The 72,089-nt window shown below is 44.3% G+C and overlaps 1 protein-coding gene across 4 annotated transcripts; it reads left to right on the forward strand.

Annotated features, from left to right (window-relative positions):
• Positions 1–5,157: 5,157 nt before the first annotated feature.
• ZFP64 (ZFP64 zinc finger protein) lies at positions 5,158–44,238 on the forward strand. Of its 4 annotated transcripts, XM_033914333.1 has the most exons (7): positions 5,487–5,772; positions 6,166–6,314; positions 11,755–11,994; positions 13,458–13,619; positions 19,226–19,288; positions 30,218–30,469; positions 42,918–44,238. In XM_033914333.1, exons 4-7 carry the CDS (start codon positions 13,547–13,549, stop codon positions 44,207–44,209), a joined length of 1,680 nt encoding a protein of 559 aa, XP_033770224.1. In that variant the 5' UTR covers positions 5,487–5,772; positions 6,166–6,314; positions 11,755–11,994; positions 13,458–13,546; the 3' UTR covers positions 44,210–44,238. The 4 variants fall into 4 exon arrangements, with proteins under 4 accessions (XP_033770222.1, XP_033770224.1, XP_033770225.1 ...); XM_033914331.1 differs by lacking the exons at positions 5,487–5,772; positions 6,166–6,314 and adding an exon at positions 5,158–5,467; XM_033914334.1 differs by lacking the exon at positions 6,166–6,314.
• Positions 44,239–72,089: the final 27,851 nt, after the last annotated feature.

Below are 72,089 nucleotides of genomic sequence, written 5' to 3' on the forward strand. Positions count from 1 at the left end.
GAGATGGGTCCCTCCTCTGTAATAGTTACACAGGTGTAGAAAGATGGCTTTCTGTCTCATCAACAACCTGAGAGGGAATGGAACGAAGGTCCAGAGCACCAGGACCTCTGCCTTGGAATTTGGGGAAGGGGAAGACAGCCCGGTTTCCTTCCAGTAGGTGGGCCTGAATCGAGACATGTGGCTTGGCTCTACTCTCTCTTGTGTGAGGAGTATAACGGCGCCTCTTCAGTGAGCCATTTCTTACAATGCTCATTCCAGGTGTCCCACAACCTCAACATGCTTGGCCCCCCATCCCCAAGACCAAAAATGAGAACCACAGTCCTACACAAGATGCAACTTAGGAAGAAATTCTATGTGGCATAACAAATGCGTATAGGACGATAACGCACCAAGTATACGCAGGACAATGGTGCCCTGTCAATTGCGCTCCATACAGCGGATACTATTTTGGCTTTTTGAGGGTTACAAAGTAACCCTCTTTTTTTTGGGGGGGAACACCCCCCCCCACACACACACACACACTTAAAATATTCACTTGGTAACTAGTGTTAGGGTAAGGTTTAGATGGGCCAACCAGAGTCTTAGACCTCCTTCTCAGTGCATTCTGGGATGAACTGGGAGTGGCGTAAGACTCCATGTGTTTGGGGGGTGCTGGCAGGAGGGAGTGGGCATCCTTCCTTGCCACGATCATAGAAACATGACGGCAGATAAAGGCGAAATGGCCCATCCAGTCTGCCCATCTACAGTAACCATTATCTCTCTTTCTCTGAGAGATCCTACGTGCCGATCGCAGGCCCTCTTGAATTCAGACACAGTCTCTCTTTCCACAACCTCTTCCTGGAGACTGTTCCACACATCTACCACCCTTTCCGTAAAAAAGTATTTCCTCAGGTTACTCCAGAGTCTATCACCTCTTAACTTCATCCTATGCCCTCTCATTGCAGAGTTTCCTTTCAAATAAGAATCGACTCATGCACATTTATATTATGTGGGTATTTAAACAACTCTATCATATCTCCCCTCTCCCACCTTTCCTTCAAAGTATACAGAATGAGATCTTTAAAATCTGTCCCCATATGCCTTATCACAAAGACCACACACCATTTTAGTAGCCTTTAGTAGATCAATTTAGCAGCCGCGCCTATTTCAAATGTAGGCCAGCATTTCAATAGCCTACATTTCAGGTGCCTATCGTGGCCCTAGGGCAGGGGTGGGCAACTCCGGTCCTCAAGGGCCGAAATCCAGTCGGGTTTTCAGGATTTCCCCAATGAATATGCATTGAAAGCAGTGCATGCAAATAGATCTCATGCATATTCACTGGGGAAATCCTGAAAACCCGAGTGGATTCCAGCCCTCGAGGACCGGAGTTGCCCACCCCTGCCCTAGGGAGACACCTAGGGCCACTTAAGCTCGCCTAAAGCCACTTCCAAGCAAAATCACGCCCAGCTTTGGGCAAGCTTAAGCATCCTTATGCACCTCGCTGCACCCACAATAGATGCCTATAGTGTAGGCAGCCTGCCTCAGGGCTTGTTTGTTTTTTTTTTAATGTGAGGCCCGATTGGCTAGTTAGACAGTGGAAGGACACCTACTGCTGCTTACAATCGGGATGCTGTTTATAGAATTTGCCCCTTAGATTCTTCATTCGGTTTCATATAGGCAAGTTACAAACTACTGTCTCTTTATTTAGCTTGCAGGATCGGTCTTTTCTAGCATATCACTGAATTAAATTACTTGTTCACAGGTACGTTTTGCAGTTTTCTTTATAATTAAAAAAAAAAAAAAAAATTCTGTTGGTCTTGATAAACAGAAGTTCTGGATTTTCAGGCTAAATTCAAATACAGTTGTACCTTGGTTTGCAAGCATAATTCGTTCCAGAAGCATGCTCGTAATCCAAGGTACTCGTATATCAAAGCACATTTCCCCATAGCAAACAATGGAAGCTCGGACGATTCGTTCCACATCCCCAAAACTTGTCCCGGTAGTAAGTAGACGCAGTAGAGGGAGGGTTAAGTGACTTTGCCCAGAGTCATAAGGAGATGCAGAGGACATTAAACCCAATTCCTTAGCCAAGCCAAAAGGAGCCGGAACAAACGAGAAGACCGACTATTCTATCTCCCTCATCGCCTGGCTCACCTCCTTCACTTCCAGCTCCTCCAGCATCGGGAGCACCACTGTCACCTGCGAAGTCCTACATCAAGCGTCACCCACTAGCCGGCTGCCATCGTTTCCGCCTCTAACAGCCACAGGGCTTCCAGCGGGGGTCCTTTCTAGTCAGCAGTCACCTTTTTAGCAACTCAACGCCCACCTGAGTTCGGGAAAGTGAGTTGAGCAGAGGATCGCCCATATGGTGAAACAGCAGCGGCCCCGAGCTCGGTTTCGGTTGCTGGTGCCCCGCAGTTGGGCAGGAAGCGGCAAATAGACGCAAGCGCGGGAGGACGGGCATCCGTGCAACTGCCCTGGCATTCTCAGGCTCCGGCGATGTTTGAGTTGGCGGCGGTTATGGTGCCGGTGTCTCCGTGTATTCAGCCTTTGCCTTCTGTGCCCTGGTGGCGTGGCCTCGGGCTGGAGTTGCTGCAGACAGAAAGGAAGAGTAGACACCAACCGTCAGAGGCTCATGGGCTCATGCTCATTTATCGAGGCAACACTCGGTTGCTGGAGTCACAGTTTGCTGGAGTGTGTTGCTCGTCTTGCAAAACACTCGCAAACCGAGGTTTGACTGTAGTTACAGAACACAGGGCTGTGTCAACCCTAAAGAAACCTAAGGCAAAGTGTTGTGGGTTCTTAATGGTTCTCTGAATGCAGGGGTTTTTCAAGCTCACTTGAATCATGTCCTTGTGTAATGTAAAAACAAAACCACTTTTTCTTTCTACGAATCTGGCAAATTATTGACGACCTGACTAATTTATCAACATTGTGAAAGTTAATTGAACAATGTGTCCTTCATCTTTTGGAGTATCATAGAGGACAGTGTGTTGCTTCATCCGATTCAGTGTAGCTGTCAGCAAGGCCGTGGTTATGGAGTCATTACTTGGCCAATCTTGGATAAGCTGAAGTGCCACCCAGATGAGAATTAGTCAGTGCTATTAGTCAGGTTTGATGTCTCAGCTGCTGAAAGTCATTTCATTTCAGTGGTTGCATGCATTAAGCTTGGGGAACATTGCTCAATTCCATCCAGTTATAGTCAGAAAGCAGGAATCCTCGTTGAAACCACGTTCTGGGGGGTTTTACATGCTATGGCCCTGCCTGCACTGATGTTCCGTACTTCAACCACTGGCAGTTCTGTTACAATCAAAGAAACTCCAGTTTCAAATGTTATAAAGATAACATATCATTGTTGATCTCCTTCAATGCTAGAAATGAGCATTAATTTGAAATGGCGTTTCATGTCATTTTTGATCCAAAATGAAAGGAAAAAAAAAATTTGTCATTTCCTGTGACATCAAGTAGTGCACACACTACTGCTCAAATAGTGCACACTGTTACTTGAGTATTACACTAGCACCTTATTTATCAATTGGCATAGAACTGCACAATAGCACATCCTATTGATATTGTCCCAAAAGAAAACAGGATGATCCGGATGCGGAGTCCTTTGAGGCTGCTATATCCACCCTGTAAAACTCACATATAAAGAATTGGACTGAAAACAGTCTATTGTTTTTAAACATGTGAGCAAAGAACATCGCAGACAAGCTGAAGTAGCGGTGTTCTTTGCTCACGTTTAAAGACAGACTGTTTTCAGTCCAATTCTTTATATGTGTTTGCAAACCATTGGACCCCTGAGGAAGGCGTGTTCGCCGAAACACGGACTGTGTACGGTCTGGTTGGATTTTTATCACAGTATTTTTTATCATTGTACTTTTTTAATTGAATTTTCATGGTTTTATATGTCAGTGTTTAAAAAATTATCTCCAGAACATCTGTATCCAGTTTTTGTTTTTGTCTTCATCGGTGGATTGTTTTCACTATGGATCATTGGGTCTCCCCATTTTTCTTTTTTGTAAGCGTTCCCAACCCTTCATCAAGCATCTGACCACCAAGAGCTAGGTGGGGTTATCAAGGCCCATCGCCCTGTGAAAAATGTAATACTGGACAAGGAAGCCGCTACCCTGTTCTTCTTCACTCCATTCCGCCAGCAATCTGTAACAAGGCATGCGTGTCCTCCCTTTTGGGATAACGCCTCAACCTTGGTTTTAATGCCTCAAACTTGATGGGGGAGAAATCAGCTGCATTAGGTGTGCAGGCGGTGGCTTGCTACTGGGGGCGTGTCTCTACTTGCTTGCATTGTGTGGTACCCCGCAGGTGTGACAAGATGTGCCTGAATCTACAGTTGTTCCATGTAAAAATCCCATTATTGAATTGCCTACATGTGGAAAATTACCCTGGGGAAACGCACCTTGCCTGAAACCCCCCTCCCTGTCAGGCAGGAGAGTGAGTGCTAGGAGTACTTGAGTTTGAGATTGGAAATGATGTTGTGCTTCCCCCTCCCCAGGACAGGGTGAGTGCTGGGTGCATTGAGATGGAGTTGGAGTCCCCCCCCTCCGCACCCAGGAAAGATCATGTTGTGGGAGTGCTGGAGGGTGGGGCTGGGTATCAGGTCATCCCCACCCCCCCAGGAGAGTGAGTGCTAGAAGTACTTGAGTTTGGGATTGGAAATGATGTTGCCCTCCTCCTCTCCCAAATTCAGGAAAGGGCGAGTGTTGGGTGCATTAGATGGAGTTGGAGTTACCTCCCCTTTCCAGGACTCAGGAAAGAACATGCGGTGGGAGGGCTGGGGATCAGTTCAAACCCTCCCTCCCCAGACTCAGGCGAGTGCTGCGAGTACTTGAGTTTGGGATTGGAAATAATGTGCCTTTGTGAGAACTGAAGGCAAAAATCCCCCCCCCCCCAAGGAGTCAGGATAAGGTTGAGGTTACACCCTCCTCAGGACTCAGGCTACTGCTGGGAGTTAGGGTGACCTTTATTAGAGCATCAGCAGACAAATAAATATAGATTAGGACCAACAAACATGCAAGTTTGTATTCTATATTGTAACCTGTATATTATATACAACGTAAATTACTTGTTTTGCTTAATATTATCCATTCCATGAATATTTGCTGGAGTGAGGTGACTAAATCTCCCTTAAATTCATGGCTGACAGTTGATCACCCTACTGAGAATACAGGGGATGGGGGGGGGAGGATACCCCCAAGCCCCTACAACCCCACCCCCAGAAATCAGTCCTGGGGATTTCCTCTGGGAGAGAAGGGCACGAGCAGGGGCTCCACATGGCACGAGGAAAACCGACACGACGGGCCGCGCGAGAGTGGCGCGCGCGACAGCGGCGGGGGACCCGGCGCCCTCGAGGCAGCGGAAGTGGCGCGCGCGGAGACGGCGTGCCTCATCGGCCCACGGCTTAAGGACGCGCCCTCCGCGGCCATGAACGGCGACGGCCGGACCGAGCCCTTCCCCCCTCCCGCTCACTGTAAGTCTGGCAAGCGTCTGCCCGAACAGGCCGCGAGCCGCCGCGTGCGCACTCCCGGGCCCCGGAACCTGGCTGAAGGCAGAGCGCGAGGCCCGGGAACCTGAGTGGCTCGCGCTCGGCGACAGCGAGAACTGGCGAGCGCGAGCGGGGCAGGGCTGTAACACGCGTAGAGGAGGACAGGAACGAACAGGGCGCTCGCTTTAGCGGATGTCCTCGCTCATTCGTGGTTTTAGGGGGGAAGAGGGCTGCCAGGATTCCTCCCCCCCCCAAAAAAAAATAGCAGGCTCATGGGCATGTAATAACAGGTCTCTCCGTTTTTGTTTATTTATTTATTAGCATTTACTCATTGGCTATTCACTATATCCCTCAGGGGACATGCTTTTGGAAAACCACTGCAAACCTGGGCTTTGCAGTCAGATGTTTACTATCTGGCTTCTTGGTTACAGTCAGGGGCTGAGGCAGTCCGGGCTTTCCACCCGTGCATGCATGCACGCACTTGACGTCCTTTTGCTTAACAACTTGTAATTCCAAGTCTCTGCATTGTAACTGAGTAAAACCCGCCCTGGCTCAGCCTTTCTCCTAACACCAAAGTAACCTTACTAGCCACAGAAATGCAAAAGGTTGCAATTGCATCAAGTTTTATTTTAAGTGACCCAGTTCAACGAGATAGGCTTACGGTTTTCAATCTTATGTTCCAGTGTTCTGTGGAATTTTTAGTTCCTATGTCAGCATAGAGTTGTCAGAAATCCAGGTCTGACATGAAAATCTCCCTCCTGGCAGTTCTGTTCATCATCTGGGGATTCTGTCTGGGAGAATTTGTGGAATCCCAGACATGAGCCATTGGCAAGTATGAATTAGAAGATACTTATATAACATATGGTCATGCTTCCAAAACTGCCCACTCTGGCATAAAATAGACAGGGTTGCCATATACGTTTTAAAATCCTGCCCGTTGATCTTGAAAAAGCAGCCCCAAAACCAGTAAATAAGATAAAAATGACTGTACTAGACTGAGTATTCCTGCCAGTTTCATAAAGATAAACTCTCAAATATGCTGACACTTCAGAAACTTTGGCATACGGTACATCTTTCTGAAATCAGATTGTCATGACCTTGTAGCCTTACCAAACAGCCAGGAAAACTAACTCAAAGATAAATAATGGTGGGAAGACCTTTGTCCATGCCCGGTTTTAGATTTTCCATCCTCCCCACTCTCCATTATTTTTCCAGTTAAACTAAACAAAATGTACACATAAAAGTAGCCCCACGAATAGGGAAAGAAAAACTCTTTGAGACTGCCAACTCCAAAAGAGCTACACTAGATCATGTAACTGAAGTGGCATATTAAATATTCAGAAAGTGTAAAATAACTCTTCAATAATACCAAAACCGTGCTCAAGAAATTGTGAAATTATCAGACCAAACATCAGGACAAGCCCGGTTGTTAGAATGCTGTGGCTTCACACTTCAATCATTGCACAAGGTTTTATAGTGGCAAAAAAGCTCAATGGATACAAAAAAACTTATCTGGTGCTTGTGGAAACTTGGAATAAAGACTCTGGGTCCTACGCATTTCGCGACAGTTGCTTCAGAAGACCTTTTATAACACTATTCAAAAAAAGACGTGGTCTATGAAACAAAAAATAAACAGGTTACAATCTGACAAACAACAAAACAAAAATTCACTACAAAAAAACCCAACCAGATAAAAATAACACTCCTGGTGACTTTAGAAAAGTACCCGTCTCTCCCATTCACTTGAAACTTCAAACTGCAAACAAAGTTTTTCAGACGTGCTGCTCTTTCCGAAACCGGAAATGACATCGCCTGCTTGACGCGGGACACTTGAAACATAAGAACATAAGAAATGCCATTCACCGGATCAGACCCTAGGTCCATCCTGTCCAGCGACCTGCACACGCAGAGGCCAATCCCGGTGTTCCCTGCTAAAGATCCTGTTTACCCATACCCCTCAATATGTTTTGCAAGGAGGTGTGCATCCAACTTGCCCTTGAATCCTGGAATGGTGGTCTCCGACACAATCTCCTCCGGGAGAGCATTCTAAGCGTCCACCACTCGCTGAGAGAAACAAAACTTTCTGATATTTGTCCTGAGCCTGGTGCCCCTCAGTTTCAGTCCATGACCCCTTGTCCAAGTCACATTTGACAATGTGAATAATGATGTTTTTTGCTCTATTTTGTCGAATCCTTTTAGTATTTTGAAAGTCTCTATCATATCCCCTTGCAGCCTTCTCTTCTTGAGGGTGAATAATCCCAGTTTTCTGAGGCGTTCATTGTAGCTCAAATTCTCGAAGCCTTTTACTAACATCCAATCACTGCCAAAAGTCCAATTAAAGGAGCTTACTGATGATGTAAGAAAGCACACCACTCTACTTCTTTATTAAGACCCAATAAAAGTACATAAAAGCGGCAACAAAAAAATGGTCACTTGCGACCAGAGTGTGTTTGCCTGTCCTAAATTACAGATGCTGGACAACACTATCAAAGACTACTGATACTGAGAGAATGCAGATGCACCTTCTTGGCACCGCCCAACATCTGCTAGCAGGGATCCTGCCGCTGGCTGTGCTACTAACACACAGCCTCCACGGTGCCAGCAGACTAAGGAATGGGAAAGATTAGTCCATGCGTAGAGCCGAGGAACGACCAGAGGCCTCCCTTGTTGCCTCCAGCCCCCGAAATGACCAATCATGGGGAAAACCAAAAAGACAGTGCCCGCCGACGCTCAGCCTCGGTTACTGATGCTGCCGTTTACCGTTGCTGGCGAACGGCAGTTTATTTATTTAATTATTTTTCTTTGCCGTTGTCCCCAGAGCTCAGAACAAGCTATGGCACCTCTTTTATTTCCTTGCAGTGGGGGCTTGTCAAAAGAGAACAGGGTGAAAAATGTGTGGTGACATCACAGGCAAGTCTTGCGAGCAGGGTTGTGGTTCCTTAAAAAATTTTCTTTACGAGGATGCATTGGAATCCTAGAACCATTAATTTCTATATATGTTATTTAGGATTCGTAGCTCTTATCAGTCCCTTTGCCTTACGTTGTACCCCTTTTTCTTAAACCATTGTAGTTCACCCCCTTTCCTTTTGTTTCTGTATGTCCTGATTTTAAGTCTGTCTTTGTACTTTTAACTTCCTTTTGTCCCCCATAATTTTTAATATGTACCATGGTCGCCCTCACCTGGAGTACTGCGTCCAGCACTGGTCGCCGTACATGATGAAGGACACGTTACTACTCGAAAAGGTCCAGAGAAGAACGATTAGAATGGTTAAGGGGCTGGAGGAGTTGCTGTACAGTGGGAGATTGGAGAAACTGGGCCTCTTCTCCCTTGAAAAGAGGAGACTGAGAGGGGACATGATCGAAACATTCGAGATAATGAAGTGAATAGACTTAGTAGATAAAGACAGGTTGTTCACCCTCTCTAAGGTAGGGAGAACGAGAGGGCACTCTCTGAATTTAAAAGGGGATAGATTCCATGCAAACGTGAGGAAGTTCTTCACCCAGAGAGTAGTAAAAAACTGGAATGCTCTTCCGGAGGCTGTTATTGGGGAAAACACCCTCCAGGGATTCAAGACAAAGTTAGACAAGTTCCTGCTGAACCAGAACGTACGGAGGTAAGGCTAGTCTCAGGGCACTGGTCTTTGACCTAAGGGTCGCCGCGTGAGCGAACTGCTGGGCACGATGGACCACTGTTCTGACACAGTAGCGGCAATTCTTATGTTTATGTTCGTATAAGTTTGGAACTGCAAAGTAAGAACGCTTTATTTCAAGTAGACTCCCATCTAGCGCTATGAACAAAGGGTATTACCATTCTATTATCTTTTATTTTATTTTTTTTTTATATTTATCAAATTTTACATTTTATAAATCAAGTATCCACTTGTACAGAAAGTTGAAGAAAAGCAGGAAAATATTACTCATAGGTAAAATACATAATAATCAACTAAATAAAAATAAATGTTTAGCTTAAATTCAGCTCAAGTCCTCTAAATTAGATCCAAGAAGGATGAGGCGGACATATTAACAGATACTAACAAATATCAATTCAAATATTAGGAAAACAAAGTCCCTTAGCTGAGGAAGGATATCATTTATTCAATTACACCTCTCTTGATTTCCCTTCATCCAGTCGAGTTCCTGCCAGAAAAGCTGTCAACTGGAATGGCTCAAAGAATACATATTTCTTCATATGGTACTGTATTACACATTTGCAAGGGTGTCGTAGGAAAAAAGTCCCTCCAAGAGATATAACACCTGGCTTCATCAAAAGAAATTCTCGCCTTCTTCTCTGGGTTTCCCGTGCCAAATCTGGGAACACTAATATTTTATGTTCAAGAAATTCTTTCATTTTATTTCTAAAGTACAATCTAAGCAACCAGTTTTTATCTGGCGCAAGAGCCACCGTAAGAAGCACCATTCTATTATCTTGAATAGATCTCAAAGTTCTTAGACAATAGAAAACTCTATGCACAAGGAATAGAGCTTTAAATTCAATTCTATAATGAACAGGTAGCCAATGATATTACAAATAAAGAGGTGTTACCCTATCAAATTTTTTTCTTAAAGCCTAGAACTTTTATTGCAGTATTCAGATTCCTATTTGAGGTACTCCCTATTTGTCCCGGTGGGCTCATAATCTAACGTACCTAGGGCAATGGAGGGATCAGGCGATCTGCCCAGGGTGACAAGGAGCAGTGTGGGTTTGAACCTACAACTTGCAGTTCTAACCACTGAAAACAAAACAAAAAAAGTTTGGCACTACAGGTCAGGGATCTGCACAGGGAAGATATTTTTGGTTTGCTTGGCCTTGCCCTCTGATTATTGGATCTTCTTTTGTTCATTTCATGCAATCATTTTATATTATAACATTTTATTGAAGGAATCAAATAGATATACAATAAAATGATACAAAGAGATTTTCATTACAATTAAATTCATTAAAAAAAACCAAACATTTGCAAACATGTTTTATCATTCCTCCAAAATATATTTTAAATATCTAATCTATTTTCCCCTATATCCCCCTTTAATTTACAGCAGAATGTGTACCACATTCCTGTACATCCCTATACTAATGGGAGGTAAGGGGAATTTTCAAACTGTCAGCATCGAGGTGAAGTACGTTAGATTATGAGTCCACTAGGGACAGAGAAAGAACCTGTATATAGCTTTGATTGTAACACGGAAAGGCAATTACACTTCTCCCTCCGTATTCGCTGTGATAGGGGATTAACAGAACCACAAATACAGAAAAACCGCAAATAACTTTTTCATGTTATTCGCTGTTTTCTGTTAAAAACCATCGTGAATATGGTGAAACCGCGAATAACATGGTGGGAGACCTGGCCTGTTCCTGAAGGAGAGGCAAAACACGAAAGTGCTGGAAATCAGCGATTTTCTCTGTAAACGCTTGGAATCGGCGATTTCTCAATGCAAGCTGATGTAATTTGGGGGGAGGAGCCAGCAAGCTAAAAACCGTGAATAATCAAAACCAAAAAAACGGAGGGAGAAGTGTATATCATTGCATGACCCGTATATACAAGTGAACTTCCAATACTTTTCAAAGAGAATGTAGATAAACTCGAAACTTCAGATGAAGTGGGTATATATCCAGTGGAGTAGAAAGGGGAGGGGGGGGGGTCCGCCCTGGGCGCCATCTTCCTCGGGTTGCCAGCAACCCTCCTCTCGACCTCCCCCCTTCCCACTCTTTCCCCTGCCAGGCGCACGCCCTTCCCTTATACCTTTTTAACTTCTGCGCCAGCAGTCACCAACTTACTGTCCGCGTCAGCTTCGGCGCTCTCTCTGACGTCACTTCTGGGACCTGCACCTAGGAAGTGTCGTCAGAGAGAGCGCTGAAGCCGACGTGGGTAATAAGTTGGTGGCAGCTGGAGCAAAGTTAAAAAGTGATGGGGAAGAGGGCAGGGGAGGGGCACCGCTTACCCTCGCTACTCCACTGGGATTACAAAAAATCTTGAATCGACAGCAGTGCAAGAGGGTTCTAGTTTTCATTCTATGGGCTTAGATATGTGCCACATGAATCTGATTGTTCTCCTTTGCTTATTGGACACAAATTTGTATTGTAATAATACCTCAGCAAATAATGATGACCAGGGGAATGGCACTGATAGGGGAACACCAAGGATCTTGTTGACTTTGATAGCCTCGATCTATATGTAAATGCCAGGTGTCTTTCTGTGCTCTGGCCTATTTTTAAGACTATTTGTAAGACTTTTTGGTTGTTGCTACTTCTCTGTGCTTCCTTCATTCTGCAGTTCCTGGAGACGCTACGGTTCTAGTGGAGCTGAGTCCAGATATTCACATCTGTGGACTTTGCAAACAGCAATTTAATCATCTGGATGTCTTTGTCACTCACAAACAAGGTGGCTGCCAGCTGCCCAGTGCCACTTCTGGTGTTCCCAGTACTGTCCAGTATGTGTCGGAGGAAGAAGTGCAGGTTACACAGTCCCAAAACACAAGCGGAGCAGTTACTTCAGAGACTCAAACCATCACAGGTAAGTCATAAAAACATGCATCCAGCAGAATTTTTTTTTTTTTTTTTAATGCTACTCTAATCACTGGACTTCATGTTCTGTTAAAAAACAACAAATCTACATAATAGAAAATTTTGAAGTATTTGGAGCCAGAAGCATGAGAATAATTTGCAAGGTACTAGATTACACTTCTCCCTCCGGATTCGCGGGAGATAGGGGCAGAGCCGGACTGCGAATGGCGAAAAACCGCAAATATCTGGCTCTGATCCACCCCCGCCTCCCTTCCGCCTTCCCGGCCTTACCTGGTGGTGTAGTAAGCTTTCGGAGCAGGAGTGATCTTACGCTCCTGCCCCGTGCAGATCGCCATTAGGAAATGGCTGCTGTGAGTTCCCGTAGTCTCTCGAGACTAAGATGGGAACTCCCTACAGCTATTTCCTAATGGCGATCTGCACGGAACAGGAGCGTAGGAAGATCGTTCCTTTCCCGAAAGCCCACTAGACCACCAGGTAAGGCCGGGATGCCGGGGGGAAGACTTAAGGATGTTTTTTTTTTCTTTTTTCCCCCTCCCAAAAAATCACGAATATGTGAAATTGCGTTTAATGAAACCGCGAATAGGGAGGGGGAAGTGTAATGAGAAAGGTAATCTGTATGTCTTTCTCTCATTCTGCATTTAGAATTAAATTTAAATTGGTACGTTTGTCATTTAACTTTAGAAAGAAAGGCAACTATGCAGCCGGGTCTGATAGGTTGAGATGACAAAATAAATTATTATGACTTGCTTCCTTTTTAAGTTCTTGGGGGATTTCTTGGCTAGAGGAAGGGAGATTGGGAGAGGGGTAAGGGGTTCTTTGTTGCATAAGTGTTAACATACAAATTAAAAAAACAAAATACAGATGAGTCTATCTGCCTTATGCAGGTGACCTAGCAGGGTAGACAATCTGATATTAAAAGGTTTTGGATGATACTAAGCTTTGCGATTAGATATTGAAAGGGAGGGATGGTGGGTATGAATCAAACAGGGAGTCCTGTATGCAAAGAAGGAAAACGAAAAACTGGATTGGCTAGTTGGAATTTTTCTATCTTCACTTAATGTTGCTAAAATAAAATGTCAGGCTACTGAGCAATTTTTTCTCTCAAAATAAAATGAGTTGTTCTCTGTACTGTGTATCTCAAGCTGGTGTTGGGGGTGCTCTCTAGGCAATCTGGATCACAGGCTATCCACAGTGGATTTGCATGGGATAAATTTGCATGCAATTGTCTGTCAGTGCATATTAATTGTGGATATCCTGAAAACAAACTGGCTAGGGACGACTCCAGGAATGGCTTGAGAAACACTGCTCTATATTTTTTCCTGTATTTAAAAATGGAATGCAGCAGTTTCCTAGTATCAAAGAATGCTCTCCACTTGTACGTGGCCTGGGTAGGTAAAAGCTGTATTCAAAATATTCTGGAACATTCTCAAGTTTAACTTGCACGTTTCTCAGTCTCTGCTCCAGATTTTGTGTTCGAGCACGGTTATCAAACTTATCTACCCAGTGAAAATAGTGAGCCTCAGACGGCGACTGTTGTGTCCATGCCAGCCAAATCTCGCTCCAGAAAATCTACATCCCTACAAGTGCAAAAGAAACTTGACTGCTGCTTCCCAGGTAAGGTATGAGCTGTAACAATGGGGGCCTGATCCATATTTGGGGCCACGCTAAATGCCTTCTGTGCTTTTGATGCAGCATCCACAACAAAAGATTATTTTGTGTCTTGTTCACACCCCATGATTGTTATTTTCAGAAGAACCAGAATAAGATGTTATGTAAATATCATCCTGTTTTATACTGTTTTACCAATTCTTTAATATATAAAGGAGTCATGTTAAAGACCCATAGTTTGTGTCTGAAGCTCAAGTTGATGAACACATTGATAAATCATGTTAACTCTCGATTTTGTGACCACCATTCCATAAGTCATCTGCTTGCATGTTTCTGGAGTACAGTAATTTAATCATATAGAAATGAAAGTCTTAATGAGGTTCATTATTTTGGATTGCCGCATTGTATTTTCTCCAATAAAGATTTTGTACCTTGTACATCACATCTGCAGTTTTGACCAGTATTGTATCCTAAATATGTCTACAAGAAGATTTATAGGCTTCTGGCAAAACCAAGATCCAACCATAAATTTGCAGTAGATAAATGGGATTATAGGATACCTGGATCTTCAATCACATGGAAGGTTTAAAAGCCATATTTATTTATTTATTCAATTTTCTATACCGTTCACCCAGCTCAGAACTGTGTACATGAATTTATTCAGGTACTCAAACATTTTTCCCTGTTTGTCCCGGTGGGCTCACAATCTATCTAATGTGCTTGGGGCAATGGGGGGATTGAGTGACTTGACCAGGGTCACAAGGAACAGCTGGAGTTTGGACCCACATTCTCAGGGTGCTGAGGCTGTAGCTTTAAGCACTGCGCCACTCTAGAAATCAAAATGTAGTAAAAGTGAGCCAAGTACAGGACAATCACGCCATTGTGACATCACTGATGAGGCTGTTTCTTAGGCATTGGTGGAACGAGGCATTATGATGTCACAATACCAGCTCTGGTTATCAGAGGGTGAAGCTTTTCACAGTATTTATTTATTCAATTTTCTATACTGTTCTCCCAGGGGAACTCAGAATGTTTTACATGAATTATTTATTCAGGTACTCAAACATTTTTTCCCTGTCTGTCCCGGCGGGCTCATAATCTTTCCAATATACCTGGGACAATGGGGAGGATTAAGTGACTTGCCCAGAGTCACAAGGAGCAGGGTGCTGAGGCTGTAGCTTTAACCACTGTGCTAATATGCATTGAGATCTTGTTTGGTTGAAGGTGTTATCAAAATTCAGCCTTTCCATATTAGGAAAGTATCATACACTGTTTAAATTTATAACTTTAAATTGGTACGCCCAGGTTTTAAAAAAGACCGAAGGGAGGAGCACTGTAAAATTATTTTGGCAGTTTAAAACTTTCTGTGCCCTATTTTCAGTATTTTTTTGAAGGTGAGGTATATTGTGAGAGTCTGCCACCACCCCTACCAAAAATTTTTCCCGCAGGAACAAGAGAAGGAGACGCATGATCCATTGGAACAATCTGGTTTTCTGTGGCATGACTATATGTAGTCTATGCATCTTCTGCAGTTTGTAATTTCACGTTACCTTGAACTGAGATTCATAGTTCATATCCTAAGTCTATCCTCAGAAGTTTGCTTTAGGTTTTATGTTAAAAGCTAATAGCTACTTATTGTGCCCTAGATACAACATTAATCATTCTAAATCAGTGGTCTCCAACTCAAACTCTTTGCGGGGTCACATTTTGAACTTGTAGGGACTTGGAGGGCCTCAAAAAAAAAAATAGTTAATGTCTTATTAAAGAAATGATAATTTTACATGAGGTAAAAACTCTTTATAGTTTATAAATCTTTCCTTTTGGTTAAGTCTTTATAATAATATTGTCATTTATAGCTAAAGAGACATATGATCAAGAAACTGTTTTATTTTACTTTTGTGATTATGATAAACATACCGAGGGCCTCAAAATAGTACCTGGCGGGGCGCATGTGGTCCCCGGGCCGCGAGTTTGAGACCACTGTTCTAAAGCCAACATAGAATCTTCCTTTTTATATGATATAGAACTTGGATACAACTAAAGCATCTGGAAGTTTTTCATAGTACCAAAATTTCTTCATTGCAGAGAAAAGTTATTAGGGCTGGATTTTTGAAAAGCTGCCAAAATTTAGTTACCGACAGGTGTCTAATTTGCGGATTTTAATTGGTTTATTGCGCTATTAAAAAAAGCCAATTAAAACCTCATCAAAAAATTAGGCGACGCTAGGCAGCTTCTGGGACCATCGCCTAGTGACATGAAAGCCTGGAAGTGGATGTGTTTAAGGGCGGCACCAGACTTCGGCATCACTAGGCAACGCTAGCCGTGATTTCTGCAGAGACCCTAGGTGCAAGAAATATAGGCCTTTAAAACCTTGACTTACAGCCTCTTGTACAAAGCCGCGCTAACGGCCCTGAAGCCCATAGAGATTTAAAGGGCTTCGGGGCTGTTGCCACTAGCACGGCTTTGTAAAAGAGGCCGTTAATTTCCGGCGCCTAGGGTCCTTGCTAGGCACCAGTATCCCTGATTCTGAAAGCAGCACCTGGCTGTGATTGAGACATGGCAGGTGCTGCTTACAGAATCAGCCCCTTATTGCATAAATTATAGCAATGCAACTTCTTTCAGTACTAAATGGGACCTGTGTATTAACAAAAGCCAGCTAAGCATTCTGTTACGTCCCTTCCGGATTCAGTAAGCTAGATGTTCATTGCCCTCCCGCAATCCGGGAGTTGCAGAAATCCAAACACTTTTCTGAGCACATGCTCCTCCCAACTTTAGAGAGAGAGAGTTGGAGCCCCCTGCAGTTTCAGTTTCTGCAAGCAATCCGTGCAAAAGACTTTTGGATATGCTCTGTATCTTTTTCTTATTTTTTCGTTTAAAGTTTGTGTGTTTTTTCGGTGGCTTCAGGGAATGCTGTCAGTTCCTGTTCAGCTTGTGAAGTGAGAGGTCCTGGTCTGGATTTTTCCCACTGGTGTGTGGCGCACAAATATATTGTATAATGAATAACAAGAACTAAGATTCATTACTGAAGCCGAGATCAGCCTGTAGCCTCTGACGACGCCAACAGGCGAAACAGATTGGTGTTGGGCAATTGTACTCAGTTTATGGTGAACAGCGATACAAGGAATATGAAGATAATATCTGTTGGAATACCATTCATGAAGTGATAAGTTTGCACAATATCAAGAACTTTTTGGCCAGTATATGGACAGTACTGCAATAGAGTAGTTTTGATATGAACTTTTATTGGGATGGTTGGGTAGGTAGTTAACGGTTTTAGTAAGTTATTTATGTGTATATTTATATGATATGAAGTATTAACACATGTGTGGGGTAAAAAAATTTTTTTTAAACAAACTGTATAAAATAAAAAGAAGTGATTAATGAATGTGTGGGAATTTTAGTTTATAAATTTGAAGCAAATATAGCCCTTTATGTTTATAAAATATATTCTAGTATAGTAGAGCTATTGAATTGATATGATAAGTCCCGAAATTGTTTAGATTGTGGTAAACCAATGAATATGCATGAGATCTATTAGCATACAATGAAAGCAGTGCATGCAAATAGATCTCATGCATATTCATTGGGGAAATCCTGAAAACCCGACTGGATTGCGGCCCTCAAGGAGGGACTTTGACACCCCTGCTCTATGGCCTCTGGTTGGTCGGGTTATCCGCCGGATAGCGACACATCCTAGCCTTGTGATTCTGGTTGCTCCAGTCTGGCCTCATCGCCTCTGGTATATGAATTTCATTCATCTTTAGTGGGACAGGAAGTTTAAATTTTCTCTTCATTACAACCTTCTCAGTCAGGTGACCATGGAGAACATACCACACTTTGGTCTTACAGCATGGCTCTAGAGCACTCAGCCTTGCTGAGGCACAGTTATTCAGAAGTGATCATCTTGACGCTTTTGAAGTCCAAGAAACTCTCAACTATGGCTTCTTATGCCTAAGCTTGGAAGGCTTTCCAATAGTGGTGTGCTAAGGACTGGGTGGAGTCTGAGTGAGCTCCCATTTTGGTGGCCCTGGCCTTTCTTCAGGCAGGTTTAGATAAGGGTTTAGTGATGGCCTCCCTTAAAGTTCAGGTAGTAGGCCTTTCATTCTTCAGGGCATACAGGTGTTCTAGGTTGCTTTCTGCTCATCCGGATATGACCTGGTTTCTGTGAGGGGTGCTTTTTTTGTGGCCTCTCTTGCATCATCCTTTCCCTTCGTGGAATCTTAACATCGTTATACAGGGCCTTGTGGAAGCCCCATGTGAGCCACTAAGACTCAAGACTTTTTATTTTTGACAAGACTTAAGACATTTGAGCCTCTAAGACTTAAGCCGCTCAAGACTTTCTGGTCGCCTTTGTCTCTGCATGGCGTATTTTGGAGCTTCAAGCTCTTTTGTGCAGGGAACCCTTTCTCCATATCAAAGATGCCAGAGTTCTTTTCTGTACTGTACCTTTTTTTCTACCAATGGTAGGTTCTGCTTTCCAAGAGGTTTGTTTGCCTGCATTTTATTCTATAGGCTCAAAGCGAAAGGAAGTTGGACGTAAAGTGAGTCTTGCTCCACTATTTGGAAAGGACTAATGATTTTTGGCTGTCTGATCTCCTCTTTGTCCTGACTTCTCCTCCTTGGCGTAGTTGGCCAACGTCTATGACCTCAATCGCCCTATGGATTTGTATGACCATTTCTGCAGCTTATATAACTGTGGCAAGCTGTTACCGGTTTTCCTTAAGGCCCACTCAACTAGAAGTGTTGCTGCTTTGAGAGCAGAGTCTCATGCGATTCTTCCAGTTGACATTTGCAGGGTGGCTTCTTGGTCCTCTCTTCATACCATTACCCGGGTTTTCTGGGTGGATGCGGCGGCTCGCTCTGATGCCGCTTTTGGGACCTCAGTGTTGCAGGCAGGCTCTTCTGACCCTCCCTAAAGCTGCCAATGCTTTGGTTCATCACCTAACATACTGAATCCGAAAGGGATGTAACAGAATGGAAGATTAGATTTTCACCTTCAATAATCTTCTTTCTGTTAGTTCCTGGAGGATTCAGTATGGCCTGCCATCTCAGTTGTTCTGAATTGCCTGCTTTCTGCCTCGCTTATTCTCTTCCAGCCAATTGACCAATCCTGTGGGGTGTTTTCAAATTTCTGTAAGTATGCAAAGTTAGTTCTACATTGTTTCTTAATGGTTTTCTGTGTTGCCATTGTCTGTTTGTTGCTTGTTTTCATGTTTTGCAGAGCAGACCAGTTCACATATTGTTTATGTTGCTGGGGAGCTTCTCTAGTACCCCCTTCCTTGTCATGGATTTGTTCAGGTATGTTGCTTGGCTTTGGGACTGAACTTCAGGGGGATCTAACTCTCTTAAGGTGGGAGGAGCATGTGCTCCGAAAAGTGTTTGGATTTCTGCAACTCCCAGATTGCAGGAGGGGATTGCACACCTCGCGTACTGAATCCTCCAGGGACTAACAGAAAGAAGATTATCGAAGGTGAAAACCTAATCTTCCAATCTCATTGGTAATGAGTCTCTTCTATTGTATGAATTAGAAGAGTAGTTACCTGGCCTGAAGTCACTAGATGCTTGCTAATGGGCTTTCACTTTCCTAATTTCTACTTTGATTTTATGTACAGGTTGCCAGTTCAAAACTGCATATGGTATGAAGGACATGGAGCGTCATCTGAAAACTCACACAGGTGAGGAGTTCTCTTGGCAAATGTACTGGGTTCTCTGCTCACTCATTGGAATACACCCAGGCAGTCTGGGTTTCTGGCTGTCCACAATGAGAAAGATTTGCATATAATGAAGGCAATAGGGGGAATTTTTGGAAAAAAAAAAAAAAAAAATCCCAAAACGTTCTAAGTTCAACTTAGACGTTTCCAGCTGAATGTCCATTTTAGAATGGCAAACTGCTGGACATCCAAATATCCCCGAAGATTTAAAATACAATGCCAGGAGGAGGTAGAGGGTGGAGTCAGGAGCTGGTGACGGGCCTTGCTGCAGGATTCTGCTGGGACTAGGGTGGAGCTCCTGGGACCCCCCTCCCAAACCAAACAACGTTCCACTGTTCATGTGAAGTCATATGTGCATATCTGTGATTATTCTAATGAGTTAACACATGTATTCAGTGCATATAACTCATAAAAGGCAATTCTATAAAATATACCTAAAGTACGATGCCAGTTGTACACCAAAGTGGCACTTAAGCGTTGGATTGGCACCATTAATTGGCTCAAGCCTGTAAGTGCTTGGCACTATTCTGTAAAACTGGCATACAATTTGTGTAACGTGTGACCCAAAGTGGACTATGTCTGTGGTCAGAGCATGGACATGTCACTCTATGATGCATGCAACTTATAGAATGCTGTGTTGTGCACTGCATGGCACTCCTCGGTGCAGCAACTTATACCAGCCATTGAGTGTTTGCACCTATGTTTTGGCATACCAAAGCAGTTTTGTGCCTGTATTTTGTAATAGGTTAGAAGGCCTCATCACCATCACAGAGTTGGATTTAAGCATGCCCCCTTGTGGAACTTTATAGAATTGCACCCTTAGTCCCTGATTATATAAATGATTCCTAAAGTAGGCCCTAGATCTGCGTGCCTAGCCAATGTAGGCACCTAACTTTTCTTTTTCTGTTCTTTTCTGTATTATTTTCACTTATTGATAACCGAGTGGAGCTCCAATTGGTGATGACCTAAACTAAAATGACAAATCTAAGTTTTAGTTTAGATTAGATTAGCCTAACTTTGATATAATTGCGCCCTTAGGGGCAGATTCTGTATATGACGCCGGTCTCAGCAGCCGCCTAAGCAGCTGCTAAGAATCGCACACCGGCATCCTATACAGAATTGCGTCTGCCCTAACAGACAGATGCCTATACCAACCTAACTGGCCCGATTCTCTACCTGGCATCCATGTCGTAAGCACCGGTTAGAGAATTACATTGCCATCAACTGATCACAGAAAGGAAATCCCCCACAAAGTACACCAGGCAGGAGGGATGCCCACTCCGTCCTGCTGTCCCCCCCCTCTGAAACCGCCGCCACCTCTCCTGACTCCCCCCCTAACATCCCCCTAAAGCTAAAAAAAACCCTTGACACACCTAAGTCTACCCCGATAACCTCTTCCTCCCCCATACCTGAACGAAGAAAGTCCGACTGGAGGGATGCATTCTGGGATACACCAGGGAGGGACCTAAGGCTCTGATTGGCTCAGACGCCTAAGGCCTCTCCCATAGGCTGGGCCTTAGGCAGCTGGGTCAACGGGAGTCTTAGGCCTCCTTCCCAGTGCATCCCAGAAAACACCGGGAAAGGGAAGGCCCACCATTTTTGAGTGGAGAGCCTGCCAGCCAGAGGTTGTGAGCATCCCTCTTGCCAGACTTTCTTCGTACAGGTGTGGGGGTGGGGGGTCGTCTCTTTTAGGAATTTATCCAAACCTTTTTTAAATCGCGCTAAGCTAACTGATTTCACCACATTCTCCAGCAACAAATTCCAGAGTTTAATTACACATTGTGTGAAGAAACCACACACACCTTGGGCAAGTTTAAGTATCCCTGGGCATCTCCCTGCGCCCATGACAGATACCTACAATGTAGGCGGCCTGCCTCGATGTTTTTTGTTTTTTTTAGAAAACGTGCGTCCCAATTCGCTGGTTAGACAGCAGTAGGATGCCTACTGCTGCCTACAGTCGGAACACAGCTTATAGAATTGGCCTCTTAATGTATACTCTTGTTCTACACATTTAAAAGTGCTGCAACTTATACATAGAAGGTGCTAGGTAATAGAACAGCAGATTAAATTGGTTAGTAATAAAGCTTTTTGCCTTTTAAGGAAATTGTGGGTAGTACATAAATATTTTGACACAGCAGTGTTTGCAATTATAGTTCAATCATTTATATTTTCTCTGGATTATTGCAATATAGTATACTTGGGATGTGCAAAGGGGTTGTTGAAAAGACTACAGACAGTACAGAATCCTGCAATTAGGGTGATCTTTTCGGTCTCTAAATATGATAGAATTACATCATTTATCCCAGGACAAGCAGGCAGCATATTCTTAACGTATGGGTGACGTCACCGACGGAGCCCCAGTACGGACACTTTTAACTAGAAAGTTCTAGTTGACCGCACCGCACATGCGCGGGTGCCTTCCCACTCGACGGAGGAGAGCGTGGTCCCCAGTTTCTTCGTTTCCGCGGAGCGAAGAAGACGCATGTGCTTTCAATGGCTGTTGAAATTTTCTACTTTGCCTTCCCGCTCGCGTAATTTTCTTCCTTTTTTGCTTTTTTCCCTTCAGGTTTCTTTTTCGTCTAAAAAAAAAAAAAAAAAAAATTCTTTAATTTGTCTTTTCCTTTATTTTTCTGGCAGGCCCCGGCGGGGCCTGTTGCCAACATACAGGCCTCCGGGTTTGATTTTGCGGAGGCCGTGTTTCCATTCATGCCCCTCAGCCGGGTTTTAAGAAGTGCCAGCGGTGTGCACGCCCGATCTCTCTCACTGACCCGCACAATTGGTGCTTACAGTGCCTGGGTCCAGAGCATCGGGCTGACACCTGCACCCGCTGTGCTACTCTTAAAAACGTACGTTAAAGAATAGGCAGATCCGGCAGAACATCCTTTTTGACACCGGATCTGCCATGGAGTCTGCCACACCATCGACGGCGCCGCTAAAGTCGGCACCGACTACCTCCACACCGCCTGATCCTTCCTCGGGGTCGATGGCGTCAGGTAAGCCGGCTAAGAAGCCTTCCACTTCCCTTGAGCGCCCTCCTGCCACGGCGGCGACACCGGTCCTCCCGGCATCCAGCCGACCCCGTAAACGCTCTGCCCCGATTTCGGTGAGTGCCTCGTCATCGGCCTCCTCATCGCCGGGGCATAGAGCAGCACCTATGGTACCGAAAAAGAAAAAAGCGGTACCGGTGCCTCCTCTGGACAACCGCATTGCGGCCATACTCCAAACTCAATTACAGGAGCAGCTACAGCAACAACTACAGCACCTGTTGCCAACAATATTGGCCCCGCTCCTTCCGGTACCGGACCGGCCCGAGCCTCGAACCATACCACCGGAGTCGACTCCATCGGTACCATTAAACACGTCCATGCCGGTGCTCGCGGCGGAACCCATCAACCCTCTCGTGCAACTACACTCTGATGCCGATCCTCTCCGACATCGGGACCGTCGCCAAGCCGACCGAGACCGGCACCGCTCCTCTTCCCCCGGTACCGTCTCCATGCGTTCTGGCAAATCTCTCTCTAAGACTCGCCACGCAGAACCATCCACACCACCGTCCACACCACCGCTTGTATCTAACTAGAGTTACCCAGAATCATATGAAAAACAGGCGCTTTTTGTAGAAAAATTCCACAAAATACTGCACCATCATGTCCTGACGTCCATTACATTACTGTCCCATAGACATCACCCCCTACTGGCCACGAGCCACTACTGCTCAAGCGGGAGTCATAAGAACATAAAAATAGCCTTAGTGGGTCAGACCATTGGTCCATCAAGCCCAGTAGCCCGTTCTCATGGTGGCCAATCCAGGTCACTAGTACCTGGCTAAAACCCAAGGAGTAGTAAGATTTCATACTACCTATACACACCGACGTCAGGGACCCGGACCTCTGGGAAGAATCCCAACCCGGTACCGACGATGAGGCTTCTTCAACCGACGAGGAGCCCTCCACAATCGATACCGGTTCCAAGCCTGAACAATCCTCATTCACCAAATTTCTTCGGGAAATGTCAGCGGCTCTCTCTATCCCATTAGAATCTGACTCTTAAGAAGTCACAGGCTTTCTTAGATGCCCTAGACTTCGAGCAACCCCCCAAAGAATTCCTAAAGTTACCCGTCCACGACATCTTACGGGAAACTTTCTACAAGAATTGGGAGAACCCTCTCTCGGTACCGGGGGCCCCTAGAAAACTGGATAGTCTCTACAGGGTCATCCCTATCCCGGGGTTTGACAAACCCCAACTACCCCATGAATCTCTTCTTGTCGAATCCACCTTGAAGAAAACCCAGGGATCCAGTATTTATGCTTCTACCCCTCCTGGCAGAGAGGGCAAAACGATGGATAAATTTGGCAAGCGCCTTTATCAAAATTCAGTGCTTGCAAACAGAGCCAATAATTACACCTTTCACTTCTCCTTCTACATGAAGTATCTGGTTCAACAACTCTCTTCATTACAAAAGTATCTTCCTGAACGTAAGGTCCCTCTTTTCCAACAACACATTTCCAGTCTGCTCCAACTCCGCAAATTCATGGTGCGCTCTATTTATGATTCTTTCGAGCTCACCTCTCGAGCTTCGGCCATGGCGGTTGCCATGAGACGTCTGGCCTGGCTGAGAGTTTCCGACCTCGACGTTAACCACCAAGACCGCCTGGCTAACGCACCTTGTCTTGGTGATGAACTTTTTGGAGAGTCCCTAGACTCCACCACCCAGAAACTCTCTGCTCACGAGACCAGGTGGGATACTCTCATCAAACCGAAGAAGAAGACTCCGCCTGTTCGCCCCTATAGACAGCAGTCTTTATACCAACGCAGATTCTCAGCCAGACCTCTTCATCCACCTCCGCAACAACCTCGCCGACCTCGTCAGCAACAGCAAACTCAGGCTCGCTCCCAATCTCATCAACCTGCCAAGCCTCTCCCTCAGTCAAAACCTTCTCAGCCCTTTTGACTCCTTTCTCCAGGGCATAGCCAGTCTCTCACCAGCGTTACCTCTTCCTCAACCTATCGGAGGACGCCTGCAACTTTTTCTCAGCCGTTGGGAGGTCATCACGTCAGACCAGTGGGTCCTTACCATCATTCGCCACGTCTACTCTCTTAACTTCCAGACTCTTCCACCAGACAATCCTCCCGTAGAGTCTGCTTCTCACTCCTCTCAAACCCTCCTCCTTCTCAAGGAGGTTCAATTCCTCCTTCTTCTCAATGCCATCGAAGAAGTCCCCCAAGACCAAAGGGGTCAGGGATTCTACTCCCGCTACTTCCTGGTACCCAAGAAGACAGGAGACCTACGTCCCATCCTCGATCTCAGGGACCTCAACAAGTGTCTGGTCAAGGAAAAGTTCAGAATGCTCTCCCTTGCCACGCTTTACCCTCTTCTCTCTCAACACGACTGGCTATGTTCCCTAGACCTCAAGGAGGCCTACACTCACATTCCAATCAATCAGACTTCACGTCGCTACCTCCGGTTTCAGATACAGCACCATCACTACCAGTATAAAGTGCTACCCTTTGGCCTAGCATCATCGCCCAGGGTGTTCACCAAGTGCCTTATTGTGGTGGCGGCCTTCCTCAGGTCTCACAACCTCCAGGTGTTCCCCTACTTGGACGATTGGTTGGTGAAAGTACCTACGTCTCCGCTTGTGCTACAAGCCACTCAACACACCATCTCTTTCCTCCATCTTCTGGGGTTCGAGATCAACTACCCCAAGTCGCATCTGCTTCCCACACAGTGACTTCAGTTCATTGGAGCAGTTCTCGACACCACTCTGATGAGGGCGTTTCTCCCCTCCGACCGTCAACAGACCCTGCTCCATCTTTGCCGCCAGGTGCTCCTTTATCACTCCATCCCTGCTCGGCAGATGATGGTCCTCCTGGGCCACATGGCTTCCACGGTCCATGTGCTCCCTCTGGCACGACTCCACCTCAGAACACCTCAGTGGGCTCTAGCCAACCAATGGTCTCAGACCACGGACCTTCTTTCTCATCCCATCTGTGTGACATCATCTCTTCAGCGATCTCTTCAATGGTGGTTGAACTCCTCCAATCTTTCCAGGGGTCTGCTTTTTCATCTACCCCCTCACTCCATGGTCATCACCACGGATGCCTCCCCCTACGCATGGGGAGCCCACCTGGGAGAACTTCGCACACAGGGTCTCTGGATCCCTCAGGAATGTCAACATCATATCAACTTCCTGGAACTCAGGGCCATGTTCTATGCACTCAAAGCTTTCCAACACCTTCTCTACCCTCAGGTTCTTCTCCTGTGCACAGACAACCAAGTCGCCATGTATTACATAAACAAGCAAGGCGGCGCCGGTTCTCCCCTCCTCTGTCAGGAGGCCATCCGCATCTGGACCTGGGCCACGGCCCGCAATCTCTTCCTCAAGGCTGTCTACATCCAGGGCGAACAGAACTCCCTGGCCGACAATCTCAGCCGCATCCTTCAACCTCACGAGTGGACTCTGGATCCGACCACACTCCACTCCATCTTTGATCGGTGGGGCACTCCTCAGGTGGACCTCTTTGCAGCTCCTCACAACCATCAACTGCCCCTTTTCTGTTCCAGACTCTACTCTCCTCATCGTCTGGCCCCGGATGCGTTCCTGCTCAACTGGAAGGGTCGGTTTCTCTATGCCTTCCCTCCACTTCCTCTGATGTTGCGGACGTTGTTCAAACTCCGCAGAGACAATGCCACCATGATTCTCATCGCTCTTCGGTGGCCTCGCCAACACTGGTTCTCTCTCCTGCTCCAGCTCAGCTCCAGGGAGCCCATTCCTCTTCCTGTGTTTCCTACTCTACTTACGCAGCAGCATCAGTCTCTACTACATCCCAATCTGTCCTCGCTCCACCTGACAGCTTGGTTTCTCTCGGGCTGACCTCTCCACAGAATCTGTCTCAGCCTGTCCGTCGCATTTTGGATGCCTCCAGGAAACCGGCCACCCTCCAATGTTACCATCAGAAGTGGACCAGGTTCTCCTCTTGGTGTCTACTGCATCACCACGATCCCACCTCATTGGCGGTGGAAACTGTACTGGACTATTTGCTCTCTCTGTCCGACGCTGGCCTCAAGTCTACCTCCATCAGAGTCCACCTCAGTGCCATCACTGCGTTCCATGAGCCTATCCTCGGAAAACCTCTTACGGCTCATCCCCTGGTTTCCCGGTTCATGAGAGGCCTCTTCAATGTCAAACCACCTCTGAAGCCTCCTCCAGTCGTCTGGGACCTGAATGTGGTTTTGTCAGCCCTCATGAAACCTCCGTTTGAGCCTCTTGCCACTACTTCACTCAAATTTCTGACATGGAAGGTGCTTTTCCTCATTGCCATCACCTCTGCCAGGAGGGTTAGTGAGCTGCATGCACTGGTTGCCGACCCACCTTTCACTGTTTTTCACCATGACAAGGTGGTTCTGCGTACCCATCCTAAATTCCTTCCCAAGGTGGTCTCGGACTTTCACCTCAACCAGTCCATTGTTTTGCCTGTCTTTTTTCCCAAACCCCACTCTCATCCTGGGGAACAGGCGCTGCATACGCTGGACTGTAAGCGTGCCCTTGCTTACTATCTTGATCGCACCAGGGCTCACCGCTCATCCCCTCAGCTCTTTCTATCTTTCGACCCTAACCGTTTAGGTCGCCCTGTCTCTAAACGGACGCTTTCTAACTGGCTTGCTGCCTGCATTGCCTTCTGTTATGCTCGGGCCGGTCTCTCACTGGAAGGTGCTGTCACGGCCCACAGAGTCAGAGCTATGGCTGCTTCCGTGGCTTTCCTCCGTTCCACGCCCATTGAGGAAATCTGCAAGGCTGCCACTTGGTCCTCAGTTCACACGTTCACTACTCACTATTGTCTGGATGCCTTCTCCAGACAGGATGGACTCTTCGGCCAATCTGTGTTACAAAATTTATTTTCCTAATGGCCAACCATCCCTCCTCCCCCTCTGTTAGCTTGGAGGTCACCCATACATTAAGAATATGCTGCCTGCTTGTCCTGGGATAAAGCACAGTTACTTACTGTAACAGGTGTTATCCAGGGACAGCAGGCAGATATTCTTAGGACCCGCCCTCCTCCCCGGGTTGGCTTCTTAGCTGGCTTATCTTAACTGGGGACCACGCTCTCCTCCGTCGAGTGGGAAGGCACCCGCGCATGCGCGGTGCGGTCAACTAGAACTTTCTAGTTAAAAGTTTCCGTACCGGGGCTCCGTCGGTGACGTCACCCATACGTTAAGAATATCTGCCTGCTGTCCCTGGATAACACCTGTTACGGTAAGTAACTGTGCTATATCATCAAATGACATTGGTTGCCAATATACGCAAGGATAAATTTTAAGTTTTGTGTGACGTTTTTTGATATTCTATATGGCCAAGGACCACCATATCTGCTGGAATTAGTCTCTTTATTAGCAGATAGATAAGGACACATTTTGAGGAAGCAGTTTTACCTTCAATTTCCCTCCCCAAAACAAATTAGGTCATTTAATAGAATGCATCTTTTTATTATCAGGTACCTCTAATCTGGAATGGTTTACCGTATTTAATTAGATCAGAAGTTCAAGATACGGTTTTTAGGAAGCTTTTAAAAACATTTTTATCTTAAAATTAGATTATGATCTGTTTTTATTGTATTTAAAGGAATTTACTGGAATTGCACTATGTTTAACTGGGTCCATTTACAGTAGTTAATTTACTGTGATTCGCCATGAGCTCGTAAGGGCTTTGGCAGAATACAAATGATAATGTAATGTTATGGTGCTCTTATTTTCTTAAACTGATGCTTTTCTGCCTTCAGCGGATCCTTTTGTAAAGTACTGAGGGAACTGTACATACCAATTCTATAATAGTTAGGGCTCTTCAGCTTGGAAAAGAGATGGCTGGGGAGATATGATTGAAGTCTACAAAATCCTGAGTGGAGTAGAACAGGTAGAAGTGGATCGATTTTTCACTCTGTGAAAAATTACAAAGACTAGGGGGACACGCGATGAAGTTACAGGGAAATACTTTTAAAACCAATAGGAGGAAATTTTTTTTTCACTCAAGAGAATAGTTAAGCTCTGGAACACGTTGCCAGAGGATGTGGTAAGAGCGGATAGCGTAGCTGGTTTTAAGAAAGGTTTGGACAAGTTCCTGGAGGAAAAGTCCATAGTCTGTTATTGAGAAAGACATGGGGGAAGCCACTGCTTGCCCTGGATCAGTAGTATGGAATGTTGTTACTCCTTGGGTTTTGGCCAGGTACTAGTGACCTGGATTGGCCCCTGTGAGAATGGACTTTATGGACCATTGGTTTGACCCAGTAAGGCTATTCTTATGTTCTTACCTAAAGTACGGTGTCGGTTGCACACCAAAGTTTATAGAATAGTGGCAGGACAGATATTGTTGGATGAAGAAGACTATGTTGGACAGTTAAGTACTTTGTTTTTTGTAGAAATATTTCTATATTTTTCTTTTTTTGTGCTTTTTGGTTTTCTTCTCCAATTTTTTGATGTTTTTGTATGATCAGCTATGAATACCATCTTGCTAAAGTGTTTAGAGATTCTTCAGTTATCAACCAATTCTGCTTCAATTGTTTTTTGAATGATTATTTGCCACACCAAAATATTTGAGAGTTCTTTTTTGACCTTATTTGCTGATATTTGAGAGTTCTTTTTTGACCTTATTTGCTGATGTAGGGGGTTCAAATGACTCTCTTACGATAAGGTTGTTTTAAGAAAAAGTGGAGTTTTTTGGCCTATGATTAAGGTGTGCTTGTTTGACTACTTCAGTCTTGTGCTTGAATTGAACATTGCGCTTTGTGTGCTGAGGTCTTTTTCTCCACTTTATACCTGTAATTGACAAGCATTTGAACCCCTTCAGAAGAGAGTATAGGTGTAGGTTAAGGATCAATATTCTTCTTATTCTGGTCCTTTGGGAATTTTTTTCTGGGAACTGTACAACCCCCATCTTCCAGGCATAAGCATTAAATGTTGACCAAATTTGATTTCAGTTTTGAATTCAGCACCAAAACAGTCTGAAATTTGAATTCAGGTTTCAGCCAAAAATGCCGACGCAATTTTGGCCGAAACTGAAACTCTTCCTCCCCAACTCCAGTCACTCTCAGCCCTTCCCCAGGGAGAAGACCAGCCCACCAGTGGCATCGCCTCCTTGTAGGGCTCCCTCCTGAGCCCTAACCCCCCCCCCCCCACCTCCCTGGTGACAGCCCTATCTTTTTGTTGGTAAGTAGTGGGTCTAGCAGCATCCACACTTGCTCCTTCTCAGGCTCAACTCAGAAAATGGCTTCCAGGACTTTCAGTGGCAGTCTCACGAGACTGCCGTGGGAGCTCTCAACAGCCATCTTGAAAATGGAACCAGCATAGGAAGTGGGGAGCTACCTTCAGGTCTAGATCCAGGGGGGCAGTTTCATTTTCAGCTGCATTTTCTACTGAAAACATGCAGCCAATCTTGGTTGCAGATTTGGTTTTCGCAGAAACTGAAGATCCTGGTTTCATTCAGACCAGTGTATGGCAAACTGTGTGCCTCCTGAGATTTCAGGTGTGCCGCGACACACGGGAGGCGGAGAGGTGCCGGCGCTGGCTGACTGCCAACAGGACGTGCCTCGCGCGGCGAGAGGTGCGTCCTGTAGGCAATCAGCCGGCACTGGCGCCTCTCCTTCTCTCCAGCCGTATTCCCTGCCGGCACAAACCCCCCCCCCCACTGGTGTCTCATGGCCCGTCTGCACACGTGCGGATGTCGTGCATGTGCGTGATGTCATCACCGTGATGCCCTCGCACTTCCGGGTGCCTCGAGCTGCGGCCACGATCTTTTAGCGTGCCACAGCTCGAGGAAGTTTGTGGGACCCTGAATTAGACTATCGCCAGCATCATGACTACAAAACATTGATGGTTTTTTAAAAAATATTTTTCCCCTGCAGGAGATAAACCGTACAAGTGTGATCTCTGTGGTAAGTGCTTCAGCCGGAAAGACAAGTTGAAGATGCACATGCGCTCCCACACAGGAGAGAAGCCGTACAAGTGCAAGGACTGCGAGTATGCGGCAGTGGACAGCAGCAGTCTGAACAAGCACCAGCGCATCCACTCCAACGAGAGGCCTTTCAAGTGCCAGATCTGTCCCTATGCCAGCCGCAATTCCAGCCAGTTGACGGTGCACCTGCGCTCCCACACCGGTAGGTCTGTGCCAAAAAAACTTCAGACCTGAAATACGCCAATATATGTTTCGCTGTACTCTATCAAGAAAACAAATCCAGACGTTATAGAGAGCAGTGTATCGCAAACTAGCGTGCCGCGGCAGATTCCAGGTGTGCTGCGAGACGCCGGCGGGGAGGAGAGCTGCCAGCTTACAGGACATGCCTCTCGCGACGAGAGGCACGTCCTGCAGGCTGTCAGCCGGCGCCGGCGTCTCTCCTCCTTCCCCCGCACCTGTCCTCCGTCAGTAACCCCTACCGGCGTAGAAATAGGCGCAGGGCCGCAGCTGGAGTGCCTCCATGCACTTCCGGGTGCCCTCCAGCCGCGGCACCGAGTTTAATGTGCCGCGGTGTCAGAAACGTTTGTGGAACACTGTTATAGAGAATGGCATATTTTTTTAACTAGGGCTTCAAAGCTGACTCTGATTTTTCCCAGGTTGGGCTGATCTAGTCCTGGTGTTACCCCTGTTGGATGCAAAGCAATACAGCTGTACGACTCTATATGCAGGGTGGCAAATCCAGGACCGAACCAGCCTGTCTGGAAATGCTGGAGCATGAATCTGGGCACGTCTACATCTTGTACACACTGCCAAAACTCATTTCTGTGGCTGCAGAAAGTGTACTGTGTTAAAAAAGAAATGTACTTAGAAGTGGCACGCCCTGAGTGGGTATAATTTGGGCAGTGCTAGCTTACTACTATGCCTCTACTAGGCAGACTTTTTGTATATGATCTAATTGTCCTGTCTTTTCCTTCTTTTCACTGCATATTGGTGGGCTAGTACTTGAGGTTTCAGCCATCTCTACCAAGTGTCAAATATGCAGAATGACATCACCTGACAGAGAGTAAATAGTATCCTCACAGTGCAGCTCTATACAGAGGAAATTACTGAGTTTAGAAAATTGAAATTGGAATACAGTGTTTCCCCAGTCGTTCGCGGTTTGCGGTCCTGGTCATTCATGGTATTTTCTGACCGCGAACCGCCGACAAGGATAGAGCAGCCGGAGTGCCGGCGAGTGCAGGAAATCACTTGCGGTATGCTCCGACCGCCTCTTCCTGCACTAAGTCAGGCCTTATCCAATCAGGAGCTGCTTTGACACGCTGCTCCTGATTGGATAAGGCCCGACTTAGTGCAGGAAGAGGCGGTCGGAGCATACCGCAAGTGATTTCCTGCACTCGCCGGCGCTCCGGCTGCTCTCTCCTGCCCTTTTCAGTCTCCCCCATGAAAAACCGTATTTGCGGTTTTTCAGGATTCAGGAACCCCCGCGAATATTGGGGGAGTACTGTATATCATTTTTATAAAAGTGATTTCATATTGAGGGGGGTCTTCTCTTGTCCACAAGAGGTATCAACAGATGCAGTTTCTAGATATACTAGAGGAGGGGGTTCTCAACCCAGCCCTCAGGACACGCTAAAGCAGTCTGGTTTTCAAGATATCCATAATGAATATACTGTAAGAACATAAGAATAGCCTTACTGGGTCTTACCAATGGTCCATAAAGCCCGTAGCCCGTTCTCACGGTGACCAATCCAGGTCACTAATACCTGGCCAAAATCCAAGGAGTAGCAACATTCCTTAAAGAATCTCAAAAGAATAGCAAGATTCTGGAACCTCAATGAGAGCAACATTTCAGAGTTGAGATTGTGATGTCATAATGCCTCACTCAACAGCGCTCCAGAGCCAACCTCATCATATAAGATAAATTTGCATGTACTGCCTTCATTGTATGCAAATCTGTCCCGTGTTTATTTATTGTGGGTACCCTGAAAACCCAAATGGCTGAGTGCTTCCCAAGGACCGGGTTGAGAACCCCTGAGCTACACTCGCTGTATGCAGATATTCATTGTAGCTTTTCGGAAACCCAGCCTTGTTTGCAGCTATTACGGATCAGGCTGTAAGACTCCACAAAGTGCTTCCCTGGCAACACGTTCTGGTGACATTTCCGCTGTTGCATTTCCTACCAGGTCTGATTTGCTAGCACAAATGGTCCATCTGAATGTAAAAATATCCAACAGAAGACAGGGTGAAAAATAAAACCCCCCGCGTGGAACCAACACATAGGGCTCCTTTTACTAAGGTGCGCTAGGGCTTTAAAGCGCGGAATAGTGTGTGCTAGACCTTAACGCCAGCATTGAGCTGGCGTTAGTTCTAGAAGCATAGCGCGCGGTAATTTCCTGCATGCGCTAAAAATGCTAGCGCACCTTAGAAAAAGGAGCCCATAAAAGAGTGGGAGGTGGAACGGTATACGAGAACCAGAGATAAAATGAATAAATAGGTATCTATTAATTGAAAAGTTAATAAAACAGTCTTTTAGCAGATATTGAGTCCAATCTTTGTCGCAGGGGTGCCTCAGGAGTGCAAGAAACATCCAGTAGGTGGCAGTCTTATATTATCGATGATAAGATTGAGAATGCCTTATACAATTTTTCAGGAGCAGTGCCAGAAAAATAAAATCCCTCCTGGGACAAATCGTTGGTTCAAAAACTCTGTGTCGGCCCTTTTCAGACACTCTGACATAGAGTTTTTGAATCAACGATTTGTCCCAGGAGGGATTTTATTTTTATAGCCTTGCTCCTGAATAATTATGGAAGGCATTCTCAATCTTACCATCGATAGGATGGTGACCCATCAAAAGCGCGCCGGACATTGGCGCGCCAACAATCACACCCCGACATATGCGCTCAGGACAAATGGCCTATCACTATCAGGCCTTCCCGTTTGCGCTCTGATGGGGGTATGCAGGCCTTCCTGTTTGTGCTCTGAGGGGGATGTGGTAGGGGGGAACCCCCCCACTACACTTACAACTCCTCATGCTCCTGTTGAGGGGGGGGCATGGGGGGGAAACTCAGTACACTTCTTGCGCTCTTCTCCCTAAGCCCGGCTGTTCCACTATGATGGGGGGTGAAACCCTCCACACTACAATCGCACTCTCGTTCGGGGGATGCCGACATGGTCTCAATTTTAAGATTGCCCCAAAACTCCTGCTCCCTTTATGCGCGCACTTGTCGGTGCGCATTTGACGGAGCGCTACTGATGGTGTACCTAAAAGACTGCCACCTGCTGGGTGTTTCTTGCACCCTTGAGGCAGGCATTAATGCCAAAACTTGGACCGTGTTAGATCTGTAACAAAGATTAGACTCAATACCTGATAAAAGACTGTTTTATTAACTTTTCAATTAATAAATACCTATTTACTCATTTTATCTCTGGTTGACGTGTACATTTCCATCCCCACTCTATTAACATCTTAATGTAAGACATTCCGGGCTAAGTCAGTCTCGTGGTCCACCAAGTGGCCAGTTCTTTTATAAGTCCAGCAACACCATTAGTCATAATCTCATCCTCTCCTAAGGGCTCTTGCACATCTTGCCTGCTAACCGCAGTACAATCCAAATTTTTTTCTCTTTTGTTTTAATCTTCAGCCCTTTGTACCCACAGGCAAGTCTGTTTTTCAGGATATCCTCTGTGAATATACATTATCTGTTGACAAGCATATGGTCTAACAATAAGGTGAATTTTCATATTTTTATTGTGCTGATAATACCAGACATGGATTTGAAAGGCCAGGATTCGAGCCTACCAGAAAAGAAGGCTGCTTCAAAATCTCTGTCCCAGAGTGGTAGTTGTCACATCTTAGACCATCTGAATTTTTTTAATGTTCAGTTTTTTCTCTCTTGGACTTCTGTCTTTATTATTATTTTTTTTGTAGATACATAAGTGGCTCCAGACCCATTACTGGTATCTAAGAGCCTGACTATCATCACAGCAGACAAAGATTTTTTTTAATTTTTTATTGAGCACCACACAGCCCTGCATGAACCAAGGATGCACATATCTTAAAGGTTAAAAAAGAAGATGCCCGTAGCTTTCTCCCTCTACCCCCGCCCTTTCCACCCAAGTCCTTATTAATCTCTTGTTTTAGGGCACATCAAGGTGATAACTAGAATTTTGCTTCCTAAGCTGCCACAATCCATCTTTCTCTTCAAAGGTCAAGCGAAATGCAGTAACAGTTCCAAATGCTTGTCAGCAAAAAAAAAAAAATTATGAAAAAAAATATACCTGCCATCATACAAACTTTTCAGCAATGCTTGCAGCTTGTGTTTTCCCTGTAATAATGTTTTTTTCATCCTATGTCCTCCAAAAATCCAGAAGGTTGGAACACAATTAAAATCTTGAAGGCTGAGTATCACATGGATACACGTATAGACACCAAGAAATTAGATTACTGAAGGATAAGCAGAAACTATAAAACCAGGTTAATAATATAGGAAAGGACACTTTAAATACTCTAAAAGGACAAAAAAGCCACAAATTTAAAAAGTAATTTAAGGTCCCTCCTTTTGCTGCAGGAAATGCAGAATTTTCCAGCCATACTTGTATTTCTTTTAAAATTCTACATGGTACCTTTAGTCCTCTTATTCCTTTATTTTGGAACGTTTACCGATTCTCCTTTGCTTGATTTAAACTCTCCCTTCCTTCTAAAAAAGGGATTAAAGAATTCAAGATCTTCAGTCAATCTTTGGTCTTTAAATTCTTCCAACTCTAGAATGATCTCCCTCCTTTTTTTTTTTTAAAGGAGTTCCAGTTCGTTTCAATTTTTCCGTAAATCTTTAAAAACTACTCTATTTGCCAAACATTTTGAAAATTAATTCTTTTGAAATTTTGCTATTATCTTCTATTTATCATTTGTAAATCATTCCCTGCTTATTTAATTGCTGTAAACCGAGTCGAGCCTTCTCAGAATGATGACTCGGCATACAAAGTTAAGCTTTAGTTTAGTTTTAGAAGTAATTCTATATACTGTGCCTTGTTAAGTATAAAAAACAGAAGATAGCGATAGTTAAGCACCAAAATTAGGGTAAATTGGCAGTTACGTGGGTAAGTGCACTTAGGAGGAATGGACATGGCATAAGTGATCACACCTAAAGTCGGGCACATTACTGTGTATTATACTAGTATTCTATAACAGATTTATTGCACAAGCACACCATTGTAGAATGCTGGCCAAGTGCCTAAATTTTAGACACTTAGGCCTGGATTCTGTAACACCGCCATTGATGGCAGCTGCTGATCACATGTCAATCACACGACGGTGCTGATGGTACAGAATCGTGCCACTGCCAAAGGTAGGCGCTGGAAATGTAGGCCAGGATTTTCCTGGCCCACATTTCTGGGGCCTACCTATGACGTGAATCGCGCCTCCTTAGGTGCTTTAGGCCGCCCAATGCCACTTCCAGTGTTAGCCACGCCCACTTCCTAATGCCACTTCCAGCGTTAGCCACGCCCTAAAGGGCCATTTAGAGAATCGGGATCTTAGGGCCAGATTCTCTAAAGGGTGCCTAACTTAACCCCCCCTCCCCTTGAACTAAACCACAGTAGAGGTTTCTACTGTGACCCAGATTGCTAAATGTTCTGACGCTTATAGAATTTCTATGAGCGTCAGAGCATTTAATGCTCTGGGCCATGGTAGAAACATCTACTGCGGTTTAGTAAAAGAGGTAAAATCCCCTCAATAGCCTTAATAATTGAAAAATGAATTGGGCGATAGACATCTAGCCGACTCTATAAAAAGTAAGCACTTATCACGTAGCACCTAATGCCTAAGTGGGCAGTGGTTCGTTTGATTTTTGGCCTGAGAAAACATGACCATGTGCTCCATTTTATCAAAAAACAAAAGGAATTGACCCCGAAATATCCACAAAGAAGAAAATCCAGAGAAAACCAAAAAACCTCTGTGGAGTGACGATGTTCCTAAATGGACTTTATTTGAAAGTGTCAAAGTTCCAAAGGTACACTGAAATCATCCACATAAAATAATTCCATCCACATAAAAATAAATCATCCACATAAGAGCCTTAAAGGACCTAGTCCATTGCAAATGCAAGCAGTGTCTCACTTCCGGTTCACCACACAATTGTTTCCCACGTACTCACCTTTATAGGACCCCCAGGGACCCCTGAAGAAGACTTTTTGTCGAAACGCGGACCATGTTGGGTCCTGTATCCCTAGCAGACTAGGTCCTGTAAGGCTCTTATGTGGATGATTTATTTTTATGTGGATGATTTCAGTGTACCTTTGGAACTTTGACACTTTCAAATAAAGTCCATTTAGGAACATAGTCACTCCACAGAGTTTTTTTGGTTTTCGCTCCATTTTATCAACAGTTGCATTAGTTGCCTGTTGAGGCAAGAGTACGGTTTAAGTTTGGTTGTATTTGTTTTAAGGCCTTGTTTGGTCTGGCTCCTATTTACCTGTCCTCATATTTTGAACAGGATCACTTGAGGTCACTATCTCTTTGTTTATCCAACCATAAAATCTTGCCGATATAAGAGATTTTTTGACAAACTATTTGCGTTTCAGGCAGGCAAAATGAGTTCATGGCTATGTACCATTACTTATCAGGCTTATTCTTATATGCCTTTTAGAAAACTGTTGAAAACTGATAAATTTGTAAACTGATGTTTCAATCTTGATTGGTAAATTGTAAACTGATATTTTAAATTGTTCTTTTTAGTATGATTTTAATGTATTTTGAAGTCAGTTGCAATTCACTAACTGATTGTACAGTTCTTCTGCATGTGAACCGCCTAGAACTATGTGGTGTGGCGGTATACAAAAATAAAATTATTATTATTATTAAGCACCGCTATAAGTGCGATTCTCCAAAAACTTAGTCTCCTGAAATGTAGACCTTTAAATCCCTCACCTACTTTTCCGGTGCCTAAGTTTTTACATAGGCGGTGTGGTTCTATAAATGGCGCCTAAGCATGACTGACACATGGCTGGTGCCATTTTTCTAGACGCTGGCTGATTTAGGCGTCACTTACACAATCCGGGCCTTAGGACCCCCTTTTACAAAGCTGCGTTTATCGCGGCTTTGTAAAAGGGACTCTTAAGTTTTAGCGTCCTTTATTGAATTGATCCTCATGGATAAGCAGCATAAAATCTGTTTTACTACTTGGGTTCTAGCTAGGTACTTGGGACCTGGGTTGGCCACTGTTGGAAACAGGATACTAGGCTTGATGGACCTTCGGTCTGTCCCAGTACAGCAATTCTTATGTTCTTATGTGAGCTGAGTATAGGACAATCAAGCCATTGTGACATCACTATTGAGGTTGGCTCTTAAGCATTGGCAGAGTGAGGCATTATGACATCATAATCTCAGCTCTGGAATGTTGCTATTCTTTGGGTTTCTGCCAGGTACTTGTGAACTGGGTTGGCCAGTGTTAGAAACAGGATAATGGACTTGATGGACCTTCGGTCTGTCTCAGTATGGCAATTCTTATGTTCTTATCACACATCCACTGCATATGATATATTTAATATACTGAAACTTAAATAGGGAAAGATGTGAGCATGGATGAAATTTTTTGTTGTTATTTTTATTTTTTTTTCTCCTTAAATAATGAAACCTTGTTACTGCATAGATTTGGATCTCACTTTTAATTACATGTCATATCCAGATCCAAGCTCAGTGTGACTTTATAGTCAGATACGCAAGTTATTTCCCTGTCCAAGTGGGTTTCTGATCTAAAACGTTGTAGCTGAGTCAGTGGAGGGTGGTGTGACTTGCCAAAAATCAAAACAAACATTAATGAGAAATTGGATTTGACCCCTGCTTTCCCTGGCTCTCATTCTGCTGTTCTAATCTCTAAACTGTCCTTCTACTCTCGTATATCTGGGTAATATAGTCATTAGAGCACATCAGACTGTTTTTGAGTGCTGCCATGTTGGTTATGTGCTGTTCGCTGCAGATTAAAATCTATAACCTGCCATTTTATGCTCATTCAAAATTAAAAGTTAATAAAAGTTTATAATAGGCCACATAATTTCTCCGTCTGATATATGCATAAGTTGTTCCAGTTTTCAAAAGGGTAAGTATGTGCATACTTGTTTAAAAATTATGCCACTGAAAATACTCGTGTATTTACCCTGTTCTGTGGTATCCTCTTAAACCCAAACTCTGTCCAGCCCCACCCTCAGAAACACTCCTGGGAGCAGTGGCATAGTAAGGAGGGGTGGCAGTCCGCCTCGGGTGCTGTCTTGGTGAGGGCACCTGTATCCATCCTTTGCTCCCCCGCCCCCGCTCCTTAACCACTCCCCCCACCGCACAAATGCCTTCAGTTCCTGGGACAGACCGAAGGTCCATCAAGCCTAGTATCCTGTTTCCAACACTGGCCAACCCAGGTCACAAGTACCTGGCAGAAACCCAAAGAGTAGCAACATTCCAGAGCTGAGATTGTGATGTCATAATGCCTCATTCCACCAATGCCTAAGAGCCAACCTCATCAGTGATGTCACAATGGCTTGATTTTCCTATACTCAGCTCATATAAGCCTAGTATCCTGTTTCCAACAGTGGTCAACCCAGGTCCCAAGTACCTAGCTAGAACCCAAGTAGTAAAACAGATTTTATGCTGCTTATCCATGAGGATCAATTCAATAAAGGACGCTAAAACTTAAGAGTCCCTTTTACAAAGCTGCAATAAACACACTGAAGCCAATAGGCTACCGCAGCTTTGTAAAAGGGGTCCTAAGGCCCGTATTGTGTAAGTGACGCCTAAATCAGTCAGCGTCTAGAAAAATGGCACCAGCCGCGTGTCAATTATGCTTAGGCACCATTTACAGAACCACACCGCCTATGTAAAAACTTAGGCACCGGAAAAGTTGGTGAGGGATTTAAGTCCCCCCCCCTCATACCTCTATTTCTTCACTGGTGTGAACAGCAACCTCCAATCTGTGTCGGCTCTCCCTCTGATGTCACTTCCGGGTCCCGCACCTAGGAAGTGATGTTGGAGGGAGAGCCGACGGGGGCAGCAAGTTGGTGATGTTGCTCAGGCCAGGGATATTAAAAGAGGTACAGGGTAGGGAAGGGGGGGGGATGGAAGGAGGCAGGAGGGGGGGCACCTCTCACCCTTGCTACACCACTGTCTGGGAGTATTAATTTTGCAGCTGCAGAGTGGTCAGTAGTCTCAGCTTGGTTTAAGACAGGGCATCCCATAAGAGTCCCACCTAGAGCAAAATATTTCAGAATTGCCTGCTTCCCCCCTACTGGCCACGCCAACAAATTCACTTAGTCTGAGGTGACCCCCCACTTACATGAACTCAGGGCCAGTGATTCTTTGGATGCATCTGTTACTGGCTGACAGACTGCGCTTTTAAGACCTCACTGTGTTCGTTCCACTAGCGATTCTCCAATAAATCTCTTCCTCTGCCACTTTTCCCAAAAGTAACAGTCTCTATAAATCTCTCTTCTTTCTCTCTCCTTGTGCTCTGTGTCCTTGGTGATCCTTCTTTGGTACACCTGGAAGCAAGAACAGGGAGAGATTTATAGAAAACTTCATAGGGCACCGTTGGAACCAAATTATGAGACCGGACCCATTCAGTTATGCTAAATCAAAACCATAACTCTCAAGTGAATACCTGGTGAGCCAGTTGGGCCCATAGACACGTAGACTTATTATTACCACTTGTAAAGTACAGTAAGAAGGATGTCAGTACAAAGCATGCCAAGTCTAGCAGAAGCTGCATCTCGTAGACATTTTCCTATTTCAGACTTTTATTTTAGTGATGTGGACAGTCCTATCTGCATTTTCTTCTCTGAATTTTGGAAATAATAATAACTTTATTCTTCTATACCGCCATAGTCTTGAGACTTCTAGGCGGTTCACACTGGCTTCCGGTAGCACATCGAATAATATTTAAACAATGTTTACTCATCTTTAAAGCCTTAGAACATAAAACTCCAGCCTTTATATTTAGACTTTTAATACCTTACACTACCTCTAGATCTCTTAGATCTCAAGACCAGCACCTACTAGTAATTCCTTCACTAAAAGTTATTAACACAAGGCGTAACACAATCTTTTCCATAACAGCCCCTCAATCTTGGAACAATCTTCCACTGTACCTAAGACAGGAAAAAAACTTAGCTAAATTTAAGTCTGAACTTAAAAGTTTTCTATTTATAGATGCCTTTAATGACTAATTTTTCTTTTCGCATTCTTAATTTTAAAAGGTCAATTGTCTTTGTCTCCCTTCCTACTGTTTTTCCCCGATTTAAAGATTTTAAAATTGAATTAATGATTTTAATACTGAATGTAACCAGTAAATAATTTTCCTTTTGTCTCACCATAATTTGTAGATATACCCTTTAAATGTAATGTTATATTTGTATTTTAGATATTCGTCTGTTTAATTTAATAATAGTAAGTATGTTACCAAAATTTTTTTTTATTTAACTGTACATCGCCTTGAATTTTGAATAGGCGATAAATCAAAAATATTTAATAAACTTGGAAACTTGGAAGAGAGCTGGACAGTCAGCGAGTTACAATATGTTGAAGTCCGGGATACACATTTAAAATATTACTTCTAGTTTTCAAAGCCCTAACCTACAAGGAACCACAGTTCATTACCAGGATGCTTACTCCATATAACGCAGTTCGAACTCTTCGGTCATCCTCCAATAATTTATTAACAGTTCCATCCTTGAAAATAATCGGAACCAGAAGACAGGATATGTTTTCGGTTATAGCACCTTTTCTTTGGAACTCCATTCCTCAATTTATTAGGAACGAAAAAGACCTTGTCTCCTTTAAAAAAGCCCTAAAAACTTATCTCTTCAAAGACACTTTTAATCTGTGATTTTCATCAGCCAAATTTTTTATTTTTTTTTTTTCTCTTAACTGTTTAACTTACTATGTTAAAGTCCTATTCCCCCTTATGTTATTTTCCCTTTTATGTTTTTCAACTCATTAAAAGAAATTGTAACTTTTTCCTTCTTCCCTTCCCGACTCATGTATAGTCTTATTTAGTTTGTCCTTTATTTGTTATTTTATTAGTTGTTATATTTTAATTTGTACTGTACATCGCTTAGGAAATTAAATAAGCGATTTATCAAGCATTAATAAAACTTGAAACTTATATAGAAACTTACTGGTGCACGGAAAGGCATGCAGTTGGCCAAGAGAAGTGCATCTTGCGACCTAAATGCACATGTACTTGAGTTTGCTTTTGTACCAATGTTACCACCTGGCAATTCTCCCCTTGCACAACTAATCACATCCACCCATTCTAGAACAATTTGGAACATGGCACGCTACTGCACAACTATGGGAGGGTCTTTATTTTTCTGTTGATGACACAGGGCGGGATTCAGTAAATGGCACCCAAAGTTAGATTCTGGAAAGATCCATGCTAAACTAGTATTCTATAAAAGACCATTTATGCCGTGTGCCTTTTATAAAATGGATTCCCACACCCAACTTTTTTGGGGTGAGGAGTTAACGCCTGCTGAAACCTGGTGTAAATCCTCGTCCCTAACTGATGACAGTTGGGTACAAAAATCCAAGTATTTCATAACATTGCACCTAATTTCTGAGAATGCCCCTCACCCACCCGTTCCCCATCCCCCCTTTTGAGTTACACATTATGAAATTTATAGAATAATGACTACGTCAGATGTGTGTGCAGGTCTAAACTGATGCCAATTAACTCCAATTAATTGATTGTTGACACCTCGTTAATTTATTAATATCCACACACAGCTGCCCTGTACACCCAACTGTGGGCAATGTTTGGGCCAAAAGTAGGTATACAGTATTTAGTCATTTATTTCTTGTTATTGTACAGGCATTGAATAGATATAATACACTACTGAACGATAATCAAGTAAAAGCAAAACAATGTACTCATTATAGACCGCCTGGGGCCCTTACTTCGTCACTGCGCTAGGTCTAGTTTTCAATTTCTGCAAGCAATCCATGCCTTGTGCCTGTTCATTGCCTGTTTTCTTGTTTTGCAGAGCAGACTAGTTCACAAATTGTTTATATTGCTGGGGGAGCTTCCCCAGTACCCCCTTCCTTGTCATGGATTTGTTCAGGTAAGTTGCTTGGCTTTGGGAGTGAACTACAGGGGGTTCTAACTCTCTCTCTGAGGTGAGAGGAGCATGTGCTCAGAAAAGTATTTGGATTTCTGCAACTCCCGGATTGCAGCAGGGGATCGAACGGATTGCTTGCAGAAACTGAAAACTGGGCCTAGCATGCGGAATCCTCCAGATTATCAAAGGTGAAAACCTAATCTTTCAGCAGCTGTCTTCATATTAATGGGGCACCTTTGACTAATGGAATTGTTTTCTTCCTGGATGTATCAGTTTAGGGAAAGGGTTTGAGAAAAATTGTATCCGACCTGTGTCTGTGTGACAGAATAAAGTTGAAACCAATTATTTTGTGCCATAGAGCATTGGAGCTGATTATCCACTGATTTTCTTAATGGGTTTATGCTGAATAATTGTTTTGACATGTTTCGAGGGAGCAATTCAGAGCATTTTAGGGAAATGAAAGGAAATGAGCCCTATGGCATGTTGTGTCCTGTGCTGCCCTCTAGGTGTGTTTGTGAACTGGTCTAATTCAAGAAATATCTTGTCAACAGGGGATGCGCCTTTTCACTGTCAGCTCTGTACTGCCAAGTTCAAAATCAACTCCGACCTGAAGAGACACGCGCGTGTGCATTCGGGCGAGAAACCGTACAAGTGTGAGTACTGCGAGTTCCACTGTGCCATGAAGGGCAACCTGAAATCCCACGTGCGCATCAAGCACGGCTCAGAAAACACAGTGCAGTGCCCGGAGTGCAACTTCCGGTGCGGGAACAAGACGAGCCTGAGGCTGCACGTGCGATCCCACCAGCCCGAGCAGCCGGTAAAGTGCCTGGACTGTAGCTATTCCTGCTCCAGTAAGGCAGCTCTGAAGGTGCACGAGAGAATCCACTCCGTTGAGCGGCCTTTCAAGTGCCAGTTCTGCGATTTTGATACCAAACAGCGGAGCAACCTGACCACGCACACGAAAAAGACCCACCAGGACAAGGTGAAAGCCAAGAACCTGACGCCCGAGAAGAAAGATGTTGACCTACCGAAACCGGCCACCTCTCGCCAAGCTGCCAAGCTGGAGGCTAAGAAAGCATTTAATTGCGACTCGTGCGACGCCTCGTTTGTCAGAGAAGACTCGCTGCGGAGCCACAGAAAGCAGCACAACGGGTGCCAGGATGCTAAAAATTCGGAACTGACTGTTTTACAGCTTCAGATGGATCCCAGTAGGGAGTCTAATAATGCTGTCGATGTCGGACATCTTGAAGTCCCACTTCAGTCCAGGCAGGATACGTCCTACAGTGAAAGTATCATCAAGGTCATTGTGGGTCACCGGGTGTCCCAGGCTAACGTACCATTGAATCCGCTGCCCTCCGGTTTGGTGAGCGCAAATCAGCAGGGCATGGCTTCCAGCAACCAGCTGGAAATTCTGCGGCAGGTTGGGTTGGTGGCGTCGGCTCAGCCCGTGGGATCTCAGCAAGAGGCAAATTCGGTTGAGCAGCAAACTGTTCTTCTCGCCACCACTGACCAAACTGTTAGCGGTTCTCTGCACCAGACCCTCATTTCCACTCCCGCTGCAGTCCCAGGCGTCAAGTCTGTGGGAAGCCAGATGCTCATCTCTAACACGGGGATCAGCTGCTCTAGCCTGGATGGCCTTAGTGCGTTAATACAGGAGGGAGCCACAGAAGTGACTGTGGTTAGCGACGGAGGAGGAAATATTACTGTATCCACATCAAGTTCAGTGCCCCCTCCCATTTTTTCTGCCTCATCTCATGCAGAAGTCCCTAAACTGGCCTGGTCTATCATTCGAGATGAAGTGCAGTCCACTTTGCTGTGCCCTGCGGACTCCATACCAGATTAATTTAAAAATAAACAAAAGTCTTTTCTTTACATTACAGTGGCTAGTATCATATTAAGCGGTGGGGTAAATCAACTGACTTCAGTAGAGGCTTGTTTTTGCCAGTTGTCTCCTGTCAGTAATGATCTCTGGATGCTTTCAGTAGTTATAAGTCTCTGCTAAACAGAGACAATAAGGATGTGCACTTAGCATGCTGTCAATTTGTTTAAGGCCCTTAAACGTTTTCATGCTTGCAAGATCAATTGTGCTTGCTTAAACTTATGAATTAATGCCTGTGCAACTGATTTGTGACTTTTGTAAACTTTTAATACGCACACACAAAAAAAGAAACTTGTTACAACAGATTTTGAAATGAACCCAAAAAAATACCTAAAATTTGGGGTCAGGGAACCTGAAAACACAGCAAAATATTATGGGCCGTGCACATTCCTTATAGGCAGATGGTGTTATAGTGGTTGAGGCTGAGGTGGGGGGAAGCCTGAAGAGCCCCGATAGGTCTGATTTTCAGGATATCTATAGAAACTATATGAGAGGTTTGTTTTCAAGCAGTAACTTTAGGGGGGAGGGGAGATGCTCAAAAGTTTGCCTTGCAAGTAAGACCAGTTGTAGCCAGTCTTACTTGCATGACATCTCAGCCTCTGGTACACGGAAAGGTTCTCGAATGCTTTTACCTATCGTGGCAGCAGCCACCGAGAACCCTATGCAAATGCATTACAAGGAGCTCATTAGTATTAAAATGAGCACTCCTTGCAGTGCTCAGAAGGAAACGCCCACCTCTTACTCAGCAAAATTTTCTGGCAGGTCTAGAGCTGCCGTTAGCTGTTTGTGCGTGTTTTGTGTATGTGTGTGTGTCCCGTGCCTATGGTCAGAACACAGCTATTAGGCACCGGACACACACACAACAGCTGCGACCATATTGCGTGTGGAGAAATAATACCCCCACCAACTAAAATAAACTTGCTCAAGAGCTCTGTTGTTCACAGGAGCTGTCCTGGGCCTGCGCACAAGAGCTGTGCCTACTGCTCAGCTCTTGTGCACAGGTGCCAAGCTTAGCTCCTCCCCTTTCACCAGGTTACTCATCACAAACAGCGTGTTATTTGTGCCCGGCAATTGAAAATCACTCCCAGGCCAGTGTTTTCTGCCAGATTGCCAGAACTTTGTGCATCCTACCCTAGGTTGGGTTCTTTTAGTATGGTTAACTTGAAACTCAGACCTTCTCTCAGGCCTCACACACCAAATTTGAAGAGCTCAGGCAGTGTCATTGCCACCAAGTAACTAACTGGAAAATTCCTTTTATTCATTTAGGGCAGTGGTGGGCAATTCCGGTCCTCGAGGGCCGGAATCCAGTCGGGTTTTCAGGATTTCCCCAATGAATATGCATGATATCTCTTTGTAGGCACTGCTTTCAATGCATATTCATTGGGGAAATCCTGAAAACCCGACTGGATTCCAGCCCTCGAGGACCGGAGTTGCCCACCCCTGATTTAGGGGTTATTTTATAAGGAGCCACCACGTTTTAGGTGGTAGGAACATGTATAATTTTAATTTAATTTAATTCTTATATACCGCTAATAACCGTGAGGTTTCTAAGCGGTTTACAAAAATGATGCAGATACAATAAATAAAAATAAATGCTGACATTCTATTTTCAGCTAAGTGATTGTTCTATAAGTACCTGTCTAGATGTGATGGCACATATTTTGCAAGCAGGTATTCACATGAGCAGAGTTTGGGAAAAGAATGGGGGGGAGCACATAGTTAACACATTCAGTGGTGTAGTAAGAGTGGGGGCGGCAGTCCTCCTCTCTGCCCCCACCCCACCTCTTTCCATTCCTCCCCTCCACACACACACCTCCCTTCCCTTCCCCCATACCTGTGGTTGAAATTGTTTGTGGTGGTCAACAACGTGCTCTTTGTGACACCGTCGGCTCTTCCGCTGATGCCACTTCCGGGTGCCATGCATAAGAAGTGGTGTCAGAGGGAGCGCCGACTAGAGGTCTGCATAGGAACGGGGATTGTAGGGGTCCCGTGGGAATCCCCCCTAACCCAAGGGACTCCCACGGGGACCCCCCTCTGGCCCACGGGACTCCCACGGGGATGGAAGGCTTTGGAAGCAGGGTTCATCCTGGGGATGGGTAGGGATGGAGAGGTTCCTGACGGGGACGGGTGGGGACGGAGAGGATCCTGACGGGGACGGAGAGGATCCTGGCGGGGATGGGTGGGGATGGAGAGGATCCTGACGGGGACGGGTGGGGACGGAGAATATCCTTGTGGGGACGGAGAGGATCCTGATGGGGACGGGTGGGGACAGAGAGGATCCTGGCGGGGATGGGTGGGATTTCTGTCCCCGTGCAACTCTCTAGAGCCGATGGGTTCACAAGGAGCACGTTGACCGCTGTGAGCCACGACTTCAACTGGAAGTACAAGGGAAGGGGGTTGCGCACAGCAGGAAGGAGCGGGGGAAGGGGCACCACCGCCCAGGTGCCTCTCGCCCTCACTACACCACTGAGCACATTGATTATAAAAGCTTGCAAGCTAGGTTGTAACCCTATATGTGTTTGCACCTTAAATACAGGTGCATTTTCAGCGACTTTCATTTCTGTTTTATGAAGGAAATTAGATGCCTATTTTTTCTGTATAGACTGGACCAGAGTAGACGGTTGTTTTGCTAGCACTTAAATCTAGGTGCCTGCTTATAGAATTGCCCTTTATATGAGCAATCTTAGGACTTGCAGTAATGAAAACCAGGAAATGCAGCTTGTCAACTCCTTTATTTCCCGTATTGTTTTGTTCCTGCCGGCAGAGCTGTGGAGTCGGTATACCAAACCTTTGACTCGGTCTTTGACTTTTCTATTTTTCTACTGTCTGCCTCTGACTCTGACTCCTATTGACCTTAGGCTTTAATTTTTTAATAACAAAGCAACATGAAATCAGCGATCAAGTGTTTATTTCAGTAAGATTTTGCACAGCACAACTCCGTATTATTCGTATTTAAATTTAAATCACTATTTGGCCGAATACGAATTATGTATTTGGGTCACTACTCGGGGACCGAATTAAACCAACTAGGAATATCCAGTATAGCCCTAATTGTAATGTAAGGTTTTGTTTGTTTGTTTGTTTTTGATGCTGGAGTCGGAATCGGTACATTTTTACTGACTCCAATTCTGACTTCACCCAAAATTATTTCCAACTCCACAGCCTTGCCTGCCAGAATTGGTTGGTTTATGGCAGTTTCATGGATAAGGTAAAGATGAATCAATAATCATGTAAGAAAGTAACAAAACATTCCAAAAACCATTCCAGAAATAAAAGTCGTCAAAATGCTCTAATTACTCCAGAGCACATATATCAGCTCCAGGTTTTTCTATAGTCTCCAATCTTTTTCATGTAAAAGGTCCGTAGTGTGAATATGAGAAAGCTCTGAGGGCCACCAAAAGAGTCCAAGCTTACAAATGCTACTAATTTTGTAAAGTGCTTTGACCTGCTTATTCAGACTGGGTATTAAAAATTAATACTAATATCGATTCCACAACACTTCAAGAATATGGTTTAAAAACTCCACTTTTTTTTGATTGTCAACAATAGCAAATTCCACAAATGAGACACCTGAGTAGCTCGCTTGCAATTACTGTATCAAGTGGGCGAGATTTAAATGAACACATTTACAGGATTTGAAGAGCATTTCAGCCGACTGTTTGAGAGCCATAATGGAGAACTTTGAGGGCCGCACATTGGAGACCACTGATCTATATGGACCAGCATAGCAGCCCCATAATTAATTAAAAACAAAAAATAGCGTATTGGTTTGGCAGAGGAAATGTATATGGGTGAATTTTATTTTTTTTTTCACTGAAGGAGAACTGATGGGAGAAGGGGGTCTTACCTTAAAATGTAGAAAGATAAAGGCAAGTGAGATGTCAAAAACACCTGGAAATTTATTATAAAATCTCCACAAAGCACATCAATCTGTGTTAAAGTCTTTGTTCATGTGACACAGGACCAAACTGGTAGTTGAAATCAGAGAAGTCCTGTGTCGGCGTCTGACGTCGTTCTTGATTATGTCAGACGCCAACACGGCACTGGCCGTGATTTCCGGCCTCCCTTACTTGACTCAGCTCATTGAGAGACAGTTTGAAAATTCACTTCTTGGAGGGTCTTGTTCGCTTTCCATAAACAAGTTTTATAGTGTCTTTCTGTGACATTTTATGAGGAAGGCATTTTACAAAAGCCAAGCCTGGGACTTCTCTGATTTCAACTACCAGTTTGGTACTTTGTTTCGTGCACATAGACTTTAACTCGGAATGATCATAGCACCATAAGAGAGAAAGTTCTGCTAGGATTCCCCTGACAGTCTACTGTTGTGGGAAAAAGCAGAGGTTCAGCCTCAAGAATGAAGAGCGCTAATAGTGGCCATAAATCAGGATGGTGCAGGAGGCAGCCTGTGAGGGCAAGAGAGTCTCGCTGTGGGGATAAATCCTGGGTTCTGCAGGAGGCCTGGTGTCATGGTGGGGAAGTTTCACTCAGGGGATAAGTGCTGCAATGTGCAGGAGGCAGCATGTGTGGCCAGGGAAGTCTGGCTTTCTGGATAAGTAATGGAACGTGCAGACTTACAAGGAAGGTTGTATAGGGTTAACAGACATCCAAGAAAACCTGGACATGTCCTCTTTTTAGAGGACTATCCGGGATCCCAGATGACCTTTCCAAAACCCAGCGTTTGTCCGGGTTTTGGAAAGCCCCCTACAAGCTCCAGCCGCATCTGGACAGCCTCTGAGCATGCACGAATGACGTCGCATGCTCCAGGCCCTCCAGACACGGCCGGAGCTCGTAGCAAAGAGAGGAGGCTTTCTGGGGGTGGGGGTGGAGGCAGAACTGGTCAGGGTTTGTGCAGAACAGGGTGGGGCTGGGGGGCAAAATGGGGCAGGATCATGTGTCTGGGGTTTTCTCTTTTTTTAATATGGTAATCCTAAGTCTGTAGAAATGCAGGATCATAATGTGTGAGGGCAGGAAAGGCTCCTTGTGGGGTTCAGTCCTAAACTAAACTAAAACTTAGCTTTATATTCCGGGTAGAGAATGACACGGTGACAAAATTCATCACCGTTCCCGTCCCCGTCCCCGCGGATAACCACGGGAAATAATCCCATGTCATTTTCTAGTGTCTGTTTCAACCTCGGTCCTTCTACACCAGCATTCTTCAAAGCAAAGCTTGCAGGTCAGTGGTTGTGGCCATTCATACTCTGATTCTTATGTGAGCCAAGTTTAATGAAGCCATTGTGACATCACTGATGTGATTGGCTCTTAGGCACTGGTGGAATGAGGCATTATGACATCACAATATCTGCTCTGGATACCAGAGACTGTCATTCTGTAGTGTCTGTTTCAACCTCGGTCCTTCTACACCAGCACTCTTCAAAGCAAAGCTTGTGAGTCAGTGGTTGTGGCCATTCATACTCTGATTCTTCCTTTCTCCTTAAAGAATGACATGAAGATGGTTTCCCGCGGTTATCCACGGGAACAGTGATGAATTTGGTCACCGTGTCATTCTCTAATTCCGGGTCTTCAGCCAGAAAGGAGCTCAACTCGATTAACTGTAACTAAAAAAATACTTTAAAAAGTAACAATCGGAAAATATTAATATGACGTTTCCAAAGTGTTTGGTAAATAAAATAGTTTTTAAAGATTTACAAAAAGGACCAGGACCCCTTAAAATAAGAGGAAGTTTGTTCCATAGTTGAGAAAATTTGAAAACCAAGGATTGACTGAAATTCTTGACTCCTTTGATTCTTTTCACTGAAGGAAGAGAGAGTTTGAATTGTTGGGTGCCTCTTGCATAGGAGAATCTATAAGCATTCCAGTCCTGTGATGTGCAGGATGGCCATGTAGAAGAGAGCAGGAGATGATAGGCTGGCAGTGCATGAGAGCACAGGGATCTGAACGTGGAGTTAAATCATGGCTATGCAAGATGGCAGTGTATGAGAGGAGAGGATAGATCATAGGCTGGCACTGTGTGAGTGCAGGGAGCACTCGCTACACAGATATATCCTAGGACATGCAAGACAATAGTGTGTGAGGAGAGGGGCCAGAGTGAGGTGTATTTTGACCACTTCTTTAAATACATATGTCTAGTATAGTGCTGGAACAGAGGGTGATAGTAGAAAGTAACGTTTGAAGAAAAATGTATGCTAGATACAACCAGTAGGTGGTGCTAGAAGTCAGGAAATAATGTATGCTAGTCTCATGACTTTTTTTTTAAGTACAGTAAACCTTAGATTGCAAGTAACTTGGTATGCAAATGTCAAGCAAAACATTTTATTAAATTTTAACTTGACATACAAGCAATGTCTTGCAATACAAGTGCATGTAGTATACACACATCACAAGTGAGCAAGAGTGTAGTGACTGTTCTAAACAAGCAGTCTTGTAATACGAGTACATACAGTAAGTATTTTTTATTAAAGTTTTTGGGTTGTGGAGTTTTGATTATTTCTTATGGGGAAATTCACTTTTATATACGAGTGTTTTGGACTACAAGCATTTTTCAGAACAAATTATGCTCGCAAACCAACGTTTTACTGTATTTTTCTTGATAGTATCTGGGTGAATGCATACAGAGAACAAAAACAGTCACAATACAGTTACTGTACCACACTGTATACCACTTTTGAAATACCCAGCAGAAAAGTGAAAACATAACCAAACAATAGTCAATTTAACAAGCACTAAAGCATACCCAAGTTTATTTACATTTTAATATATGACAATATATTAAAGGAGCAGGATTTAGGAAAATTTAAAAGTAATCTAAAAACATTTCTTTTTAAAGATGCTTTTAATATTTAATTTAACAATTCTAAGGCCAGTGATTTTATTATATTATGATTTTATTATATTATGTTTTGCTGTTATTTGTTTCCCTATTGTACTTTTCCTTTGTTTTGCTTTTCTTTAACGAATTGTATTTCAAACCCCTGTCTTACCTTGTGTACTGAGAATAATGTATTAGTCATTTACCCAATGTTATTATTTATAGTTTGTATTGTTTTGTCTCTCATTGATTGTATTTTAAATTGTTCATCGCTTAGAATTTGATTAAGCGATTAATCAAGAGAAATATTAAACTTGAAAAAACTTGAAACTTGATCTTGCCCACTTGCTCCAGCAGCACTATTTGGAAAAGGTGCTGGGAAAGGTGAGAACTGGTTATCTGGAAAGCAGGCGCTGCTACCCCCATCTAGGGCAACCGGACATCCGAGGAAACCCAGGCATGTCCTCTTTATAGAGAACTGTCTGAGTGTCCAGATGTCTGGTAGTGCTTCGGGTTTCCCAAGCTGAGGGCCTCATCCGGAGGGGCCTCCGAGCATGCACGGATGTGACGCAATGATGTGTGATGTCATCGGGTCACATCTGCGCAACGGTCAGAGGCCCTCCAGACATGGCCCCCAAGCGTGGGGAAGGAGATGAGAGGGTGAGGCTGGGGACAGAACGGGGGGTGGAGACGGAAGTGGACTAGGGCGAGATGCGATGGGACCACATGTCCTATTCATGGAGGAAAAAAATCTGGTTACCCTACCCAAACCACTAGCTTTAAATCTTGATTCAGGTAAATCTTGTAATTTGTTTTTAATGTAAAATTTAATCAAGACCCACAGCCAGAAACACACAAGACAAGGGTATCGTACACGTGCTCAAGAAGAAACATTGGCTTTTAACAACCATGCATGAAACATGCCTGTGTCTCCCCAAACCTCAAAAGAAGCGTAATTTTACTACCCTCCACTAAAAATATATAGATACACTTTTTTTTTTCCATTAGCGACTGTCAAAAACACAAGCGCTGGCATCAGTCGCTGCTTTTTTGTCGCCAAAAGCCGACACTGCTCTTCTAAAATGCCTCGGCGATTTTTAAGAATCCACTGGAGGGCTCATTTCAATAGAATAGCCCAATTTTCCTTGCTGTATCCCATTCCCAAAACTGTAATTCTCCAATCATCTTGTAATTCTCCTGGAAATGTCCAGATGTCTCTTTTGTAATCCACCCAAAACTGCAAGGTACAGGCGGAATAGAAGTCAGTAATGTAATGTAATGTAACATTTAAATGCCATTGTCGGAGTCCGCTAGAAACCTCGCTAAAGACAGAGATAATCTGTTTTGATAATTATCCGCCGCTAAAATAAGGGCTCCTTTCATCAAGCCCCGCGCGTGACGTTTCATCACGCGCTAACCCCCGCGCTGGCCAAAAACTACCGCCTGTTCAAGAGGAGGCAGTAGCGGCTAGCGTAGCTGGCGGTTTAATGCACGCTATTACGTGCGTTAAACCGCTAGCAAGTCTTGATAAAAGGAGCCCTAAGTGTAGGCTAGACCACCGGAAAACTGCTTAGTGACTGCGTTAAAGTTTTGAGAATCTTGGCCCTGAGTGTCAGAGCTGCCTGTGCGCCTGGAGGAAAATATTCTTCAATTAATTGTCACGGGCAAGTGTGTGTGTGGGGGGGGGGGGGGGGAGGGGAGGGATTGTGTTATCTCTGCCTTGGTCTTTCAAAACAAAGAGTTGTTTACCTTTCAGTAGGAAATCAGTTGATTTCTGCTATCTTACCAGTGCTCACACTTCATGCTGTTCCCTTAGTTTTGTTCTAAAGATAAACAGGAAAGATAACACCACAGTTTAAAAAAAAATCTGTTATTCTCTTGTAGGCATTTATATGGTGTGTTGCTTGCAAGGAAATAATTTTGAGACTTTTTTGCCATTGAGATGTCTTACAACAGTGGTCTCCAACTCAAACCCTTTGCAGGGCCACATTTTGGATTTGTAGGTACTTGGAGAGTCTCAGAAAAATATAGTTAGTGTCTTATTAAATAAACTAGTGTTTAAGCCCATTACATTAACGGGTGCTAGAATCTGTCTGTCTTTCTTTCTTTCGGTGTCTCTCCCTGCCCCTGTCTCTTTCTTCCTTTCTTTGTCTCTATCCCTCCCATTGTCTGTCTTTCTGTCTGTCTCTCTTCCTGGTCCCTTTTGTCTGTCTGTCTCCCTGCCTGCTGTCTTTCTGTCTGTCTTTCAATCTCATGCTCTGCCTGCCTATCTTTCTCTCTCTCAATGGCCCCCTTCTGTCTCCCCCCCCCAAAGCAAACTAAGATTGCTCCCTGGCCCCCTCTCCTTATCCCCCTCCCCCACTTCCCTGTGCAGCACCAGCATTCCTCCCTTCCCTGTGTAGCAGCAACAGCATTCCCCCTTCCCTATGCAATAGCATTCCCCCTTTCCCTGTGCAGCAGCAGCATTCCCCTCCTTCCCTGTGTAGCAGCAGCATTTCCCCCCTTCCCTGTGCAGCAGCAGCATTCCCCCCACTTCCCTGTGCACCCACCCCTTGCCTGTTCCCTTCCTTTTCCCTCCCCCATCCAGCAGCACCCCTTTCCTGCTCTCCCTGTGCATATGCCCCGCAGAAATCTACTTGCCTCAAAGAAAAGCGCTGCGCCGTGTTGTTGCTGGCCTTGGTGTCTTCTCTCCACTGCGGCCCGCCCTAGCGGAAACAGGAAGTTGTCAGAGGGCGGGCTGCAGTGGAGAGAAGACAGCAAGGCAAGTGGCAACATAGCGCAGCACTTTTCAGTTAAACGCTGCAAGCGGGTACGCAGGCGAGACGGAGGAGGGGGAGAAATAGATGCCGGCAGGGGCGCCTGTGCCTCCCGTTCTGAATCAGTGGTGGCAGCGGTTTCTCTGGCAGTGAGGGAGGGGGGGGAGTCGCCGGCGTATTCCCTGCCGCCGGGTTCTAAAATAGAATCCGGCCACGGATCAGAAAACACGGCGGCAGGGAACACGAAACCCTAAGTGCGCATGCGCGCATAGGGTTTTATTATTAGTGATGATGATAATTTTGCATGAGGTAAAACTCTATAGTTTATAAATCTTTCCTTTTGGCTAAGTCTTAATAATAATATTATCATTTATAGCTAAAAAAACATATGATCAAGAAACTGTTTTATTTTACTTTTATGATTATGATAAACATACCGAGGGCCTCAAAATAGTACCTGGGCCACGAGTTTGCGACCCCTGTCTTACAACTTTCTCAAAATCGTGTCTCCGTTCTCTTTAAAAGAAACTAGTTCTTGGTTGATCATGCTGCGATCAACTGGAAACTTGTTACAACAGACAGTTTCCTTGTGTTTACTATGAGATGTGGAGAGTGAGGGAGATTTTCAGACTGCCTGCTTTGCAATAAAGTCACGAGCTCAGCTATCCCAGGAATTTTGTACGAAAATATATGCATACTTCCACCTTAAAACTGGCATCAACCTTTGCACCTGCTTTTTGGACGGGGGGGATTTTCCATAGAACGCACCATCTATAAACTTGAAAATACAATCTCTGCACATTATTTTTCGATCCAGCCTGAAACATTGCCCCCCAGGGACCCCTACCATAAGCATGACAAAAATCAGCTACAACGGAATTCCTTTTTGCTTAGGGCAATGTTTCTCAACTCGGTCCTAGAGTACCCCCTTGCCAGTCAGGTTTTCAAGGTAGCCACAAGGAATAGGCGTGAAAGAAATTTGCATGTAATGTAAGCGGTGTATGCAAATCAAGTTTATGCATATTCCTTGTGGCTGTCCTGAAAACGTGACTGGCAAGGGGATACTCCAGGACCGAGTTGAGAAACACTGCTTTAGGGGGCCCAAGCTGGGTCCCCAATCTCTTTGCGAGCTCCACCCCTAAGCCCAGCATCTTCCCTCGCCTCCCCTTGTACAGTCCAGTATCATCCCTGTGTCCCCATTCCATGGTTTTTAGCATCTCTCTCCCCTCTCCTGTTTGTCTCCAGCATCTGTCTCCTTCCTTCCTTCTCCCCCTCCCCTGTGAGGTATCCAGCAATTCACCTCCCTTCCCCTGGAGTAGTGATACTACAATCAACATTCAGAATACACGTCACAGCTGGCCATCGAGAGGCCTGCTGATTCTTATACCTAAAAAATATAAAAGTTACAATTCATTTATTTCTTTTTTTTAAATTTATTTATAATATTTTATTGAAGGAATCAAATAAATATATAATAATATAATACAATAAGATATTCATTACACAATTCTAATTTTTTCATACATATTTCTATCATTCCTCCAAAATATATTTCTATATGACCTATTTCCTACCTCTATACACTCTTCTTGTTCCCTTCCCCCTTCCCTCCCCCCCATTGTTTTATTTCCAATTATAACATTGTAATGAATGAATTAAACATACAAATCAAGAATTTCCATACATATTACTATCATCCCTCTCCTCCCCCAGAATGGAAGGTGACACAAATTACCAGATGTTGGAATGCAATGAATGTTTCCAAAACTTCAGTATAAAACATTAAGAATCATACTTCTTGCTCTAGAGCAGGGGTGTCAAAGTCCCTCCTCGAGGGCCGGAATCCAGTCAGGTTTTCTGGATTTCCCCAATGAATATGCATTGAAAGCAGTGCATGCAAATAGATCTCATGCAGATTCATTGGGGAAATCCTGAAAACCCGACTGGATTCTGGCCCTCGAGGACCGACTTTGACACCTGTGCTCTAGAGGAAAGGTTTTGAATATATGGGTCCCAAATTTTCAAAAAGAGACGAGTTCATCTTGGAAATGTACAAACCTCCCAAACCTCAAATAAAATTAATCGATGGAGTTGATTCCTCCAATGCCAAAAACTAGGAGGTTCTTTCTGTAACCAATATTGCAAAATGCATTTATGACCAATCATACATGCCTTTTTGAAATAAAATGCTTCTTCCTTGTCCAAAAACCCCACAAGCCGCAGCTTTACCAAATGACACCCCCCTTGGAGATTCCACCAATTGACTATTCCATAATGAACCTAAAAATAATAGGATGGCAGACCAGAATGATTTAATAAGAGGACATTGCCACATTGATTTCTTTAATATACAGTACGTAACTTATATTCTCTGATCCAACGTCCCTTTCTTGCTTCCAGTGCACTTCTATAGAAATGAATGATCGTTGTGATTGCTTAGTACAGATACTTTTCATCGATCTATTTGGGTGCAAGTTACTTAGTTAAAAAAATAAAATAAAAGGACAATCACACAGTAAAATGAGAATCTGCTCTGCTAAATAGGGTTGCCTGCTCCCCCCCCCCCCCTCCCTGGTCAAGTGAATAGTCTCCAGTCCTGGTTTTATCATGCATGCATGGAATTGTTCCCATCATCTAGGGAAAATCAACGGACAAGTGGAACTAGAATTCCTTGCATGCGATGAGGGGTAAATCAGGACTGGATCTGCTTGTTCACTCCATCTGACAGCCTCTTGTATACACGAGGGAATTATTTTTTTCTCTTGTTTGTAACGTAAACCTAGCGTGCAGAGATCGGGATACATAACGGAGCAGGGATGGGTGGAACTGCCTGGGCCTGGGCGATTCGTGGGATCTGGATTTTACTAAAGTGAAATCTGGTAACCCTAGGTAGACAAGTTTGCATTTTGTGTTTTCTTAAAGTTATTTTCCATTTCAGTTCCATTTTACAGAATTTCTACATTGAATTGGTACTTCTGCAACTAAAAACAATTATTCTCTCCTCCCCTGAGAACCCCTGGATAATCTTTAGCCGTGTATGTTGAATTCAAAAAGAGTTTTCCCCCCTATCATTTATCCAACTGACCTTTGATAAGATGATAATGGTTTCTATAGTGACCTCGAGGTCAGGGAATTAATGTCTCAGATAGCAGTGGGAATTAACAGTCCTTCAGAGGCGAAGGTTTCTTTGTGACCTATCCAGTTGCACATGGACCTTTTTGTCACTCCCCAGACATTGAAGGGAATTGATAAAAACGTACAGTATTCAGTTACAAGATTATCTTTTCATCTCCTGCCACCCTGGAACCTCATTAACAAGTTGACAAAACTGTTGCGTTTCAAAGAGACTTTGTAGCACTGAAGATCGTATCATGAAGTGCAATGCACAAAAGTGCACATACTGAAAAGTGTAGAGTTAATAGGATATAGTTTTCACCATGTTGCACAGACTTATGTTCATGTCCTTGAGGGTTGCAGATTGCTTACAGCAAGCATGTGAAACTCAAAGGCTGACAAGGGCCAAATAAACAAGGTTTAAGTTTATGTGGGCCACAAAAAAGCAAAAAAAACATCATTTTTCATAGAAACTTAGGGCTCCTTTTACTAAGCTGCGATAGTGTTTTTAGCGCGCGCTGCCCCCTGCAGGACGCGTAAAAACTAACACCAGCTTAGTTAAAGGAGCCCTGAAGTTGATTTGGAAAGTACACAGTGTTCACCGCGAATTCGCGGTCCGCAGTCCCGGTCATTTGCGGTATTTTCCGACCGCGAAGGGGAGGCAGGAGAGGGCGGCTCCTGATTGGTGAGGCCCGACTTTAGGACAGGAAGAGGCGGTCGGAGCATACAGTGAGTGGTTTCTTTCACTCGCCGGCGCTCCAGCTGCCCTCTCCTGCCTCCCCAGCTGCCCTTTCCTATCTCCCCTGCCTAAAAAACGTATTTGCGGTTTTTCAACATTCGCAGGGGTCCCTGGAATGGAACCCCTGCGAATATCAGGGGAGTACTGTAGTATAAAAAAAGAACACGAGCAACGATAAAATTAATGTTTTCTTCCTGACACTTGGCATCTCTTCTCTGCTACTATTTTTCCTTTTTTTGGGGGGAGGGAAATCTTGTCCACAGTGATTACTTTTTAAAACTAACCCAAGGTGAATGTTAGCAATTCTGGATCTGACAGGAGACTTGTTTCCTTTCATAAGTGTAAATAACTGCTCAACGCCGATGGTTTAGAAACATAGAAAGATGACGGCAGATAAGGGCTATAGCCCATCAAGTCTGCCCACACCATTTACCCACCCTCTTAAGTCTACTGACCCCCTAAAGTATAATTATACTGTCACTCTACTGACCCGCTCATTCAAGTCCATACCCTAGTGACCCTATCCCTTGGCATGACCCTCGTAGGGATCCCACATAGGTATCCCATTTGTTCTTGAAGTCTGGGATGCTGCGTGCCTCGACCACCTGCACTGGAAGCTTGTTCCAATGCTCAATCACTCTCTCCGTGAAGAAGTACTTCCTGGCGTCTCCACAAAACTTCCCTCCCCTGAGTTTGAGCGGATGTCCTCTTGTGGTCGAGGGTCCCCTGAGAAGAAAGATATCATCTTCCACCTCGACCCGTCCCGTGATGTACTTAAATGTCTCAATCATGTCTTCCCTCTCCCTACGCTCTTCGAGAGTGTAGAGCCGCAATCTGCTCAGTCTTTCCTCGTACGGGAGACCCTTTAGCCCCGAGACCATCCTGGTGGCCGTCCGCTGAACCGATTCAATTCTGAGCACATCCTTACGGTAATGTGGCCTCCAGAATTGCACACAGTATTCCAGATGAGGTCTCACCATGGCTCTGTACAATGGCATCATGACTTCAGGTTTCCTGTTGACGAAGCTTCTCTTGATACAACCTATCATCTGCCGTGCTTTAGATGAAGCCTTCTCCACTTGAGTGGCTACTTTCATGTCATCACTGATGATTACTCCTAAGTCTCGTTCTGCCGTAGTCCTGGTTAAAGTTTCTCCATTCAGGGTGTAAGTTCTACAAGGATTTCCGTTACCGAGATGCATGACCTTACATTTCTTGGCGTTGAAGCCCAGCTGCCAGATCAAGGACCAACTTTCTAAAGTATGCAGGTCTTGCTCCATAGCATCCTGTAGATTATAGCCGTTTACTATATTGCATAGTTTGGCGTCATCAGCGAACAAGGTTACCTTGCCTTGAAGCCCTTGAGTCAGATCCCCAATGAATATGTTGAAGAGGAGTGGGCCCAGGACTGAACCCTGTGGCACTCCACTAGTCACCTCTGACATTTTAGAGAGGGTACCGTTAACCACCACCCTCTGAAGTCTGCCACTAAGCCAATCTTTAACCCATGCAGTTAGAGTCTCTCCTAATCCCATCGATTTCATCTTGTTCAGCAGCCTTCGACTCTAGTTATGACTTTTTGGATTACATGGACTGTGCCGCAAAGATGTTTGTTGTGGGCCGCATGTTTGGCGTACAGCCTTTTATGAAGCATGGATTAGAGCACATGGTCCAATTATTTCTGGTATGTATTGGTCACAAGAAGTTGCACTTCTCCCTCCGTATTCGCGGTTTCAGCAATCGCGGTTTTGATTATTCGCGGTTTTTAGCTTGCTGGCTCCTCCCGCCAAATTACGTTTCAAGTTTATTAGGTGTCTTGATTAATCGCTTAATCAAACTTCTAAGCGATGTACACATTAAAATTTACATTTGTTAGGTGACAATACAATACATACAAATACTTAAAAAGGACTAAATAACACTCAGTTTAACATATTCTTAACATTAGGTGAGGAGGGATGAAATACAATTCATTAAAGTAAAGAAGAGACATTAAAGGAAAATACAAGAGGGTAACAAATAAAAAATATAATAAAGTAAAGTGGAGTAATAAAATAATAAAATTAGTTTGCAAAGGCATCTTTAAAAAGAAAAGTTTTGCATAGAGAAATCGCTGATTCCATGCGGAGTGTATAGCGCAGTGGTTGGATCTACAGCCTCAGCACCCTGGGGTTGTGGGTTCAAACCCCGCGCTGCTCCTTGTGACCCTGGGCAAGTCACTTAATCCTCCATAGCCCCAGGTATGTTAGATAGATTGTGAGCCCACCAGGACAGAGAGGGAAAATGCTTGAGAACCTGATTGTAAAAACCGCTTAGATAACCTTGATAGGCGGTATATAAAATCCTAATAAACTTGAAAACTTGAAACTTTACAGAGACAATCGCTGATTCCTGGCACTTTCTTCACCGTGTTTTGCCTCTCCTTCAGGAACAGGCCACGTCTCCCACCATGTTATTCGCGGTTTCACCATAATCACGATGGTTTTTAATAGAAAACAGCGAATGAGATATGGAAAAATGATTTGCGTTTTTTCTGTATTCGCAGGTCTGTTAATCCCCTATCACAACGAATACGGAGGAAGAAATGTATTTAGAATTAGAGGTATATATTGCTCATATACCCCCAAGGGGATCCTAAGCAGTTTACAATATATGGTGGTTAGGTACTCTAGGTGGGCTCAAAATCTAGCTGGGGTAGCTGGGGCAGGTGGCGTAGTGAGGGAGAGTGGCATCCCACCCCTTCCCAACCCCCCCTGCCACGCACGCACCCCCTTCCCTAACCCCGTACCTCTTTAACTTGTTCCCTGTGTCATGCCGGCTCTCTCTCTGACATCACTTCCTGGGCACGGGGACCCAGAAGTGACATCAGAGACAGCCGACACTGATGCGGGCAGCAAGTTCATGATGCTGCTCGGGCCGGGAAAATTAAAGAGGTATGGGGAAGGGAAGGGGGTTGCACGTGCGGCAGAGGGGGGGTTAGGAAGGAACTGGGGGGGGGGGGCAGAAAGGAGGATGAGTGCTAGTGCCTCCACCAAGATGGTGCCTGCCCCCCGCCCCCTTACTATGCCACTGGCTGGGGCATTGGGACTGAACCTGCAACCTCAGGGTATTGAGACAGCACTAGGCTACTGTGCTAACTAGATTGGTAAGTCCTATGGGAAGAGGAAAATACATGCCAGATCTGATTATAACTTACTATCTCCTCCTCTTCCTATTGGCTAAGGCTCTTTACACCTACTTTGTGATGTCATAGAATTTTTTGATTATAGGCTAATGCTCTTAACACTTGCATTGTGAGGTCATAGAGCATTATGGCTATAGAAACATGGTGGCAGATAAAGGCCAAATGGCCCATCCAGTCTGCCTATCCGCAGTAACCATTATCTCTTCCTTTCTAAGAGATCCCACGTGACTATCCCAGGCTTTCTTGAAATCAGACATAGTCTCTGTCTCCACCACCTCTACTGGGAGACTGTTGAATCATACATCCAGCTCTGAAGCGAAACACTAGCAAATCCCTGTTATTATTAGTGACTTTGTTGATCCCCTTGAACAATTTTTTTTATTAATGTTTCCTTTTATTTAATACAGATCATATTATGTGGATGCATTATACTAACTGCATGCCTGACATTTCACCTTCTACTCGCCACTTTCCTTGTGTTTATGATACCATCAGGTCTGCCTGGCTGTTACTGTCTCTGGTTGGCACAGCTTCCTGTTCCGAGGATGAATCCTCTTCCTCTTCCATTATTTCTGCCAGAACTGCAGTTAACACTTCATAAATAACCTTACCTAAAAACATGAAAGAATTCAGCACAGTGCCTGACCATCTGATTTACCGTGTTTGCTGGTGTATAGGATGCAGCAGCGTATAAGATAAACCTCCTTTTGTATACACATTTTTAAGAAAAAAAAAATAATTTTCTACGTTTTTTCATAAATTTCCATATTGATTTACTGTACTAATTTTATAGTTATTTATGTCTACAAAAAACATAACTAGGGAACAGTGTAGTTAGGTACCTTTTAATCTTCATCCTCAAAACCCAGAAACAACGTGACACAGACCTCGTAGCGTCTGAGAGAGAGCAGAAACAACGTGATGCGCGTGTACAGTGTGTACTTGTGAGACCTCGAGGCATTCAAGAGCAGAAACAACCTGACGGAATATTAATATAAACCAGAAGTTTTAGACTGACTGAAATTTCAACTCATAATTCTGATTAGCAGCGCATAAGACGCACCCCATATTTTAAATGTATTTTAAGGGGAAAAAAGCATGTCCTATACACCGGCAAATAAGGTATATATTAGACTGCAAACCAAGGAACAAAGACTGATTGACTGTAATTATAGGGGGTGGGGGGGAAGAGGGAGAATAATTTTATAAAACAGTGTCAATGTCCAAAGCATCATGAAGCCGCCAATGTTATGCTAATTTTATTTGTACTATATTATTTATTTAATTTGTTTTCTATTCCGTTCCCAAAGAGCTCAGAACAAGTTACAGGTTAAACATATATAATATATATATATATATATATATAATATAGGTTATATATTATACATACAGTGGTACCTCGGTTTACGAGTGCACCAGTTTGCGAGTGTTTTGCAAGACGAGCAAAACATTCGCAAACTTGGTGCCTCGTAAACCGAGCTTGCCTCGCTGTATGAGCGCCCCCCCCGCGATCCGGCATCCCCCCAGCGATCCGGCATCCCCCCGCTCACGTTGCCCCCTCTCCACCGCGATCCTACTTCTTCCCCCCTCCCCAGCAGTCAGTGACATCCTTTACCCGACTTGGCACCAGTGCCGGTGCCCGAAGATCCTCCCTCTTCTGGCGCGGCCTGGACTGGGCGGTGCGTCGGAGATCCTCCTTCTTCTGGTCTGGGCTGGGATGGACTAGCTTTGAGCATTTGCGCATGCTCAAAGCCTTCTGGTCTCGCTCTCAATCTCGGAGAGAGCGAGACCAGAAGGCTTTGAGCATGCGCAAATGCTCAAAGCCAGTCCAGCCCAGCCCAGACTAGAAGAAGGAGGATCTCCGACGCACCGCCCAGCTGCACCAGAAGAGGGAGGATCTTCGGGCACCGGCACTGGTGCCAAGTCGAGTAAAGGGTGTCATTGACTGCTCGGGAGGGGGGAAAGTGGGATCGCGGTGGAGGGGGGGGGTAACGCGAGCGGGGGGGATGCCGGTTCGCAGGGGGGGAAGATGGATCGCGGGGAGGGGTTTGGAACAGCATCGGATTCCTCAACGGGGGGGAGAGAATGGAGCAGCGCCGGTAGCCTCGTGGGAGGGGGGAGGAGGTGGAACCAATCAAAGCAGTTTCCCTTACTTCCTATGGGGAAACTTGCTTTGATATATGAGCAATTTGGTTTACGAGCATGCTTCTGGAACGAATTATGCTCGTAAACCAAGGTTCCACTGTATATATTATATATGTTATATATTATATATACATATATTATATATATATATATAGGTTACAATAGGTTATATATTATATATATATAATAGGTTACTGGATTTGCCAATAATTTCAGTACAAGTTTACGATACAAGTTTTTCTCCTAACTTGACCCATACTAGGGGTCTGATATTAATATACATAATATACAGTTTACAGGTTACAATTTGCCATGTTTATCCTTACAGTACAAGTTTTATCCTAACTTGACACAGGGCTCCTTTTACTAAGGTGTGCTAGGGATTTTAACGCACGCTGAATTGCCGCATGCGCTAAATCCGCGCCACGCGGCCACAACTAATGCCAGCTCAATGCTGGCATTAGCGTCTGGCGCACGCGGCAATTCAGCGCTATCGCAGCTTAGTAAAAGGAGTCCATAGACAGTTTACAGGTTAAGTTTGCCCTAGGTACAGTGCCAGATTTTTCAATACACTTCTCCCTCCGTAGTCGCGGTTTCAGCAATCGCGGTTTCGATTGTTCATGGTTTTTAGCTTGCTGGCTCCTCCCCTCCCTAAATGACATCAGCTTGCATAGAGAAATCGCTGATTCCAAGCGTTTACAGAGAAAAATCGCCGATTCCCAGCACTTTCTTCACCGTGTTTTGCCTCTCCTTCAGGAACAGGCCAGGTCTCCCACCATGTTATTCACGGTTTCACCTTATTCACGATGGTTTTTAATAGAAAACAGCGAATAATATATGAAAAAGTTATTTGCGGTGTTTCTGTATTTGCGGTTCTGTTAATCCCCTATCACCAGTGAATATGGAGGGAGAAGTGTTCACTTCATCGTTATTAGCAGGAACAATTGAAGAGCACCAGAACAAACATATACACTTCTCCCTCCGTATTCGCGGTTTCAGAATTCGCGGTTTCGATTATTCATGGTTTTTAGCTTGCTGGCTCCTCCCCCCAAATGACATCAGCTTGCATAGAGAAATCGCTGATTCCCGGCACTTTCTTCACCGTGTTTTGCCTCTCCTTCAGGAACAGGCCAGGTCTCCCACCATGTTATTCACGGCTTCACCTTATTCACAGATGGTTTCTAATAGAAAACAGCGAAAAACACATGAAAAAGTTATTCGTGGTTTTTCTGTATTTGCGGGTCTGTTAATCCCCTATCACACAAATACGGAGGGAGAAGTGTACATGTTTTCCTTATGTGACATACCAGGATCCAGTACCAATATACATATCTTTGTAATCCATCAGTCATGGGCAGGGGAGTTAGATGAAAAGGTATGTTTTTATTGGTTTTCTAAAGCTGAAGAGTCCTTCAAGGGATCTGATCTGTAGGGGCAGTCGATTCCGGTGTCTCGGTATGAAATGGGAGTAAGAACGTCATTTGGCAGTTTGCAGTTGAAGGGCATGACCAGGGGGTGTTGTGAGGCATATTTCATCTTGGGAGCGGAGGGACCTGTTTGGCACGCACAGAGGAAGCTTGGCCCTCACGCAGCCCGGCGCCATGTCGTGCATGGATTTGAACGCTAGTGTCAGGCCCTTGATCAAAAATCATACAAGAGCTACAGTTAAAAGGACATGGTATCTCAAGCCATATAATTACAGCTTAAGGGGGAAGCCATCAAGGTGTTGAAAAAGGCGGACTTATAATCATGTAGATTTGCCACAGGAGTCAGCAACGCTCACACTTTTATTGATAAAACTCTCATTCCATATACCCCATGAAGAATACTAAAATCAAACTCTCAAAACCTCTTAGTAATTCCTTCGGTCTGCCAAATAATGTACGATACAACATGCAAAATGATTTTTTTCTGTTATGGCTCCTCAATTATGGAATGCTTTGCCTCAGGTCCTCAGACTAGAATCTTTCCTGATAAACTTTAAATCTAAACTCAAAACGTTCCTATTCAGTACGTGAGAATCATCTTCATTCTTGAGGCTAACCTTTCTTTTTCCTCCCTTACCTCGTGTGTTCCCCCTTCCCCTCCTCCTTTTTTTAAAAAAAAATATTAATCTCATTGTAACTATCCCATTGCCCTTTCCCTCTCGGTGTCATGTCAGTTACTTATGTATTGTTTATCCCTTTTAATATTCATTTTATAAACTGTTTTTACTTTTTGATATATATAGCATTTTATTGTAAACCGTTTAGATATACCGTATTTGATAGACAATATATCAAGAAATCAATAAACTTGAAAACCTGCGGTATCACAGTACTGCAGGATTCTGACTCCCGTGGTATAGGCTAAGGGTAGGCAATTCCGGTCCTCGAGAGCCAGAGCCAGGTCAGATTTTCAGGATATCCACAATGAATATCTATGAGATGGATTTGCATGCACTGCCTCCTTGAGATGCAAATCTACCTCATGCATATTTATTGTGGATATCCTGAAAACCTGACCTGTCTCCGGCTCTCGAGGACCGGAATTGCCTACCCCTGGTATTGATTGCAAGCAACCTAGCAGCCCCCCACTATCCACTCCTCCAGCACAACCAGGATTTTTGGCTTCCTTCTTTACAGTCAATTCAAGTTGATAACCTTAAAGCTTCACTTTAAATTCTCTTAATCTCTCCCCCACTTTTACGAATCCACGTTAGATTTTTTAATCACCAGCAATGGTGCTCTTAGCTCCTTCGCTCGGATTACCAGATTTTACATTAGTAAAATCAGAACCCTCTAGACCCGCCCCCGGGCACGCCCAGTTCCACCCAACCTCACCCCCGTTATGTCCTAATCCCGCCCTAGCCCCATCAGGTTTTGAAAAGCCTGGGGAAATCCGGATGTCAGGTAACCCTATCCGTCGCTCATAGGAATTCTATGAGCATCGGAGCTAATACCGCTGTGGCCGGTAATTTTTTTTTAAAAACCCTAACGCAGCTTCATAAAAGGGAGCCTTAGAGTGATGCAGCATAAGCCAGTGTAAAAGATGCCATGGCTCGTGCCGCCCATTAAATTTCTCCTACAAGAGGTACTTAAAATCATATCTGAAAATATTTCAGGGGCTTTAGTTTCTGATGCAAGACAGACCAGCATATAGTTCAGCTAGTTCTAGAATTAGCCTTAAGACGTCACTAATAGACTTACCCTTGATTCCCCCCCCCCCAGCAGCCTGTAATATATCTCGAAGATTGGGACAGGAAAAGGGGGAATGACCTGTTGTTCTTAACACATCTTCACTTCCCTTAGTGACTGACTGACAAGAGGCCGATGTCAACCCTCTGCCCTTACAGGCATCCATTAACCCTGGTTATTCTCCGTATTTTTGTGTGTCTGTCTCAGTTTCCTTTTTGAGTCAAACTAAATCACGCAAGGTGCGAAGAAAAGAGCAGAATGGCCTGAATTGGCTGCGCTTAACATTTAAAGAGCCGGAGCAAAGGGATTTGTTTGTGTTCTGGCTCTGCAGAGGGCTCCATGCAGGTAAACTACTTAGAGGAGGATTTTCAAAAACCCGCGTTAAAAAGCGGTGGTCTGCTACCACAGCCGTTTTGATACCGAATCTAAAAACCTGAGACATTCTTTAAAAATCACGCATGCAAATAAGATCGGCGGACAGCAGCGAAGATTTCCTCCGTTTGCATGTGCCCATCGCTGATGGGCACATGCGCAGGAAAACGCCGTAAAAAAAAAAAACCACTCTCCTGTTGCACTATTGGACGAATGGAAGGGAGAGGAGGGGAGAAGCAACGTCGACTATTTCCAACAGCGCATAAAACATGCCTTTCACTCCCAAAAACTACTATAATTCAAGTAAATCTTATAATTTGTTTTTAATGTAAAATTTAAGACCCACAGCCAGAAACGCACAAGACAAGGGTATGATACACGCGCTCAAGAAGAAACGTTGGCTTTTAACAAGCGCATGAAATAGAAACTTGATTCACATTTTTTTTTTTTTTGTTCATTAGCCACAGTCAAAACACAAGTGCTGGCACTGTAAGGGCACCCCCAGACGCTGCTTTTTGTCGCCAAAAGCCGAAGCCGCTCTTCAAAAATGCCTCGGCAATTTTTGAAGAATCCACCGGAGGGCTCATTTCAATGTTAAAGAGCACATTTGCATTCCATCGTCAGAGACCTCACTAAAGATGGAGATAATCCATTTTGATAATTATCTGCTGCTAAAATACTAAACCGCCGGAAAACTGCTTAGCGACTGCGTTAAAGTTTTGAGAATCTTGGCCCTGAGGGCCAATAAAATTATTGGGCGAGGTTTAGACGCTCACTCCTAGCCAAACATACACCAGAAGGCATGTCATTCTCCTCATAAATGGCAGTTTGCATTCAAATGATTTGCACCTCTGAGCAAATCATTCGCATGTGAAAAAAGATAGTGAATCGATCGCTGTTTTAAAATCGGCCAACAGCGACTGAATCTGGGCCAGAGTCTTTTAGTCAAAATACAGGCAACGTCTAAATGTAGGCAGTTAGACGCATTAATGCTAATATTCTATAAAATGTTTGTATTTTATAAGATGTCCGTATATGTGCTAGGCACATCCTTGACCTCAACATGCCTCTTCCAGGTCCCCACCACAATACAGCTGCGTGCAATGGATTTTGAGCACACAATTTGTAGAATCCTGACCAATGACATTTACACTTGTAACTGCAAATCAGTGTCAATTAGCACCAATTAATACCAATTTTATCTAATAATTGGTTGTAAACACCGATTAGCAACTATTTATTTAAGTTACATGCAGTGACAAGAAGGCACATATATTTACGCAAGCCGTGTGTAAGCGTTTCAGGGGTAAAGGGCTAGATTCATTAAGCAAAACGATCGTGTACCGATCGGTTTGCGACCCAATTTTCCTCCAATCCAATTCATTAGTCTCTGTGCCGATCCAATTCCGATCCGTGCGTGCAAATGAGGGGAAACGGCATGCGAAGTCGGCAGGCAGCGATTCACTAAACAAATCTGGGACACCGACTGGGCTGGCCGATCCAACAGAAGAAGCGGCTGCTGGGGACCTGTTGCTCACGTCCTTTCCGACTGTCCTGCCAGCCCTGAAGCCCTGAAATAAACCTGCTCTCTGCCGCGACCTACTGTCTGCCTCCCCAAACTGGCTCTCTGCCTCCCCAACTCTCTCTCTGCCTCCCCGGCACTCCTGCTCTCTGCCGCAATTTATTCTCTGCCACCCCGAACTGGGGCTCTCTGCCTCCCTGACTCTCCTGCCCTTCCCCCACAGTGCGAGCCCCTGGTTTTAACCCGTGGGTTTAAAGTGGGTTAAAACCACGGGCTCGCGAAGTATTAAAAAAGTAAAAAACCCAGAAAAAAAAGCAGCTCGCAGCTCTATAAGCATGCGCAGACCATCTATAGACAAAGAAGATGGTTTGTGTATGCTTCAGGATCGCTCACTAGCGATCCGTGAGGTCGGTGGGGGGAGTTCCTCCGATCGCCTCCATTTGCAAGCTAGCCTTTAGTGAATTTGTCAGCCTGCCGTGGATCTGCCACGGATCGTGTAGGTTAGTGAATCTAGCCCAAAGTTTGGAAAGTAATAATTTTTTGTATTTTATTTTATATCATATTTTGTTATTGTAATTGTTGCTCGTGTAATAATAATAATAACTTTATTTTTGTATACCGCAGTACCAGAATAGTTCAAAGCGGTTTACATGGCAAGAGACTGTACATCAACAGCGAAGTTACAAATAAGTCAGTCAAAATAGCTTAGCAAGTCGGGAATAGACTAGAAGGAGATAGCGAAGTTACAAACAAGTCAATCAGCGTAGTTTAGGAAATCAGGTGCAGGTAGGTAGGAGGTACAAGGCGTAGTTAAAGGTAGAGTTACAAGGTGGGGCGGGAGTCAGAGATATTTGTCAAAGAGATAAGTTTTGATTGATTAGTGGGGGTTTCGTTCCAGGAACCCCTGCAAATTTTGAAAAACCACGAATACGGTTTTTCACCTGTCAAAAGGCAGGAAAGGGCAGCTGGAGAGGCAGGCAGCTGGAACGCTGGCAGGTGAAGAAAATCACTCGCGGTCTGCTCCAACTGCCTCTCCCTGTAGTAAAGTCGGGCTATACCAATCAGGAGCTGCTGTGACACACAGCTCCTGAATGGTGTAGCCCGACTTTACTACAGGGAGAGGCGGTCGGAGCAGACTGCGAATGAGCGAGTCCACAAACCGTGAACCGCAAATTCGCAGGGGAACACTTTTGGTTTTGTGAGCAATTCAATAAAATCAAAGTGAAAAAGTAAAAAGAGCAGAGTTGTGATTCATATGCGTTTATAAAATACAGGCACACTTTACCTGAGAATATTTAAGCCTGCTTTCAAGGAGTTAACATTAACACCATCAAAAATAAATCAATAATAACAAAGAATGCATTCCAATGCAATTAAGCACAAATCAGTAACCTAATAAAATTGTTAAATAGAGGAGTCCAAAAGCCACACGATAGAGACCAGCCATTGATAATTGCAATCTTCACAACTTTATCTCTTTGTTTACTAACTGGAATACCATTGATACCTCTTTTGTCTTTGGAATTGTTTTAATTAGCCAGTCCACACACCCTCTGACAGAACTTGCCATAAAGAATAAAAGCTTCACATCAGCCCAGCAGGACAGTCCCAATTGTTAACATAAAACACAGACAATATTGAAGAGAAGGGGCTTAATTTCTTTCCATTTGGGTCAAATTTCTTTTGTTCTCTGATGAGTTGAGCTCGGTTTGAAGGGTAGGGGATAGCACAGAGAAAGAGAAGGGGAAAATCATTCTTAAAGAGGAAATTAGATCACCCATGGGCAGGCAGGCAGCATGGGAAGTTTAAAATCTATAACTGAACGCCTATATATGTACTCATAGGCTGATGCTCAAAACTCCGACACTGTATGCAACAACGCCAGGAAATACCACCAGAAAAGTGCAACAAAATAATTACCCAATGCTCTATACCAGGGGTCACCAAAGTATGGCCTGCAGCCCACATCTGGTCCGCAATATGATTTTATCCAGCCCATCAAAAAATTGTGAAGAAATGTGCCAATTGGACAAATTTTCCAATGAGAATCCGAAAAAAAAAAAACAACCCACCACAGAGTGTTGATAGATTTCAAATTCATTAATTAAAATTGTGTTCAAAATATATGGATATTCCATATTATATTAATATTAATAACTTTCTTCAATACTGAATCGTAATTGTATACTTCGCGGTATTTCTTCGCACTTGTTGGGCCTCGATCAACAGTGCCAATTCACGGCATTGTAGGTAGCTCTGACGCTGTGACTAATCTTTAAATTGAATCTGGAAGTTCATTACTAGTCGTTATGGTTAATTGTGATGAAAATATGAGAATTTGCTGGTAGCGTTCGTCGTCATTAATATACAATAATTTAATCTCACATACTCTGTAATTAGTTTATAACATTTTCTGCTTTCAATAAAACTCATATATCTAATTATTTATCTTTTTTTTTTTATTACGGCCCACTTTAAAGTGCCGAAGTACCCAATGTGGCCCTCGTGGCAAAATGTTTGGAGACCCCTGCTCAATACTAATGATATACAAATCATATGCGTGCTGTTAGCATTGAGCAGTGGGAAGTTAAGGGAGAGGAATGTTCCTGGAGCATGCACACAAGAGCTATGTGGTAAGCTGAGCTCCTGTGACCATGTGTCAGGCAAACCCATCTAGATTAGATTGTAAGCTCTTCAGATCAGGGACCATCTGTTGAAAGTTAAATGTACAGCGCTGAGTACACCTTTCAGTGCTTTAGAAATGATAAACAGTAGATGTATTAAAGCACACATTGGTATCTGTTTTCTACACCTTTAAATATAAGGGGTCAGAATGGAGCACCTTTTGGTTATATAGGCCAAACCAACCGATACCTGCTCCTGTCTGCAAGATCTCTGTGCTGTGTCAGCCTGTGATCACATTAGGTCTAAATGAAAAGGGGGCGGGACTCTGAAAGCAGTCCTTGCCTAGGGTGCTATCTTGTCCAGTTACTGCATCAATTATGGAATCGCCAGTGCCATAATGAACCCGGCGCCAACAAGGGGCAGGAGTGATAGGGAATCATGCTTGCCCCAACCCGCTAGACAGCTGGAAACCATTCAGGTAAGCTCAGAAGAACCACCAGGTCTTAAGGAAGGGGTGTACATGGGGGGGGGGACAGTTTGGGGAGGTTTGCTCAAGGGTGAAGCACTTCAAGAGCCTATGTTAGAGGGAAGCTCAAGGAACTAGGGGTGTATAAAGTTTTTTTTCAGGTGCCGGCCTGGAGCGCTGGATCATATAATAGCAGCTTGTACCCTAACATTATTGCATGAGAGAGATTTGCAAATACAAGTACTGCTTCCTTGGTATGCAAATCTTTCTTTATGTATTTTCTAGAAATTGCATTTCTTGTATTGTAAATCAGCTGGATGTTCAGCCTTATCTTGCTGTGAACTGCCTAGAACCTTTTACTGGTTTGGCGGTATACAAGAAATAAATTATTATTATTATTTCTTGTGCATATTCAGTATGGATATCCTGAAAACTTAGGGCAATATCTTTCAACCAGCCCTATTGGGTGTACTCAGGAATGCATTAGAAGATTAACCCCAGAACAACTTTCCTGATCCTCTGACTCTTGGTGTAGCTATACTTACATCTGAAAAAAAAAACCCACCCAAAATCATAGGGACTCCTCTTGGCCTTCAGGGAGTCAAATGATGTATTTACCTATCTCAAATGATTGACTAAAAAAGCTTTGATTTTTACAGCCTCTGACTACACTTTGGATTAATTTTATTTTTTTTTTGGCGTGGTAGAAAGTATTAATTCAGCTCAGGTGTAACAAATCCCAGGTCACCTACTCAGAGCTCTTGTTGTTTGTGGATTATTAATTGCTTCTCAAAGCTGAGAACAATTCTTCCTTCCAAAGTTTAATGGGGCATATAGGTTTAAGGCATCTTCCTTCCTAATCACACTGCTTATCCTCCCTTCCAGAAATATGAGACTCTTTTGGTTGGTTTGGTTTCACTGTTTTAGAATTTAATGAGCCATGGGGTTTCATTATAAACTTGTTGGGAGCTTCTACTTT

The sequence above is a fragment of the Geotrypetes seraphini genome, chromosome 11 (assembly GCF_902459505.1).
Source record: "Geotrypetes seraphini chromosome 11, aGeoSer1.1, whole genome shotgun sequence".
Classification (NCBI taxonomy): Eukaryota; Metazoa; Chordata; class Amphibia; order Gymnophiona; family Dermophiidae; genus Geotrypetes; species Geotrypetes seraphini.

Excerpts from the sequence above, each read along its gene's own strand:
- ZFP64 (XM_033914331.1), top strand. The coding sequence starts at position 5,422 with ATGAACGGCGACGGCCGGACCGAGCCCTTCCCCCCTCCCGCTCACT. Across the intron at positions 13,620-19,225 it reads ACTTGACTGCTGCTTCCCAG|GTTGCCAGTTCAAAACTGCA; the intron begins GTAAGGTATGAG and ends TTTTATGTACAG. Across the intron at positions 19,289-30,217 it reads TCATCTGAAAACTCACACAG|GAGATAAACCGTACAAGTGT; the intron begins GTGAGGAGTTCT and ends TTTCCCCTGCAG.